We start from the raw sequence: 72,089 nt of genomic DNA, 5'->3' as shown, positions 1-72,089 counted from the left end.
GGAAAGGAAAGGAAAGGGAGGGAAGGAAGGAAGGAAGGGAGAAAGGAAGAGGAAAGAAAGAAAGAGAGAGAGAAAGAGAGAGAAGAAAGAAAGAAAGAAAGAAAGAAAGGGAAAGAAAGAGAGAAAGAGGAATAGTGTTCATGATGTTTAGGAATCACCAATTCTGGGGGTGCTGAATTGTGTCCCCCCAGATTCCTATGTTGAAGAGCTGATCCCCACTGCCTCAGAGGGACTGATTTAGAGAAGGCATTCAAAGAAGTAAGTGAGGTCAAATGAAGCCATATGGGTGGACCCTAAACCAATATGGCAGGTGTCCATGTAAAAAGAGTTTGAGACACAGGCAACACAGACTGAGGACACAGCAGGAAGAGAGGCATCTGCAAGGCAGCAGTTCTCAGAAGAAGGCAAACCTGCTGACATTCCATCCTGGATTTCCAGTCTTCAGAGCTGTGAGAAGATAAACCACTCAATCTGTGGCAGCTTGTGATGGAAGCCCCTAGCACTCTTATATGGTGACCTTAGCACAAGCAGTTTCATAGGCTTGATGAAAGTGAAAGCCAAACTGACCTGAATAAAGAGTGAAAGGAAAATGAGCAAAAGGAGATAGTAAATGTGGAAAATCCTTGAGAAAAATTTGCCAAGAAAGGAGGAGATGGCTTGATAGCTAGAAAGACACACAGAGTCAAATTTAAGGTTCCTCCAAGATAGAAGATTTTTTAAATGAAAAATTTATATTTAAATGCTGACCGAATGCATCAAGAAGGAGAGAGATTGACGATGCAGATGACAAATGGAAAAGCAATGAACAGAATCCCTGAAAAGTCAGGAAAAGAAGGGAGATTATTAGAGGGATGTCCTTTTACAGTAAGAGGAATACTTCCTCCACTGCCCCAGGATTTAAAAAGCTTATAAATCACAGGTAACATTCTACCTAATTATAGAGCTTTATGCTTTTCAATAAATTTTGTTGTACATAATACAGTCACTCTATTAATTCAGTGAGACAGTTATCCACATTTTACGTAAAAAGAAAGAAAAGACAGAAAAGAAGTGATTTGCTTGAAGTGACACAGAAATAGCTGGTAGAACCATGCACTGTGTAGATGGCAGGGCTCCTGACTTCTCATTTCACACCAGAAATGTAGACAGAATTAGATATAATGACAGGTATTATATTTTTAAACCTTTCAAATAGGAATATCCTTAGAATTTCATTCATTAACAAAGCACAAAGCATGTGATTAGCATCTGAAAATGTTTTATTATACAATCACTAGACACCAAAAGAGATTTCCATTTTCCTGTGTATTTGAAAGAGTTCAACAGCCCTAAGTCACACAGTTGGAGGAAACTCAAACAAGGGAAGGTTCGTTTGAATTGATGAAATTAGCATGATGAAGTTTACAATACTAAGATTTTTGTTTCAAGACTCTGAGGTTTTGTAGGGAGGAAGGGGAAAGGCAGATGTCACCAAATAAGACTGGTCGGAGAGGGGATGAGAAGCATCAATTAGAAAGCTCCTCAAATTCAAATGGACCGTTCAAACCATCCTAGGACTAGACTCCAATCGGGAAAGACTCTGAAGGAAATGATCTCCTACTCCCACGAGATGGCTAACGTTATTTAGGTAAAAAGCTTTTAATTTTATGGCTGGGGAGGTAGCAATAAAGAAAATGAACCTCCTGCCAGTGATTCTTTTTCAAGCCCTGCCAATTCCTGTGTCTGGGGAAGCTATAAAGAATGCCCAGCCTCATGTCAAAAGAATTGCCACAGATCTCCAGCTCACCTGCATTCAAACATTGAAACATCCCTAAGCCTGTTCCCAGGCCAGCCTGGAACTGAGAATCCAGGAGAGTCTTTTCTGTTCTGCTGCTGCAGCTACACTATCTACTTGTTAGCATAACCAGGGCCACCAGCAACAGATGCTAGAGAAATACAGAGAGCGAAAATCAGCAGCTGATGAAAAGCAGAATCTTTTCTTTTTGGCAGCAATACCAATAGCATGAAGCACTTCCCTTTTGGAGCTTTCCAAACCACTTCAAAAGCGAGTTTTCTGGTGTGGATCAAGAAAGCTAGCCAAATTGCCCCTGAGTGCATAGTCACTGGCCAAGATATTGATGACTGTAGGCAGCTCAGGACCCATCCTCGGCCACAGTGCTGTCTTTCTCAGAGCTCTGTTTAATTCCATCAGGCACTGGCAGCATTTGCAGAAAGCTGTGTAGATTTTTGTGATCTTCAGCCAGCACAGAGGTGGCCAGTTCCCTAGCCTCCCAGCACCGTCCTTCTCCTGCCCTGCCCCTTCATGGCCTGCCTGGGCTCACTGGACCCAGACTTGCCTTTCGCAGCTGTCAAAACCTCACAGTCCTGTGTGTCTGTTTCCCTTTGAACTACACAAACTAACTAATTTGGTGAACCTATTAAGTGAACTTCTTTATACTCATGGTCTAGAGTGCATTGAACACTAAAGCGTTTGCTGGAGATTGTCAAAATCAATTCTGTCTTCTTCCAACTGGACCAAGGCTTCTTTGAGTTAATAAAACTCTGAGAAATCTGAGTTGATTTTTCATAGTACCTCTTTCTATTCTTTTGGGGTTTTTTTGTTTGTTTTTTACTTTTCATGGAGATTTTCCTTAATTTAACCCAAAAGATATACCCACATGACATTTGAATATGAAAGAGGTAGTAGGACAAAGAATTTGAAGACAGTCTTTCAGAGCCCCACAAAGTACTTGAAATTTATCAATAAACCCCTCCCGGTGCTTCCCACCATATTCCACATTCCATCTCCATTTTAAGCCATGAACCTTCAAGTGGCATCTCCTCCTGTGAAACCTACAGTTTGAAGATAAATTATTGATGACTAATGACTCAGAAGAACCAAAGAAAGGATCCTCTAGTGGAGACACAGCATAGAAATGGTGGTCCAGGGTGAGACGGAACTGCTTCCTGTCCCAGTGCAGCCTGTGTGGTTCCAGCTGTGTACTTCTCTTCCTCTAATCTTGTTTACTCGTCTCTAATACGGGACTAATAAGATATACATCAGACTATTGTGAGGGTTGAATGTAACGATATTCCAAATTGTTGCATGTGTCCAGTACTTAACATAGTGCCAAGAACAAAGCATGTATCAATAAGTATGAACAGCCTTCCCAGCGCACACCTCCAAACAGTGGATTTCTGGCCGGTGACAAGCAATGGTTCCCAGCGGTTCTACCGGTTATGGTTAAACTTACCACTAGCCAATCAGTAAGTTTGCCTCAGATCACATCACAATTCTTTTGCAAGCCTGGAGCTTGGTGAAAAACAAGGGGGAAAATAATCAATGTCCCTAAGGCAGATGCTGAAAGATTAACCTCATAACATAATTCTCTCACCAGACTTGTTTCCTGAATGTCTATTTAAATTTTAATTCTGCAAATAAAATAAAATTGGTAATAATGAAGGTGATTAAGATGGCATTTGTCCAGGGAACGAATCTCCTCACAATATATCTAAGAAAGAGATACATGTACAGAAAACGAAGCACAGTAAAATACCTTTTCATTACTATCGGAGATTTTCCCCAAACACAGAGAAAGCTCTACAGAACTGAGCTTAAGCCAGAATTCTGTTGTTAACTTGGTCTAATGCCAAAACAGGCCAGAGACCCCTTTCACCTACTTCTCTTTAATCCCAAACCCATGTCTCTGTTTGATCTAAGAAAGAGCCAAATGCCCAGGATGCAGCATGGTAGAGAAAAGCAGCCAGCCAGAGAGTGGCCTCCGTGCCAGGGGAGTGTGTCTGAGCTTTGCTTTATTTTTCTTATTTGTCTGTAGTTGTGTGATTGGTAGAAGAGAGTGGATATGAAGTCTACTGACACAGGATTGGTCTTCAGGAATGTCTTACCAAGCATTTGGGGGAACAGAGGGGTTTCACAAATAAGAGAGCAATGAACAGACTTTTTCTAAAAGGAGCAGCCATAAGCTACCTTAACTCTCCAACTTGCCCATTAATCTTCACCTAGAGTTAGGAAGATTTCACCATTAGCTGTGGTCCATAAAAGATCCTTAAGCTTGACCAGCCACAGAGGTCAATCTCCTTGAGGAGGAAGTGAAAGGGGTATTGACAGAAGCTGTGAGCTTTCTGTCCTCTGCAGGCCCCCAGCTGTGTCTTCTACTTCTTGTACAAGATAGTCTCCAAATGATGTTTTCTGGCTGACAATGCCACAGAACTGATCCTTATATCCCAATGGAAATGAAAGATTTCAAAGAATTTTGTTGCCTGAAATATGGTTATGTATTAATAAAGCTGCTATCCAGAAATAATGCAGATTTCAAAAGAAAGGCTGTTAGCATTCTCAGGGACCTAAAAACTACATATTGTAGAACAATGGTAAATAGATCTTGGAATCAGGTAGACTTTAATTCAAACCCGAGCTATGCCACTTATTAACTTATGTGACATTGGGAAAGCCTCTCAAATTTAGATTTGCAAAATCAGAATAATATAAGTAGCCAACAAATAGGGTGTTAATGAGGGTATAATGAAGGTTATTAAGATGATAACATTAAATAGTGGTTATAAAGTGCTTAGCATTCAATAAATTTATTGTATGATTTCAAAGCACATGTTTTTACCTACAGTGCTATAAAGCTGCTTGCAATAGTCAAAGCTAATAGAAGCTCTCGTCAGAGCTAATAGAAGCCTTGAGTATGTAATTATTTAAGAATTCTGTAAATATACACAATAGGGTAGGAATGAGAAAACCTTTAGAGGAAATATTCAAGTATGTTTGATTTCTAGCAAATCCAGATAGATAGTTTTGGCAACAACCAAGTCATAATTTGAAGTCTTGTTATAGGAGCTAGAATTTTATTCAAGGGACAACTGACTTGATTAGATAAGATGCTGTGCACTGCATGTTTGCATCAACAAATGCACATGTTGAAACTCTAACAATAGAATGGCATTAGAAGGAGGACCTTTGGGAAGTAATTTGGTTTTGATGAGGATGGAGTTCCCACAATGGGGTTAGCATCCTAATAAGAAGAGTAGAAGACTAGAGCCTTCTTCACTCAGCCATGTGAAGATACAACAAGAACACCTGCAAACCAGTAAGAGGGCCTTCACAAGACACTGGCTCTGCTGGCCCAGATTTTAATCTTTGAATTTCCCACAACTGTGAGAAACAAGTATGTGCTGTTTAAACCACGCAGTCTACAGTTGTTTGTAGAAGCAGCCTGAGCAGACAAAGACATAGGGTTCCTTTTATTTTCAGAATTCGGTTTAGTTGTAATCACCTACCATCCTGAGATGTTGTTTCCTCCCTCCTCCCTTGAAATATAAGCTCTGGGACTATAGCTTCATGGACAAATTCTGAAGAATTTGTCTCTGCTCTTGTGGGATGCTAACCTAACCAATCAAGGAATGTTTGCTCAATGTAATGAAACATCTTAATGCAGCTCGCCAGCCAATATCTGCAGAGCACACCTCATGGGTTCTGGCTGGCTTGGATTTCTGAGACTACTTCATCCTACTCATCAGACTGTGGACTCAGATTCAGCCAGGAGGCCCAGATTCTAGCGTCAGTTTTGCCCTTGGGATACAAATGCATGTCCTGCTTCACTCAACATGAAACCCTGACTATTTGGCCATTATTCTGGCAATTGTCCTCTCTCCCTGTGCCAATTGCCAATCAACCCAACTCCCAGGCAGCCTTGGCAGTTATGTTTGCTTGGCCTGCTGTAGAAGCCAATGACTTAGTAAAAGTCAGAACATAGATCTGCTAGCTCCCAGTCCAGGATTTCCCCATAACTCGTCCATGTATATATTAAACAATTAGCCTTGCTTTTAAAATTCTTTTTCATTTAGCCTCTTCTTAGAACTTATCATTTTGAGAATCCTGACCTGCCAATATTCCATAATCTTTCTGAAAGTGACACAGCAAGTACGATGCATGCACATTGCTAACTGCAGCTGATTTCATTTTCCATCATCTATAAAGCACATAAGGTAATTTCTAAACCAGCAGTAAAATCTATTTATAAAGATGCTGATTTGTTTTCTGCACTTTCCAAAACAGAGCTTCAATTTATTTCCTTACCATAAAAAACCACTACTTTTTAAAACAATCGTAGTTAGTACATTTTCTAAATGTTTTAATTTTTGTAAAATCCAACTTGCAAATTGGAGTGTAAATAGCTTTCTTAAAATGGAAGGAACTGTGTTAGACCCAGTACGCTGATTGATGACTTCACAGTGCTTCAAAGTAGATGATTTCACAGTCATTGGGTATATAATGCAATGAGTTTTTATAAAGCAATTGATATCACTAAAAATATAATTATAATAAATAAAATTATAGGGAAAAGGAAATCGTCACTCTGACAATGCCAATTTTTTTAACTAACTCATTGCTAAAAGATTATGTTTCTACATGAAAAATTTTACACATTCTTTCTATGAGATAAACCTGATAACATCTTGAAAACTTAATAGTTATGGAAAAGGAACTACTGTGATTTTTTTTAGAGAATGTCGTGTTCTTGATGTTCTTGAGTGAGCTGTCTCATGTTATTAGAAGGGAAACAGCAGCACCTTGTGCACAAACAAATAAAGTGAACAAATTTTTAGGACCCGGTGCAGTGGTTCAGGCCTGTAATCCCAGCACTTTGGGAGACCTGGGCGGAGGGTAACTTGAGCCCAAGAGTTCAAGACCAGCCTGGGCAACACAGTGACACGCCGATCTTTACCAAAAATTGAAAAATTCTCTGGGCTTTGTGGCTCATACCTCAGGTCCCAGCTACTTGGAAGGCTGAGGTGGGAGGATCACTTAAGCCCAGCAGGTCAAGGCTGCAGTGAGTGTGATCATACCACTGCATTCCAGCCTGGGTGACACAGCAAGACCCTATTTCAAAAAAAATTATATTTATGTAGCACTTTCTACAAGGAATACAGTATCATGTTTGTATTTAAATGACATCAGAACCAGCATGGTGGCTTACACCTGTAATCTCAGCTCCTCAGACGGCGGAAGGCAGGAGGATCGCTTGAGGCCAAGAGTTGGAAGACCAGCCTGGGCAGCATAATGAAACCCTCATTTCTACAAAAATAATAATAGTAATCAAAAGCTAGGCGTGCTGGCACACACCTGCAGACCTAGCTACCGTGGAGGCTGAGTGGAAGGATCACTTTGAGCCCAGGAGTTTGATTGTATTGTGTATTGTGAGCTACGCTCGAGCCACTCCACTCCAGACAACACGGCAAGACCCAGTCTCTAAACAAAATAAAGGAACATCAGAGCATTGTTTATAGAGATTTATAAATGATCCCAAAATGTCGTCAGGGAGATAAATCATCTAAATATAGCTATATCGACTCTTCCTAAATTCCAAATTTGGGTGGGAAAAATAAATGAGATAGAAGACTTCTTGAAATGTATCAAGACTCAGGAAGACAAAACAAAAACTTTCATTAGGCAGTATCAAGAATGTTCATTAATGCTATTTCTAATTTATGATACGATCATCTAAAGAGGAAATCCCAGCAACAAGAGGCCAAAGGAAAGGGAAAAGAAATGAAAATAACGACCATACTTTCTACACATTCAACCTCTTCTCTATCACCTCTCAGCAAGACCTCCCACAGCCAATCACTGCTTTCTCTTGCGGACTTACCCTCTACTCCGTGAACACATGAGCCAGAGAACCCTGAGAAGTCCCTGACTCTCTTCCAGGGGCTCTGCAAGGTCAAAAGTCTTTTCATAAAAAGACACAGGTTTTGTTTAACTTTTCCACTTTCATTCTCTCACAAGTATAATTGGAGTTTCCCAGAGGCTACCTGACATGGGATGTCACAAGAAATTAAACATAGAAGCAGAAAGGAGAACCAAGTTTTCTTCTATTAAACCAGACTTTAAAGACATACCTAAAAATATAAAACAATGTCACTGTTCTCACCAACTTTACTGCTTAAAAATGATAATTTTAAATAAAAATGTGATTTATGTAAACATATTATTTTATTTGTTTTAATTTCTCAGTTTTAATGTTTAATATGATAAATATAGATAGATATAATCCAAATAAATAAAAGCTCTTTGGGGTCCTCAATAACTTTTAAAAATGTAGTGTTCCTGGAACCAAAAAGTTTGAGGACTGATGCGCTAAAGCTCCTACCCTTTGATGTAGCTTCCACCCAGGTCATTTCTTAAATACTTGATCAATCATTTCCCATGTCCCTCACCCTATCCTTGTTGAAAAATTCCATTTTCCTACTCCAGCCCTCCCTGTCATGAGAAAGTTCCCAGGTGGTTGACATGATTCACTAAATCTTTCTTAACAGCTTTATGATGATAACATGACATATACAAATTGTATAAATTTAAGGTAACTTAATGTTTTGATATTTCTATACTTTTCGAAATGATCACCACAATCGAGCAAATTAGCATATTATCTCTACATATTTACCATTGTGTGTGTGTTGACAGTAATTAATTTATGTTCTAGTCCTTTAGCAGAACACAAGAATATGATACAGTGTTGTTCCATGTTGTACATTATATCTCCAGAAATTATTATAACTTGAACATTGCACAATTTAATTAACATCACCCCATTTCCCCTCCCTGAGCCCCTGGCAACCACTGTCCTATTCTCTGTTTTTATGAATTTGACTGTTGTAGATTCCTCATGTAAGTGAGATCATGAAGTATTTGTCTCTGTGTCTTGCATTTTTGCTTGGCGCAATATCTTCCAGCTCCATCCATGTTTTCACAAATAGAAGGATTTCCTTCTTTTTCAAGGTTGTATAATATTTCATTTTATGTATACACGTCACATTTTCTTTACCCATTCATCTGTTCCTCTGCCAAAGGACACTTAGGTTATTTTCATATTTTGGTCATTGTGTGTCATGCTGCAATGAACAGGGGATGACAGACACCTCTCTAAGACTCTTCTGTCAATTTCCCTGGACATATATCCAAAAGTGAAATTGTTGGATTATGTGGTAGTTCTTTTTTTTTTATTTTTGAAACCGGGTCTCACTCTGTCATTCAAGGTAAAGTCCAGTGGCAAGATCATAGCTCACTGCAGCCTTGAACTCCTGGGCTCAAGCGATCCTCCTACCTCAGCCTCCTGAGTAGCTGGGACTACAGGTGTACAACACCATGTCTGGTTAATTTTAAATTTTTTTCAGAGATGGGGTCTTGCTATGTTACCCAAGCTGGTCTGGAGCTCCTGGCCTCCTGCCTTGACTTCCCCAAATCCTGGGATTACAGGTGTGAGACACCACACCAGGCCAGTGCTATTTTCAATTTTCTTTGGAGGAACCTCAATACTGTTTTCTGTGTTTTACTAATTTGCATTCCCGTCAATAGTGTATAATGGTTTTCTTTTCTCCACATTCTTACCAACACTTATCTCTTCTCTTTTTGATAATAGCCATTTTAACAGGTGTGACATGATATCTCATTGTGGTTTTGATTTGCATTACTCTGAAGTTTAGACATGTTGAGCACATTTTCATATACCTGTTAGCCATTTGAGTTTCTTCTTTTGAGATGTATTTATTTAGTTTCTTTGCCTTAAAATAAAATTAGGTTATTCATAATTTTGGAATTGATGTGTATATGTCTTTCTTATTTTTTGAACTCCTCATAAGAGATACGGTTTAAAACATTTTCCCCATTTCATAGGTTGCGTTATCATTTCATTATTTGTTTTCTTTACTGTGCAGAAGCTTTTTAGTTCGATGTAATTCATTTATCTATTTTGCCTTTGTTGCCTGTGCTTTTGGCATCATATCTAAACAAATTATTGCCAAGACCAATGTCAAGAATGTTTTCTCTTGTCTTCTTCCAGGAGTTTTATGGTTTCAGTGATTACATTTAAACGTTTAATCCATTTTGAGTTAATTTTTACATACGGCGTGAGCTAGGGATCCTATTTCATTCTTTTACATGTAGACATCCAGCTTTCCTAACACCATTTGGTCAACAACATATCCTCCCCTTAGTGCCTCCTTGTCACCTTCCAGGGTGATCAATTACTGCAAATGTGTGGATTATGCCTACGTTCTCTATTTTGTTTCACTGGTTTATGTGTCTGTTTTTATGCCATTACCACAGTGTTTTTTCTTTCTACAGCTTTGTAATTTAATTTGAAGTCAGGAATTGTGATACCTGTAGCTTTGTTCTTGCTCAAAATTGCTTCTGCCACTCAGGGATTTTTGTGATTCTATATGAATTTTAGGATTTTTTTTCTATTTCTGTGAGAGATACCATTGGAATTTTGATATGGATTACATTAAATGTGAGATTGCTTTGAGTAATATGGACACTTTAATAATACAATACTAACTCTTACAATCCATGGGTTGTCTTTCAATTTACTTTGGTTTAAATTTCTGCCATCAATCTTTTATAATTTGTAGTGTTTAAGTCTTTCACTTCTTTGGTTAGTTAGTTCCAAAGTAGTTTATTTGATACTGTTTTTTAAATTTCCCTTTCAGACAATTCATTGTTAGTGTTTAGAAATAGCAATGATTTTTGTATGTCGATTGTGTATCCTACAACTTTAGTAAATTTATTATATAGTCAGTCCTTCATATCCATGGGTTCTGCAACCATGAACTCAATGAACTATGAACATAACTTGTACGCATTTTCCATCTGTGGTGGTTTGAATCCACAGATGTGAACCCATGGATACATAGGGCCAACTGTACACCATTTTATGTGAGGGAGTTGATCATCACAGATTTTGTTATCTGAGGGGGTCCTGAAACAAATCCCCAGCAGATATGAAAGACTGACTGTATTATTTGTAACCATTTTCTGTGGAGTCTTTAGAGTTTTCAATGTATAATAATCATGTTTTCTGTTAACAGAGGTAACTACATCTTTCCTTTCAATTTTGATGCCTTTTATTTCTCTTGCCTGATTGCTCTGGCTAGGATTTCCACTACTATGTTGAATAGGAGTGATGAGAGTAGACATCCTTGTCTTGTTCCAGATATTAAGAAAAAGCTTTCAGTTTTTCCCCAGTGATTATAATATTAGATATAGGTTTTTCATATACAGCCTTTATAGTGTTGAGGTAAGTTTCTTGTATACTTATTTTGTTGAGAGTTTTATCATGAAAATATATTGAGTTTTGTCAAATGTGTTTTCTGCATCCATTGGAATGTTATTTTTATCTTTCATTCTGTTAATGTGGTATATCACATTATTAATTTTTACACTTTGAAACATCCTTGTATCACATAGATAAATTACAATTGGTCATGGTGTATGACCTTTTCAATGTGCTTTTGAATTCAGTTTGCTAGTTAGTATTTTATTGAGAAATTTTGCATCTATATTCGTTAAGGATACTGGTCTGTAATTATTTTTTCTTGTGTTGTCTTCGTCTAGCTTTTAAGTCATGGTAACATTGGCCTCATGAAATGAGTTTGAGAGTATTCTCTCTTCTATTTTTTCTGAAGGGTTTAAGAAGTTTTGGTGTTAGTTCTTCTTTGAATGTTTGGTAGATGTTGCCCATGAAAGCATCTGCACCTGGGCTTTTCTTTGTTGGGAAATTTTTGATTACTGATTAGATCTCTTTGCTTGCTTTTGGTCTGTTCTATTTCTTTTTTGTTCCATTTTAGTAGATTGCATCTTTCTAAGAATTGATCCATTTCTTCTAGGTTATCCAATTTATTGGCATATAATCACTTAATTGTCCTTTATAATCATTTGTATGCCTGTACATTTCCTATAATGTCTCCATTTTCATTTCTGATTATATTTACTTGAGTTTCTCTTTTTTTCTTAGTGTAGCTAAGGGTTTGTTATTTTTGTTTGTATTTCCAAAAATTCAACTCTAGCTTTGTTGATTTTTCTATTGTTTTCTATTTTATAGTTATTTTATTTATATTCTAATCTTTATTATTTACTTCATTATGCTAACTTCGGGTTTAGTTAGTTTCTCTTTTTCTAATTGTTTATTTTTAAAGTTAGGTTGTTCGAGTTACCTCTTTCTTATTTTTTAATGTAGGTATTTATCACTGTAACATTTCCCTCTTAGCACTTCTTTTGCTGCATCCTAAGTTTTGTTGAGTTGTATGTTCATTTTTGTTTGTCTCAAGATATTTTTAAAATTCCCTTTTGATTTCTTCTTTTACCCAATGGTTGTTCAAGCATGCGTTGTTTAGTTTCTGCATTTTTGTAAATGTTTCTGTTTTCTTTGTTATTGACTTCTAATTTTATGCCATTGTGGAATGAGAAGATACTTGGAGTTATATCAAACTTCTTATATTTGTAGTATGCCTTGTGACCTAAGATTTGATCTATCTCAGAGAAGATTCTGTGTGCACTTGAGAAGAATGTATATTCTGCTGCTGTTGGATGGAAAGTTGTGTATCTGTCAGTGTTTAATCTACTGTGTTGTTCAAGTCAGCTGTTTCCTCATTTTTTCTTCCTGCCTAGATGTTCTATCCATTATTGAATTTGGGGTGTTGAAGTTGGCTACTATTATTTTAGTGTTACTGATTTCTCCCCTTAGCTTTGTTGATATTAACTTTATATATTTAGGTGTTCTAATGTTGGGTGGATATATATTTTCAATCTTCCCATTGAAGTGAACTTTTATCATTATATAATGACCTTCCTAGTCTCTAGTGACAGTTTTTGATTTCAAGTCTATTTTTTCTCATCTAAATATAGATACCCTTGCTCTTTTTTGTTTACCATTTGCGTAGAGTATCTTTTCCCATCCCTTCACTTTGAGCCTCTATGTATCTTTATATCTAAAGTGATTCCCTTATAAATGGGTACTGATGAGTATCTTTTATCCACTGTGCCACTCTATGTCTTTTAATTAGATAGTTTAATCCTTTCACATTTAAAGTCATTGTTGATGGGTAAGGAGTAACTTGCGTTTGGTTAATTGCTTTTCATATGTTTTGCAGTTCTTTTTTTTTCCTCTCTTGCTGTCTCCTTAGTTTGGTTATTTCTTGTAGTGGTTTGGTTTCATTTATTTTTCTTCACATTCTGTGTAGCTCCTATAAGCTTTTAATTTGTGGTTGCAAATTTACATCTTCTATAAACAGATGTCTTAATGTTATCAGCTTTCTTGGAATCATTTTCTTTCTCTTCCCTCTTCAGACATATTTGCAAATACTCTGTTTTTCAAGACACAAGTAAATAGGGCTCTGGTTAGAAATGTATCAATACGAAAAAAAAGATCCTCTGAGTCTTTTGATAAGTTAGAAAATAATGATAGACTGCGGTAGAATGTCATGTATTTCAAGTTCTGTCATCTATGTTACTCTGCAATATATTTTCTGTGTGTATTAGTCAGTTATATATTTATAAGGTAAATCCGTAAAGCATACATTCTAGAATGCCCTAACTTAAGTCCTTAAGAGTTACGCTCCTTATAGCCTTCTTGGCACTCCTGAAGTGTTAAATATTTCCATTGAAGAAGGTTGTATATGGCTTCTGAGGTGAAGTCTACACAGGTTAGGATTATTTCTTGCTCCTTTTGCCCACACAGCACCCACTGTCCCCTCCCTTTGTTATTAGCCATTATCTGATACCCTAGATGAAGCCACCTTCTATCCTTCAGTTTTGGCGTGGTGGCTGATTTCACCCCCAGTTTCAGGAATAAGCACAGGACAGCTACTAACAAGTATGTTGTTCACTCAAGGAAGAAACCCAGCTAAGGGAGAAAGGGGGGTTGAAATCCAGCCTGCATGCTCTTCTCCAAGCCACATGCCCTGATACAGGGTTGCATCTAACTGGAGAAAGGGGAGCCATTTTCTAATACTTGCAAAGGCACTGTGTGGACAGTGGAAACCCTGTAGGTGCTCATGACACAGGCCTGGCCAATGAACATACTTCTAATCCTGGCACAGATGAAACTAGAAATGGACATGAAATCCAAGCCTCACACCCAAAGTCAATCTCTAGTCTCTTATTGAAACTATTAGAAGGGTTTCTGTTTTTGTTTTATCCTGGGACTGTGGAACTAAGGAAATGTAAACTGGAGGAGTGATGATGGCCACATTGCAGCACAAAGGGAAAACTTGTCTGAGAATAAAATCAATGGGGAAGAAAAAGCAAGGAAGCTGAGAGGAGCCAAGTCCTGAGTCCCTACGTTCAGACATTCTGAAGCTACACCCTGGATTTTTCCATTATACGAGTCCACAAATTAATATATATTTTTTGCTTAGACCAGTTTGAGTTTGAATTCTATTATTTATAACCAAAGGAGTCCTACCATATTATCTTAGCCGGATTTTCGAAACACAATATATGTTGATCAACAAACTTCCTCATAAAATGAGTTAGGGAGGATTCCCTCTTTTTCTATTGATTGGAATAGTTTCAGAAGGAATGGTACCAGTTCCTCCTTGTACCTCTGGTAGAATTCGGCTGTGAATCCATCTGGTCCTGGACTCTTTTTGGTTGGTAAACTATTGATTATTGCCACAATTTCAGAGCCTGTTATTGGTCTATTCAGAGATTCAACTTCTTCCTGGTTTAGTCTTGGGAGAGTGTATGTGTCGAGGAATGTATCCATTCTTCTAGATTTTCTAGTTTATTTGCATAGAGGTGTTTGTAGTATTCTCTGATGGTAGTTTGTATTTCTGTGGGATCGGTGGTGATATCCCCTTTATCATTTTTTATTGTGTCTATTTGATTCTTCTCTCTTTTTTTCTTTATTAGTCTTGCTAGCGGTCTATCAATTTTGTTGATCCTTTCAAAAAACCAGCTCCTGGATTCATTGATTTTTTGAAGGGTTTCTTGTGTCTCTATTTCCTTCAGTTCTGCTCTGATTTTAGTTATTTCTTGCCTTCTGCTAGCTTTTGAATGTGTTTGCTCTTGCTTTTCTAGTTCTTTTAATTGTGATGTTAGGGTGTCAATTTTGGATCTTTCCTGCTTTCTCTTGTGGGCATTTAGTGCTATAAATTTCCCTCTACACACTGCTTTGAATGCGTCCCAGAGATTCTGGTATGTGGTGTCTTTGTTCTCGTTGGTTTCAAAGAACATCTTTAAATCATGCTGCTATAAAGACACATGCACACGTATGTTTATTGCGGCACTATTCACAATAGCAAAGACTTGGAACCAACCCAAATGTCCAACAATGATAGACTGGATTAAGAAAATGTGGCACATATACACCATGGAATACTATGCAGCCATAAAAAATGATGAGTTCATATCCTTTGTAGGGACATGGATGAAATTGGAAACCATCATTCTCAGTAAACTATCACAAGAACAAAAAACCAAACACCGCATATTCTCACTCATAGGTGGGAATTGAACAATGAGATCACATGGACACAGGAAGGGGAATATCACACTCTGGGGACTGTGGTGGGGTCGGGGGAGGGGGGAGGGATAGCATTGGGAGATATACCTAATGCTAGATGACACATTAGTGGGTACAGCGCACCAGCATGGCACATGTATACATATGTAACTAACCTGCACAATGTGCACATGTACCCTAAAACTTAGAGTATAATAAAAAAAAAAAAAAAGAAAAAAAAAAAAAAACTTCCTAAATGTTTCCAGTTCACTCCAAAGAGTGTGGGGAAAAAAGAAAGAAGAGGAAGAAAATAGTTACTTATCATCCACAGTAGTCAAGGAAGCTGCAGAAGCATCAAGCAAAAGCAGCAGAAGTTAGCTTTGTACTCCCACAAACCCTGCTCTGAAGTACTCCGCCTAGTGTCCCACAGCAGAAGCTGCATTTCTAAAATTTTTAAAAAGACAGAAAAGGAATCACCACTTACCCTGGGAAACCTAACAGGGGAGCAGGCCACATGGGAATATGTCCCATTGGTTTGAGGTCGATAAGTCCATTTTCAAAGCTTTAGTAATTCCAGAAACAAGAACATATTTATTTTGCTTTAATCACACAATGCCTAGTTATATTAAAAGTAAGGAGACATTCAATAAATACCTTTTATGGAAATAAAAACAGACAATTTAGGAGAAAATTAACTATCGATGCATTATTTTCAAAGGTAAAGAAGAAAGAAATTATTCTGAACACACAAAACTATTTTATCAAGTATCATGGTAAATTATTATTACATACTAGGTCACTTAAGAAATTTCCAGAGATGATTGGAAAGAGTTTCCACAATAGATTTTGTTTCACCCCAGGAAGAAGTTTCACAAAAAGTTAGTTACTTATCTCCATTGTTACTAGTACCAAACTAATCCTATCATTCTGAGTCAAATTACAAATAACGTCCACACTTTTCTCCAGTGAGATCACAGGAGATGCCTCAGTGGAGTGTGTTTTAATGTGAGGGGATAATTGGTTTATATTTTTCACTGAAAATAACAAATTCTAGACAACTTAAGCAAAATAGGAATTCGATGAAAGGACATTGAATAGTTCACAAAATCATTGAAGATGCTGGAGAAGCAAGGTAAGAACTGAGGGAAACTCAGCACAGCCAAGTTCATTCGACGGAAGCAGATCTCGGGATGCCACCACTAGGATGTTGCCATTTGACACTTGTCACCATGTAGCTGGGCTCTGCTGAACCTAGGCACTTGCTACCACATTTCTGGACCTGCATCTCTGCTCAATTTCTCAGAATCACCTCTGATTCTTTCAGGTCTTTTGCATCATTTCATCGGGTTCCAAGTTCTAATAAAGAGACATCAGTTGGCTGGGCCTAGATATGTGCCCACACGTGAGTGGCCAAGAAACTGGAAAAAGGATCATGCACTCCTTTCAGCTTTTGTAATGGAAGGTGGGGCCTGTCCTCATATTTCGCTTGGGGTTCAAAAAACTAGGAAGGGTGTTTTGTTGAAATGAAACCCAAAACTATAGCTATCCATTTATAGCACCTTATTTGTACAGGAAGAAACCATGAGACAAAATGTATAAAAGTGCATGGGAGGTCTAAACATATGAGGGGGTTTCTGAGGAGAGAAAGATCATACTTGATTGGTGCTGTGGTTTCACTGTGCCTCCTCCGAGATTCAGCGTTGACAATGTGATAATGTTGAGGTGGATCCTACAGGAAGTGATTAGGCCATCAGGACTCCTACCTCAGGAATGGGTTTAGGAGCCCTCATGAAAGGGCTCCATGGAGGGAGTTCATCCCTCTTGCCCTCCCACCTTCCACCATGTGAGGACACAGTGTTCCCTTTCTCTGGAAGATGCAGCATCAAAACACCATCTTGGACGGAGAGAACAGCCCTTACCAGACATCAGACCTGCCAATGCCTTGATCTTGGACTTCCTAGTCTCCAGAACTATGACAGATAAATGTCTGGTTTTCATAAATTGCCTAGTCTGTGTTATTTTGTTGTAAGAGCATAAATTGACTAAGACAATTGGGGATTAGAAAATGTTTTTTGAAGTGGCATTTGAGAAGGGCTTGATAGATAAGATCTCTACAAATAGAAATAGAGAGATGGTTTGAAATCACCCAGGTGAAAGGAGTAACACAGCCATGTTCAGTCTGAATGCAAAATGGAGATGGTAAAAAGTACATAGGATTCCACCACCAGTGGGAGGACAGAATTGCAATGTGGCAGCAATCTGTAAATATAATATTTATCACTCATTCACATTTATTTAGAGTCTAATGTGTTCTAGGCTCAGAAATTAAGCAAAGAAAATCTAGATATGCATAAGTCCAAGACTTTGCCTTTGTGACAGTCAAAATAATGACCCCATAAAGATGTTCTAGTCCCTGGAATCTGTGACCATATTACTTTACATGGGGCAAAAGGGACTTTGGAGATGTGATTAACTCTTGAGTTAGGGGGATTATCCTTGATTATCTTGGGGGTCAATCTAATTGCATGTGTCTATAAAATCAGAGAATCTTTCCTAGCTACAGTCAGAAGGTGATATGGCTACAGAACAATGGCCACAGACATCCCACATTACTGGCTTTTAAGATGGAAGGATGGTCCCATGATCCAAGGAATAGGGACAACATCTAAAAGTTGGAAAAGGAAATGGATTCTCTCTAGAGCCTCCAGAAAGCAATACAGCCCTGACAACACCTTGACTTAAGCCCAGTAAGACCACAGTCAGAGGTTTGCCCTAAAGAACTATAGGGTCGTAAGTCTTTGATTTAAGCCACAAAGTTGCAGTAATTTGTTATGGCAGCAATACAAAATTAATATTAAGAACTTTATTATTTGGAAGATAGGCAGACCAGAAAATCCAAATTATAATATAATTCGATTAAAACCTATGGAGATTTGGGCTAGGTGTTTTAAAAAAGAATTGAGTATTAACAAGACTAACAGAAGAAATGTTCTAAAATTTACACACTAAGTACATCACATTTTTCTAATGATCACGTTGATAGAGCAACTTAGAATCCATGGTTTTAACAAACCAACAGGCTTATATACATATATATAAAATATTATATATATATAATGTATGGAATAGCCCCATGGGCACAGGCAGCCCTGGGTCAAAGGGCAGCACTGTACTAGCAGCCCACACCCCACCTCACCCGCCTACCCTGAGCTGACTTGTCTGCTAAATGATAAATAAACCTGTCGACCTGTCTGGTTTAACTTAGAAGGGCTTGAATGCAACAAGCCTGAGGGCTGTGACTGGCGGAAGAGAGAGCACAGACGGAGCTCCTCCTCCTTCTGCCACTGCCCACCAACTGAAAACCACCAACTGAAGTTTGCTTAGATTCTCAGCCTACACCTTGTTCCCAACAAAACACATGCAATACTTTGGCCCCCACTACAATCTCTGGAATAAAATATTCTACGGATCTGCTTTTTGAGCTGGAACTTATCTTACTAAATTCCAAGAAGCTTATGTAAGAGAAAACAACCAGATAATACAAAATTTTCAATGTGATCATCATTGCTACTTTTAACTAGAAATTATCCAGTAAATGTATTGTGAACTGCTTTGTGACTATGGTGATTTGTTTAGTCTTTCTGATCCTTGGTTTGATTATCTCAAATATATGAGTATCACCAATTTTATAAAGTTGCTCTAAAAATTAAATGAAAGAAAAATAATCCTCCTACTCCATATATTGAACACTTACAAAATTATAGGCATTGTGTCCAGGTTTTTATATACTTACCTGATAGAAGTCTCCTAACAACCCTCTCTTTTAAATTACAGCATTTTGCCACGGTTTTTACACATGTACGTTATGGAAGCCTCGTAACAATCACATATTTTATAGATCAGCAAACTGAGGCTCAGACGAGTTAAAAACACATTCACCATCAAATCATAATGAGGGATGGAACTGGGATTCAAATCCGATTCTCTCTGATGCCAAAAATGGTGCAATTTAACGAGGACCAAGTTACACCCAGAACATGGAGGGATCAAAATATGTGGATTCCCTTTTTGGCCCCCTAATGTGGGAATTTCAGTAGCTTTCACTGCCTCAGAGCAATCCTAAACTCCCTCCCAGGTTGCCTTGCAATGGCCCCCTTATTCGTGGGGATGATTAGGAATCTGCATTTTTGGACCACAAGCATCTATAAAGAGTTGTGTTGATCAAGAAGTAAAATTTTCTAGGCCATAGGTTACTGTGAATTATCTAGCTTCTCGCAAAAAATAAATGGGCTATTCCATGTAAAAAAACACAGGACCCACTGAATCTGTGCAGAAAGACTTAGAACTATACTGCAGGAGCATCTTACTGACAGCTGCGCCTGAAGACCAGCCCAAACACACAAAGCAAGAGCACCTCCAATGACCAGGTGTGGTGGCTCTTGCCTGTCATCCCAGCAGTGTGGGAGGCCAAGGTGGGTGAATCACTTGAGGCCAGGGGTTTGAGACCAGCTTGGACAACACAGTGAGCCTTGTCCCTACAAAAAAAAATCATTTTTTATTATTCGAATCAAGAAGAGTACCTCTAACCCCTTACCGTTGCTTTAGGGTAGATAGCTCTGGTCTAGAACTTAAGATATGAAACTGTGAGTCCCAGTGTAGCTACTTAAGTTTAAATACAAGAGCTGTCAGACATTTCCTCTAAAGCAACGAAATCTGTAGCATCCACTTTGGACTTTGAAAACTTAGTTTTTGACCAGCCTCTAGGAAGAAGAAGAGGGCCCATAACTGGGCATATGGGTAGGGAGGAGAAAAGAAACCAGCTGGATGCAACAGAGAAAGACCAAGGGATGGAGACGCCAGGCAGAGCCAGTCCTCATGCTTGGGGCCTGGGCCTAGGAAAGGAACTAGGTGAAGAAGGGAGGAGCCCCAGGCTGTGGATGTCTCTGGGGGAACCTTGGTTCAGCAACGGCCAGAGGAGCTCCTGAGTCCAAGCGGTATCTGTCGCCTCCCTACCTTTGGGGGTCTTCTGGTCGCCAATGTGCTGCAAGTCATGGCTCCAGAATCAAATTGGGCTCAAATTGTGCGAGCTCCAACGCAGTGGAGCCTGGAGCTACTCCCACCTCCTCCTCATGGATCTCAGAGCTGCAAGATGGCTCTGCCCACCGCACCCTAAGCTGGCCCTGCTTGGGGCTGGCATTGGGGGACAGGATGTTCTGGGCGTTTCTGCTCCTTTCTGCTGGTGCCTGTGCCTTTGCTGGCCAACGACTCATAGATATCAGAGCCACAGGACGGCCCCGCAGAACCCCTGTGCTGGCCCTGCCGGGGGCTGGCTTTGGTGCACATGCAACTGGTCATCGTGGTCCCCATGGGGCACCTCTGCTCTTCTCGAGGCAGCTTGGGCCTCCGCTTGCCCCTACGTCTGCAGAGCTGAGCACCTGCTGCCTCTCCCCAGGAAAGGCAACCAAATGCCACCAACTTAAGGCACCCACTGAAGGCCACCAACTGAAGGCCGGTTGCCCTGCCAACCTGATCGTGTCCTGCTTAGGAAAAACCAATCAGGCCTTGAGTTCCCTCCACGCGCTGCCCTTCCATTTGTGACGTGTGAGTCCAGGCACTGGCTCACAAAGCCGCGCCCCCCAGCGACCCCGCCCCACCTTTCATTTATTGGTAGCTGGAAGCAAATTTCAGGTTTCCTCACTGTGAATTATGAATATGAATTATGATGCAATTACTATATCCTAATGTACCTCATGCACTATCTGACAGCCAAAGTCCCCTCTTCCCCTATGGCCTCTGAGTTTTTTAGAAACTAGAAAGAAGATACATTTCTGCAGGTGCTTTCAGAAAAAAACATTGCCATGATCTAAGGTTACTCTGTGATGTCAAGTCATATTTCATATGCCATACATATTCATATTTATAATCATAATTCAAAATGCACATATTCAATCAAATTAACAGGACTAAAAAGGAAATTTTCTAAAATTTATACACTAAGTATATTATATTTTTCTAATGATCACTTTGATAGAGCAAACTTAGAATCTATGGTTTCAACAAATGAAGAGGCTTATGCAAGAGAAAACCACCACCTAACACAAGATTTTCAATGTGATCATCATTGCTACTTTTCACTAGCAATTGTCCGGTCAATATATTGTGAACTGCTTTGTGACTATGGTGATTTATTTAAACTTAGTGATCCTTTGATTATCTCAAAAATATGAATAATGCCAATTTTATAAACTTGTTCTAAAAATTAAATGAGAGAAAAATAATCCTCCTTCTCTATATATTGAAAACCATCAAAATTAGTAACATTGTGTCCAGATTTTACACACTTACCTTATTGAAGCCTTATCACAACCCTGTCTTTTAAATTACAGGGATTATTCCCAGATTTTTAAACACTTACCTTATGCAAGTCTCATAACAATCCCATCTTTTATAGATGAGCAAACTGAGTCTCAGATGAGTTAAAAACACATTCACCATCAAATCATAATGAGTGATGGAACTGGGATTCAAATCCAGTTCTCTCTGACACCAAAGGTGGTGCAATATAATGAAGACCAAGTTATATCCAGCACATGGAGGGATCAAAACATGTGGATTCCCTTTCTCTACCCTCTTACATGTGAATCTCAATGGCTTTCACTGCCTCAGAACAATCCTAAACTCCCTCCCAGGTTGCCTTGTAGAGGATCCCTTTATTTTGGGGACGATTAGGAATCCACATTTTTGGACCACAGGCATCTATAAAGGGTTGTGTTGATCAAGAAACAAAATTGTCTAGGCCATAAGTTACTGTGAATTGTCTAGCTTCTCTGCAAAAAATAAATGGGCTATTCTCTTTATTTTTTACTATTCCACTATTGACAATAGCCTAGAATCAACCTAAGTGTCCAAGAAGACTTGGTTAACCCTGAGGATTACTAATGTTTTCACTGTGGTCATTGTGGTAGATTATATTATCATTCTCCCATTATCTGGTCTTCCTACTGCAGTGACCCTATCTCCTAGAAGATTATACATTTCTGTCCTATTGAAGAAAGGGTCAGATTTAGATATGTGACCTGTTTGGCCACTGAAATGCAGGTAGAAGTGGCATGTGTAACTTGTAAGCAGAAAATTTCCTTTTTCAAGGATCTGGGAGCCATCCCTTTCAAATGTAATCCTCCAGAAAGATAATACCTTATTTCCCAGTCTCCATGAGAGAGTAAGAGCCTAATCTTGCTCCAAGTTGTAAAAATTACCTTATATCATAAAGATAAAAGAAAGTTTAATTTTCCTTTGAGAAAAGACAGTTAGCAAAGACAGGTGGCCTATGATCGCCCCCTTACCCTCACTTTCAAAAACTCCACGGCCCTTTGTATCAGAGGAGCTGAGTTCAGACTAGGTCTGGCCTCTCTCCCGTATTGCAATAGCTTGAATAATATCTTCCTTACTTATTTAACTTTTTCCAGTGCAATTTTTCCTTTGACTCTTTCCTCCCTCTCTAAAACTTACATTGAAATTTTAGTAGGATTCAAGGCAGCCAACCTCGACCCTTGAATATGTAAAAGAACCCTTTAAGATTAAAAAATCCATGTTATCTTCCATAAATTATTTCTCCAGACTATTGCCTTATTAAAAGTTTCTAGTTCTTATTTTTGCATTGAAAAGGAGAATGATGATTTTTAAATAAGTTCCTACTCACTTTTAATTTCTACTATCACAGTTTTATTGCTTTTCATGGCAATAGATTCCTCTGGTTCAACAAGAAGGCCAGAACAAGGAAGTACAGAAACATCTCAATATATCTCAAGAAGTTATTTAACATGGACAGTGTCATTTAATATCTTTAACATCCCTATCAAATGGATGCTATTATTATCCCCATTTTACAAGCTATTAAAACTTACATACTGTAAATAACCAGCTGAAAGTCACATAGCATGGAAAATACAATAAGCATACAAAGAAGCAATGGCATTAGAAGTGGAAGAGGGTGAAGGATTAAAAGGCTAAACTTAGTTTGGTTAAGAAAAAAGAAAACTAGGAGGTGGCAAACTCTTGTTGGAAAGGGGAAGGGTTTGGGCAGAGCAAGGTAGTGGAGTAGATCTCTCTAGTAATCATACCACTACAGACACATCTATATGAACAACTATCCACATATGAAATTAACTTTACAAGAGCTAAGGAATCCTGAATACGTGAGTGAGTCTATGAAGCCCCTTTGGACTGCAAAGAGGAGTAAAACCATGCTTGGACAGTAAGAGAAACAGTACTCTTTGACTGCGATACTCCTCCCCCAGGCCATAATGGTATTATATGCAGAAAGTCCTCCTGAACTCACAGTTCTTACACTGAATAAAGTGAGCAGAAGTTGAATATTTTTCCACCATACTGAGTGCCTTCACAGTAGACTCACTCCTGCATCAGCCCACAAGCAGCACCATGAGTGTCAACAGAGCTGAACCACCAGAGGCATGCTAGGGACATAAAGAAGGGATTGGGTTAGCAATACTTACTATATGAAACTTAGCAGTGGCTAGCCATTCCTACCAGAGGAAACATTATACCAGGCAGGTTGTTTATGGGCACCACGCTGTGGGAAACATGATACACAGACTGTCCAGATTTGATGGCCTGACTTGTTCTCCCCCTACAGACAGCAGTCTTTCTGTGGATCACCCACAGGCCCATCCAGTTACATTGCATCAATGGTGAAGCCCCATTGCAAGACTTATGTCTAACCTTTGCTTTGGGCACCTCCTAATGCTAAAATGGAATATAATGGAAACCCACACAGAATTTCTAAACAAGCCCACTGAGAAACAGTCAAAAACAAACCCAGACTGAGAAGATTGAAATAAATATTTAATTCATCAATGTGTAGACAGAGATGTACATCTACAAAAATTAAGAATAGCCTTGGAAAAACTGCCTCACCAAATGGAGAAAACAAGGTGTCAGCAACTGAACCTAAAGACATGCAAATGAATGATGTGGCAGACAAAAAATTCAAATAGCTGTTTTTTTTAAAAAAAAAATCTGTGCACTTCAACAAAGCCCAAAGAAACAATATGGAAATTTATGAGAAATTCAACAAAGAACTTAAAATAATGGGAAGAAATCAAATGGAAATCCTGGAGGTGGAAAGTTCAGTAAATAAGCTGAAAAATGCACTAGAGGGCATCAAGAGTAGAACTGATCAAGTAGAAGAAAAACAGCAGTGAGCTCAAAGACAGGCTCTTTGAAAATACACTGTCAGAGTAGAAAAGAGAAAAAAAATGAGAAGAAACAAAGAAAACTTACGAGATCCATGGGACACCATCAAGAAAAAAAATCTACAGTGTTAAAGTGTGACTAAGAATGAAAAAGAGTTAGAAGCTTATTCAGAGAAATAACAGACAACTTTTTAAACTTGGAGAAGGATTAAGATGTTTAGGATGGCCAAAGCTCACTAATTTGATTTAATCTGAATAAGACAACCAAAAGACATATTATAATTAAACTTTCAAACGTCAAAAACAAAGAGTAGGTCCTGAAAGCACTAAGAAAAAGGAAGCATATAACACATAAGAGAATTCCAATGTGCCTGGCAGCAGACTTCTCAGCAGAAACAATATGGACCAGGAGAGAGTAGGATAATAGAATCAAGTGCTGAAGAAAAAAACTGTCAACAATGAATACAGTATCCAGCACAGCTCTCATTTAGAAATGAAGGAGAGGTTAAAACATTCTAAGACAAACAAAAGATGAAGAAATTCATTGTAACCATACCTGCCTTAAAAGAAATGTTAAAGAAGAATCTTCAAACTGAAAGAAAAGGGCACGAATATGTAATACAAAAAATTGGAAGGTACAAATCCACAGGTAAAAATAAATATTCAGACAAATTCAGGATGCTCTAGTATAGTAATAATTGAATATAAACCACTTACATGTTTTTAGTAAGAAGGTTAAAATACAAAACAAAAATAATAACAACTACAATAATTTGTTAAGGGATAAGTGATATAAAAGATGTAAATTAAGACATCAAAAATGCAAAATATGGGGGAGTGATTGAGTTAAAGAGCAGATTGATTGCCCTTCTCCATTTCTTATTATCAAAATTAAGTTGTTATCCATTCAAAATTACCTATTGAAACTATAAAATATTCTTTGCATGCTTCATAGTAAACAAAAAGCAAACATTTTTATTAGATACACTAAAAATAAAAGAACAAGAAACAAAAACACACAGAGAAAATCACTTAACTACAAAGGAAGACAACAGAGGGACAAAAAGGTACAAAAATTCTAAAAGACTACAAGAAAAGAGTATATGGCAGTACAAGTCCTTATCTATGAATAATTACCTTGAATGTAAATAGATTAAATTATCCAGTAAGAAGACAGAGAATGGGTAAATGGATTAAAAGCACTACCTAACTATATTCTTTCTACAAGAGACTCCCATCTCCTGTAAAAACACACATAAATTGAAAGTGATCAGATGGAAAAATATATTTTATGACAATGGAAATCAGAAGAATGCAGAAGTAGTTATATTTATATCAAATAAAATAGACTTCAAGTAGAAAAAATGTAAACACAGACAAACAAGGCCATTATATAATAATAAAGGGGTCAGTACAACAAGAGAATACAATAATTGTAAATATATAATGCACTCAACATTGGAGAACCTAAATATGTAAAGCAAATATTAATAGATCTAAAAGGAGAGACAAAAAACTGTATAATAATAGTATGAAACCTCGACATCCCATTTTCAGCAATGAACAGATCATTGAGAGAGAATCTCAACAAAGAAACATTTAAATTGCACTCTAGATCAAAAGAATTTAACAGTTATTTACATAACATTTCATCCAACAATTGCATAATTCAGTGTCTTTTCACCTGCATATGGAATATTGTCCATGATAGATATGTTAGACCACAAAACAAGTCTTAGCTAATCAAAAAATCAAATCACATCACGTGTTTTTTGACCATATGGAATAAAGCTAGAAATAAACAACAGGAGGAACTTCAGAAATTGTGCAAATACATACAAATAAAACAACATATCCTTAAACAACCAATGGGTCAATGAAAAAAAATTAATTTTAAAAATGTCTTAAAACGAGTAAAAATGAAATCAGAACATATGAAAACTTATGAAATACAGCAAAATGGTCCTTAGAGGGACGTTTACAGCAATACATTTCTACATCAATAAAGAAGAAAGATAATGAATAAACCATCTAACAATGTATTTCAAGGAACGATAAAATCAAGAACAAACTAAGACCCAAATTAGCAAAAGAATATAAAGATCAGAGCACAAATATACAAAATGAAGACAAAAATTACAAACGACTAATTAAATGAAGGAATCTTTTTTGAAAAGGTAAAATTGACAAATGTTTTGTCAGACTAAGAAAAAAAGAGAAAATTCACATAAAATCAGAGATGAAAAAGGATATACTATGATAGACTCTAGAGAAATATAAGGAATCATGAGTAAGTACTACAAACAATTATATGCCAATAAATTGAAAAACTTAGAAGAAAAACGTATGCTCTGGACACATATAACCTATCAAAATTGAAGAAAGAAGAAATAGAAAATGTGAACACACCAATGACAAATAATGAGACTGAAGGAGAGATTTAGGCTCTCAGTCAAGGAAAATTCACTTCACACAGTAGCTCACAACTGTAATCTCACAGTTTAGGAGCCCAAGGCAGGAAAATCACTAGAGGCCAGGAGTTCAAGATTAGCCTGGGCAACACAATGACACTCCATCTCTAAAAATAAAAATAAAAATTCCCCAGGTATAGTGGTGTGTACTTGTACTCAGGAGACTGAGGCAGGAGGATCACTTAAGACCAGGCGTTTGAGGCTGCAGTCAGCTATGACTGCACCACTGTATGCCAGCCTCAGTGATAGAGTGAGACTCTGTCTCTAAAAAAATAGAGGAAGAAAGAAAAGTTCACGACTTGGTGGTTTTCGCTGACAAATTCTACAAAACATTTAAAAAACTTATACAAATGTTTTACAAACTATTTCAAAAAAATGAAAAGGAGGGAACTCTTCCAAACTCATTCTATGAAGACAGCATTTCCTGATTCCAAAATGAGACAAGAACAGCAAATAAAAGAAAACTCCAGGCCTATATCATTGATAAACATAGATGCAAACATTCAAAACCAGCAGTTCTAGCAATGATAATTCAAAAGCACATTTAAAAGATTTTTCACCATAATCAAGTGGTATTTACATGGAGAGGTAAGGATAGTCTAATACATGTAAATCAATAAAATCTGATACATCACATTAAACAATGAAGGATAAAAAACATATAATCATTTCAATAGATGCAGAAAAGCATTTGACAAAATTAGACATCATTTTATGATCAAACCTTTTAACAAATTAGTTATAAAAGAACATAATAAAATAAAGATCATATGTGATAACCCACAGGCAACATTACACTGAATGGTGAAAACTTGAAAGTTTTGTCTCTAGGATCTGGAACAAGACAAGGATGTTCACTTTAATCACTTTTTTCAACATAGTACTAGAAGTCCTAGTCAGAACAATTAGGTAAGAGAAAGAAATAAAAGGCATCCAAATTGGAAAAAAAAAGTCAGATTGTCCCTCTTTGCAGATGACATGATCATATATGTAAAAAACCCTAAATACACCACTGAGAATCAGAAATAATAAATGAATATAATAAGGTTTCAGGATACAAAAGCAACATAAAAAATCAGTAACATCTCTATACACCAATAGCACACTATCTGAAAAAGGGATCAAGAAAGTAATCCCATTTAAAATAGCTATTAAAGAAACAAAATACCTACAAGTAAGTTAAGCCATGGAAAGATGAAAATTATTAAATATTGATAAAAACAATTAAAAAAATTAAAATAAATAGAAAGATATCCCATGTTCATGGACTAGAAGAATTAATATTGTTGAAATGACTATACTACTCGAATCAATCTACAAATACAATATAATCTCTATCAAATTTCCAATTTCATTCTTCACAGATATTAAAAAAAATCTTAAAACCCATGTGAAACTACAAAACACCCCAAATAGCCAAATAAATCTTAAGCAAAAAGAGCAATGCTAGAGGTATTACACTATCTAATTTCAAAATATATTACAAAGCTATCCTAACTAAAACAGCATGGTATTGGCATAAAAACAGGCATGTAGACCAGTGGAACAAAAATAGAGAGCCCAGGCATAAATCCACACATTTACATGCAACTTATTTTTGACAAAGGTGCAAACATTCAATGGGGGAAAGACAGTCTTTTCAACAAATGATGCTTGGAAAAGTTCATATCCCCATACAAAAGAATGAAAGTAGACCCTTATCTCTCATAATATACAAAAATCAACTCAAAATAAATTAAATGTTTAAATGTAAGACCCCAAACTATGAAACTAGTAGAAGAATACTTAAATGAAATGTTATATGTCATTGGTCTGGGCAAGGACTTTTTAGAAACACATCAAAAGACATGCACAACAAAACCAAAAATAAACAAATGGGATTACTCTAAATAAAAACTTCTGCACTGCATAGGAAACAATCACAAGAGTGAAGAGACAACCTACAAAATGGGAGAAAATATCTGCAAACTATTCACTTGATAAGGGGTTAATATCCCAAATTTATAGAAAACTCAAACAACTCAATAGCAAAAACACAAATAATTGGATTAGAAAATAGTCAAGAGAGTTGAATAGACATTTTTCCAAATAAGACAAAAAAATCACCAACAGGTATATGAAAAAATACTCACCATCACTAATAATCAGAGAAACGCAAGTCAAATCCACAGTGAGATATCATCTCACCCTGCTTAGAATGCTTTTTATGAAAAAGTCAAAAAATAACAAACGCTGGCAAGGATGTGAAGAAAGGAGAATGTTCATACACTGTTGGTGGAAATGTAAATTAGAGCAATTTCTACGGAAAACAATATAACTTCCAAAAACATTAAAAATAGACATCACATAATCCAGCAATCCCACTACTGGGTATATATTCAAAGAATATTAAATCAGTATGTCAAAGAGATTTCTGGACTCTCATGTTTATTACAGCACTATTCACAATAGCCAAGAATCAACCTAAGTGTCCAACAATGAATGAATCGATAAAGAAAATGTGGCATATATGCTGTATTTGGCCATTCTTGCATTGCTGTAAAGAAATACCTGAGATTGGATAATTTAAAAGAAAAGAGACATAATTGGTTCCTGGTTCCATGGGCTGCACAGGGAGCATAGTGTCAACATATGCTTGACTAGTCAGGAAGCTTGAGAACTCATTCACTATCATGAGGATAGCACCAAGTCATGAGGGATCCACCTCCATGACCTAAACACCCCCTACCAGGCCCCATCTCTAACAGTGGGGATTACAATATAACATGAGATATGGGTCAGGACAAATATCCAAACTATATCATATGCACATTTGGCCATAAAAAAGGATAAAATCGTGTCACTTGTGACAACATGAATGATCATAGAGGACATTGTGGTAAATGAAATAAGCTAACCACGGTAAGACAAATATCACATGATCTCATTCATATGTGAAATCTAAAAACACTGATCTAATAGAGAGTGGAAGAGTGGTTACCAGACTGGGAAAGATAGGGAGGAGAGGTTTTAACAATGTGTCAGATATCAAAATACCACATTGTACCCCATCAACATGTGAAATTATCATGTAACCACTTAATAAAAGAAAAGAAAAAAGAAAATGGAAGAGTCAAGATACTGGGGCACTGGAAGAGATAGAAGAGAAGGTGAATTGGCAGTAAGGAAGAGAGAGTCTGAAAGAGCATGTCACAGAGTGGAACATAAAAGTTTATAACATTAGAAATCAATTTTTAAGTTATTGAAAAGTTAAGTTTATAGCCATGAAAGTGAGTAGCTCAATTGAAGTGAAAGTAAAAGTCAATGAAAGATTAAATTAGAAAATATATTGCTTGGCATTCAGTAGTTACTTCAGAAATATTAATAAATCTTAAGAAAATTAAGAACACCAAAGCATTCATAGTGGACCATTATCATAATATGAATCTATGAGGTAATATTTTATTCTTTCCAGTGAAGGGAGTAATTCAACAGTCTTGATTATAGGTTAGAAAATGATTTCTCCAGGTGCGACCCACTGACCACATTCATTGTATTTGAATTGCTTGAGCAATTTGTTTCAGGAGAAAATGGAGAGATTTTAAGATGGACCAACGAAATTACCACTGAGTGTCTTTAATGGAAACCTCAGCCTTGTCTAGAATAACCTGGGTTATCTGTTTCTATAGGGTCTCTGTGTCTTTTGTTTTCCTTGTTATTTGCAATTCTGTTAGTTGTAGATTACTGATAGTAATGCAAATATTCTTGACTATAGACAGGCAAATGATTGATTTTGGTGGAAGTATAATTAATTTTCCTTTTTCCACCTTCCATCAAGAAGTCAGTTTTGAACCTATCAAGCAGATTTATTTCAGTGTTCCTTAGTGCCTAGATATGTGTGGCTCTTTTAATTTTCCATAAAGCTCAGTATAACATCTTACTGGCTCCCTAATTAAATAAATGAGTTAAACAAAAATCTTAGACAAGTGTTCATTTTATATTTGTAAGTTATAATTTACCCTATTTTAAGCAATTTTCCTTTATCATTCCTAAAAATACAGATTCCTATGCCCCATGCTTGACCTATTGAATCAAAATCTCAGGCCTAAGGCAGAAGAATTTGCATTGTTAGTAGGCTTTACAAATGATTTTTAGGCATACTAAATTGTATTAACCATTACCATTCTAATTCTTTAAACTTGAATTATTGTATTTATGATTCCATCTTCATCAAAGTAAACTTTTGGTTAGCAAAAAGGGTAGAAAGCCCCTTATTCAATCAGATTGGGACCAGTAATAAACAGATTAATCACAAATTTAAGTTAGATGGAGGAATCATAAGAAGTATTAGATGTAAGTCCTTAAAACTTAACTTTAATTTAAAAGACATGTGTAAATAAATTTGCCAGAATTTTGATGACAAGGTCAAAGCTTTGCACGGATTCAGAGTGGAGTTTCTTGTGGAAACTACGCCAATGATATGTTGTCATTGATTTCTTGTTCACTTTCTGTGAAGACAACTGGGGTAAAGCAATCTGAAATCCTAGATTACACAATTTTTCCCATTTGTTTCTAGTTGTCTTGCCAAGAACAGTTAAGCTGAGAGCAGCTGTTTGAGTTTCTCATTTTTCCAACACATTTAGTTTATTTCTCAAAGAAACAACAATACTACTGTTGTTATACTCATTTTCTCAGTTTACATAATATTTATTTATTTATTTATTTATTTATTTATTTATTTATTTATTTTGAGATGGAGTCTCGCTCTGTCACCCAGGCTGGAGTGCAGTGGTGCGATCTCTGCTCACTGCAAGCTCCACCTCCCGGGTTCATGCCATTCTCCCGCCTCAGCCTCCCCAGTAGCTGGGAGTACAGACACCTGCCACAACACACAGCTAATTTTTTTGTATTTTCAGTAGAGACAGGGTTTCACCGAGTTAGCCAGGATGGTCTCGATCTCCTGACCTAGTGATCCACCCGTCTCAGCCTCTCAACATAATATCTAATTAAATCACATAACTACAAGAACAAGAACAAATGGTGTAAACATATTTAGGAATGAACACAACTTCCTCTTAGAAACTATACAATTTCTGTGATGGAAGGAGAAATGTACAGGCATTAAAAGTAGCTCAAAGGTTTTCAGTTTGCAGTGGACATCAGTCAATAAGTTGTACAGGGGTAGCAGAAAGTGCTGATTGCAAATCAGTTAAGTGGAAGTCAGTTAAGGCAGCATCCACTGTATCTTAATTTGTGAAGTGAATGTTCTAAAACTGGGTTCACTTTTGCTATAAAGGACCAGATGATAAATATTTTAGGCTTTGCAAACCATACGGTCTCTATAGCAACCATTCAACTATACCATTGTAGCAGGAAAGCACCACAGATCCATGGATGTGCTCCAACAAAACTTTATTAAAACAGGCAGCTGGTCTGAGGGCCATGTATATATCTTCCTGTTTTCATACAATTTTCTAAGTTAGTAGTTCCCTGTCTTTTTAACAATCAAGGATTAATTTTAATCCTCTCCTCTGATTTTATGTTTCAAAAGCCTTAAGAAAAACCCACAAAATATATTTATTTTGTAATTTTGGGGGGGTTCTTATTTTACTAATAAGTAATCAATGATATATAAAGGATACCCACTAGGTCAGTATGAAATAATCAACATTATTAACTCTAATGAGTTAGTTCTGGATAGAAATAAAAAGTATTTAACTATATATATATAACTTAAAACCTGTATAGCTTTTTCTGGTGTAAATATATAACTTTTTTGAGATTTTTCAAGTATTAAGTACAACTTTTGGGAATCCTCACACCTGGCTCCCTATGATGACATTCAAGAATTCCTTAGGATTCTGGGAATCTTAGAATGAAAGTCACTGCTCTGTAGGAATGAATGAATGAATAAGAAAGGGAAGGAAGAAGAAAGAGCATGTTTACTAAATGTAAATTAATCATCAAGGAACGCTTATTTTATTAATAAATTTGTCAACTTTGGGTTGCCAAATCTAACAAGATACCAACATGGCATTCATGGTGATCACACCTCTAGTCAAATTTTATTTTAGTTCATTGACTATAGATTAATATCCTGAAATACTCAAAAATTCTGTCCTAATTCTGTGAATAATTCACTTATTAATCACCCTATACACTACTTAATGAATGGAATGGTGCTTGGAATAAAGATAATTACAGGGCTAAAAGGGTTTTCTCTAGAGGCAGGTTATAGGATTTTGATGTCTGACTGGAATAAAACAAAATTAATCAATATTTTCTGCAACCGGTGGCTTTTGAATTAGTCGTCTATTAATATCTATCAATCACTATAACCTCATTCCTATTTCCTCCATTCTTCTTTTTGCTATCATAAAAACTTGTCCACTTTTTTCCTGTTAGATCTATATGTTTCTCCTCTTTTCTTTTCATCCAAACAACTGGACATCAACTTAGTACAGATAGTGCAATTGATCTGAACCCTACAGAACTCACTGTTCCCATTTACATAACTTACATAACTGTCAAGCTGAAATCACTCTCAAAATTTTTTTAATTCAAAATTTTAATTTCATTTAATCATATTTATTTATTCATTAGTTAATTTATTTTGAAGATAATTTTAACTTGTATTTTACATTCAGGGGTATATGTGCCAGTTTGTTACATGGGTGTATCTCATAATGCTGACTTTTGGGGTATGAATGACTCCATCATCCAGATGCTGGTTTGGTATGTTTTGACTCTGTGTCCCCACCCAAATCTCATGTTGAATTGTAATTCCCAATGCAGGGGGAATGACCTGGTGGGAGGTGATTAGCTCATGAGGGCAGATTTTCCCCTTGCTGTTCTTAGATGGTAAGTGAGTTCTCATGAGATCTGATGGTTTAAACATATGGAACATCCCCCCTGGCTCACTTGGTCTCCTGCCGCCATGGTAGAATGTGCCTTGCTTCCCCCTTCACCTTCTGCCATGATTATAAGTTTCCTGAAGCCTCCCAGCCATGCTTCCTGTACAGCCTGTGGAACTGTGAGTCAGTTAAACCTCTTTTCTTTATAAATTACCCAGTCTCGGGTAGTTCTATACAACAGTGTGAGAACAGATTAATACATGAGCATAGTACCCAATAGTTAGTTCATCAAACCATGCCTTCCTCCTTCTCCCCTCTAGTAGTCCCGATGTTTATTCTTTCCATTTTTATGTCCGTAAGTACCCAGTGTTTAGCTCCCACTTATAAGTGAGATCATGTGGTATTTCGATTTGTATTCCTGCATTAATTTACTTAGGATAATGGCCTTCAGCTACATCCATGTTGCTTCAAAGGACATGATTTTGTTATTTTTATGGCTGCGTAGTATTCCATGGTGTGTGAAATGGTTTGGAAGGTGGCCCCTATAAATCTGATGGTGAAATGTAATCCTCAGTGTTGGAGGTGGGGCCTGGTAGGAGGTGTTTGGGTCATGGGGTTGGATCTCTCATGGCCTGATACCATCCTTGTGATAGCGAATTCTTTCAAGATCTGGTTTTGTAAGGGTGTGTGGTACTTAACCCCACTCCCATTCTCTCTTGCTCCTGCTCTGGCCATGTGATGTGCCTACTCCCTCTTTGCCTTCCATCATGAGTAAAAGCTCCCTGGAGACTCCATAAGCTCCATGCAGATGCCGTCACCATGCTTCCTGTACAGCCTGCAGAGCTATGAGCCAATTAAATCTCTTTTCTTATAAATTACCCAGTCTCAGGTCTTTCTTCATAGCAATGCAAGAATGGCCTAATAATACTGTGTGGATGTACCACATTTTATTGATCCAATCCACTGTTGATGGACACCTAGGCTGACTCCATGTCTTTGCTATTGTGAATAGTGCTGTGATGAACATGCAAGTGCATATGTCTTTTTGGTAGAATAACTGACTTTCTTTGGGTCATATACCAGTAATGCAATTGTTGGCTTGAAAGGTAATTCTATTTTAAATTCTTTGAGAAATTTCCAAACTGCTTTCAACAGTGGCTGAACTAATTTACATTCACACCAATTATGTATTAATGTTCCCTTTTCTCCACAGCGTCCCAAGATCTGTTGTTTTTTGATTTTTTAATAGTAGCTATTCTGACTGGTGTAGGATAGTATCTCGTTTTGGTTTTGATTTGCATTTCTCTCATGATTAGTGATGTTAAGCCTAATCATTGCCACCAGAAAACTGGGAGAATACAGTGTTGCTTGTCAAAATAAATTGTTTTACTTTGCTTTAAAAATAATCAATTGAGTAGTATATTTCTTCCAGCAAAATTAAGAAGTAAACATTTAGAAATGTATAGTACCTTGCTGTTAAGTCTTCACACAAGTATACCAATCGAACATAAAGGCCATCTTAAACTTTCATTTGAAATGAAAGACAATTTTTAAGAGGTTAAGGGCTAGTAATTTATTAAAGTCCTGAAGTTAAATTAGCTCAAGTAAATACAAAGACTTTCCTTTAATTAAAGCCTTTTAAATGAACACTTTAAAGCATAGTTGGTTTCTCCCTCAAATCTTGTCCAAAGCCACTGTTAACAACTCAGTATATCAAAGAAGGTTTCAGACATGATTATGAAGCTCCCTCAACTTATAATGTGCTATTTGCAACCTTAGATGGCTATCATTCTGGCTTTTCTACCTTTTAGCAACAATAAGCACACCCTTCCCATTTCTCCCCCACCCTGACTTACCCCTCTTTGCATTTAATATATAATTTTTTGCAGAGTGTTCTTACACATCTTTAACTGTAAATATGACAAAAGCACACCATATAGTACATGTGCCACACGTATAAATGTTGTATCTAGTCATACAATTTTCCTTTTAAAGAAGGAATATTTTATTTTCAAAAAGCAAAGACTCTAGGAATCTTTTCTAGCTGCCAGTCATAAAAACATAAATTCCTGGTTAGATTCCAAAATTTGCCTGACCATAAGAACCACTTGTGGTACTTGTCAAACACATGTATTCTGAGTCCCATCCGTGATCTTCTGAATCAGAATCAGCAGGTGAGAGGCCTGGGAATACACATTTTAAACAAACGTCCACAGTGATTACGATTAGTCAAGCTTGAAAAAAATGTCACTAGGATCTTTATGACTGAATAACCTCACAAACATAGGAAAGTTACTGGAGAAAAATATGAGCAGAATTTCAGAATTCTGCCCTTGCTGAAAGTGTTTGTTCCCTCCTCCTCTACTCATCAAGACCTGACTGTTTATGTAACTCCCCCAAACCATCAACACCTGGGAGGAGTTGAAAATGATTTTAATGAGGAAGAAAAGCTGATGTTTAATTTCAAAACTGACTGTGACAATAGAAGGGAGAGACATGAATTTATCTTGATTCTAACACAAAGCATTGTATTTGAGTCTACAAATGAAATTGGTTTCATTTTTATTTTTTGTAAGTTTTTGCCAAACTCTATGCATATATAGAGGCTGCGCAAGAAAGAAAGAAATCCAGAAATATGGCATAAGCCATCCCTTATTTATTTCCCCATGCGACCAGCCAACAGCTTCTTCACCTAGTCCCTGCTTCAAGCTGACTTTCTGTCTACTTCTCTATCGGAAATGGAGCTTCCCTAAAGACTGCCTCAATGTCAGTTACCCACCGGCCTTTTTTCCATCTTGTGCTCCTAAACTTCTATGATATTAAATGATATTACCCTTTCTAGAAATTCTCCTTAGCTTTGATTTTATACTTTTACTCTAACTCTGTTTCACTCCTTCTTTTATAGCCTTTCTTTTCTCTATCCCTTTACTGCAGACATGTTGTACGGCTTTGTTCTTGACCTTCTGATCTCTCCATATTCATTCCCTCAGAGCAAGTATCCATTTTCTTGGTGTCGGCCTTCCTGACTATCTGATTATTACCATCATATAACGATGTTGGTGATGAGCATAGCTAACATATCCTAGGCATTTTCCATGTAGGTTATAATAAGCACCCTATATAATTCTTACCATTTAATTCTTCCACCCTAAATGGTACTATTACTAACCACATTGTATGAGGTGAGGAAACTGAGATTTTCATCAAAACCGCGGAAAGCAAACGTGAGGAGCCCCTGTGTGTCTCCTTTGTTAATGCCTCTGGACATCATGGCATGTGGATTGCCCTGGAATGGGGATTAGGAAGTGCAGCACTGTGATAACACCAGTAAATATGTTATGATAGCGGGTAAGGCCGCTCATCTCTGCACATTGAGATGGTTTTGTTTCTGAGTCAGGTTTGAGATGAGCCAATCCTGACTCCATGGTACCACCAGGGATCACGAATTTAATAAGATCTTCGTGGATGCTTGGAACCCAACTGGTCTCTGTTTTCTACTTTAGGGAAAGAGCCACAGCTTGAGTGGAGTGGGGTGGTTTTGGTGTCACATACGCGATCAATAATACCCACCGTTTTGGTGTCACATACGCGATGAATAATACCCACCGCTGCAGAGGAATCACCGTGGACTACTCCTCGTTTCATCCCATGCTCTTGCGATGGATCCCTCTCACCTGTTTACTGATTTCATTCAAATTCTTCAGCGAAAACAGGACCCCGACTTGCCTTCTCTATCCTGGTTCCCATCACTCTGCTTTACAGGCCTGGCCTGCTTGCGGCTCCCTCCACGCCTCCGCCCTGTTTCCTCCATCAGACAGGACTAGCTTCCTCTATCTCTATCGGGCAAAAGCCTGCCCAGCGTTCAAGACCCTCCACAGATGCCGCCTCCACGATTAGCCTTCTTCCTGACCCCTGAGCTTGTAACACGCGCCACCATAACTCTCCACCTCAGCCCACATTCCCACAGCACTCGCGACGTCCGCGGCCCTCAACATGGTGCTTCATTCTATTTTAGGGTATTTCCTGCTTGTTGCCTACACACACAGTCGCACGAGGCACAGCCCCGAGTGACCCGCGCACGAGTGGCCCGCGCTTCCAGCCGCGCCGCCGCAGGCCAACGAAGGCAGCCTAAGCCGCTTCCCGCCCCCGCGGGGACCGTCGCCAGCCCGCAGCTCTAGCGGTAGGCCGTTTCACAGCGCGCCCGGCAGCCCCGCCACCGCCAGTACCGGCGCCTCGGGCGGACTTTACTCCCCTCGGGGAGGCACGAATCCTCAGGGGCTCCTCGAGAGGGAGCCAGGGAGCAGCTGCCTGCGGCACCTTTCGGCCCTCTGAGGCCGCCGTAGCTCCCCAGCAGAAACTCGGAAGTGGAAATCTCAGCCATTCAGCGTTTGGGTCAAGATGAAGGCGGGTTCTGGACAGACGTACCCAGTCAGGGAATGTTTACTTTGCCTCCACTTCTGTTCCTCCCCGCCCTGGTGCTGCTCCGGGTCACATACTCGTCCTGAGCCGGCTTCAGCCTCTCCGCGCAGAAGTCTCCCGGAGCCGACTTCTGAGAGTCGAGTACTCCTATGTGAAGACTACCAAGCTCGTGTTCAAGGGAACCAAGGCGAAGAGGTGGGTCCTGCAGCTCTGGCGGGAGCCTTCTCAGTTCTTTTCGGACGCACTCCACCCCCGCGAATCCGGTGGAAGTCGTGCCGCGGAGAGCTGGCTTTGTGGCATCCCAGGCTTCGCCCTGGCGCCTGTCCGGGCTGGATGGAGGCCAGATAGCGGTTCCTGGCGCCTGTGCAGAGAGGGGCAGCCTCCCGCGCGGACGACCCTGGAAACAGGATAGACGGGCGGGTGACCCGTGGCCCCGTACCCACGAGTTTGGGTCCCCTGAGGCATCTCTCCAGGCCTCTGCCTGGTGAGTCTGCGTTAGTCTGATCTTGTAGCTCATGATGATAACTTCCTTTATTAGGGATTATTCTTTTCTCCATTGTCTCTTCCTGGAAAAGTTATTGATTAATTTTTTCTAAGCTAATATGTAGAGTGAAATCAGGATGAATCACACAGTGGTTGAGGTGTATATGGGCTTTGATAGGGATATGGGTTGGAACCTGCACTCTGTCATTTACTAATTTTGTAATTTGTGGCAAATTGATTAATATGTCTGAACTTCCATTTACTCATTAAGAGATCAAATATCTTTGAACCTCCGTTTACACATTTATACTTTCAGACCATTTTTTATACCTTTAGAATACTGTGAGGATTAAATGAGAGAACATATATGCAGTAAATAAATTGAGCCAAATGTCAGGAGGAGGTCGTAGTGGTAATTTATTAGCTCTTTAGGAGAAAAATACCTGTGCACTCATATCCCCGCTTCTTTTTTAACTGGCAGATTTGCCCGAGGTTGACTGTACATACAAATATTGAGCATTTCCTCCTGGTCTCCGTGATAAACAGAGGTTTTGATATTTTTAGGCGAGATGGAAAGAAAGTATCAAGGAGTGAGCTGAAGCCACTGCCCTTGAGAACCCTCTCGAGGAGTCTGGGCTCATGAGGATGCCAGAATAAGTGGCAGGTATATCCTGAATGAATGTGAGATTTTTACTCTGTGAATTTCCTGTGAGGAGTGGTGAGTTATCTTCTGAAAACTTTATGATGATAATGCAGACAAGAGTGTCTTAAGATTATCGTAATAATCATAATTAATGCTTGTATAGCACTTTCAGTGTGCCAAGAAATATTTGTAGGCACTTTGCACATTAACTTTTTTCAAGTCGCTCTTGGTTTTTTATTTTTTTATTACGATGTCATTCATAATTATAAAATTCACCCTTTTGTACAGTGGTTTTTAGTATATATTCAAGAGGTTCACCACTGTCTAGTTTCTCAGTGTTTTCGTCATCTCAGAAGGAAATCTCTTCCTACCCATTAGAGCAGTCACATCCCATCCTCCCCCTCTCCTAGTCCTTGGCAACCACTAGTCTGCTATCTATGTGAAATTGCCTATTCTGAATATTTCCTAAGAAATCATGCAACATGTGGCCTTTTGTATCTGGCTTCTTTCACTTATAACATTCTTGAGGTCCATCATTGTTGTAGCACTTGTTCCTTTTTATGGCTGCGTAGTATTCCATTGTATGGATGTAACATTTTGTTCATCCATTCATCAGTTGATGAACATTTAGGTTGTTTCCCCTTTTTGACTATTGTGACTAATGCTAGTGTGAATATTCTTATGTAAGTATTTTTGTGGGAGTAAGTTTTCATTTCCCTTGGGTATACATACTTAGGAGTAAAATTGCTGGGTCATATGGTAACTCTTTAACTTTTTGAGGAACGCCAAACTGTTTCCTGTAGATGCTGCACCATTTTACATTTCCACCAGCAATGTGTGAAGATACATATTACCTCTTAATCCTCACAATAGCCTTAAGAGTTAAGTTATTATCCTAACTTTTTAAGTGGGGAAACTGACTCACAGAGAGATTCAGTACTTTTTCCAAAAATTGCAGAGCTAAGAAGTGACAGAATCAGGATTTAAAATCTGGAAGTGTGGCTCTACAATCTGCTTTGAACTTTAACATAATATGTACAAAGCCTGAAGCAAATTCTCAGCGCTGTATTTAAGAGAGCATAGCAATGTAAGTCTTCCTAAATCAATAATTTATAAATGAAACAGCTTAAAAGACTTCCAAGTTTCAATCTTATGATATTTATTTATCACACAAATCAATATACCTAAACTCATCTATATAAATTATGTCCTGTAGTAAGAAGAAAAAGAACAAAGATAAGAAAAGAAAAAGAGAAGAAGATGAAGAAACCCAGCTTGATATGTTGGTGAGTCAGTTTTCAATGCTTTATTCTGAAAAAAGTTAACATTTCTTGAGATCTCATTGAAAATATTTTCCTAGTTAGAAATTTATGATGTATTCATATTTGTCTTAAAGTGCTTAAATATTACCTACAGTTGCAAATTCCATTTATTCTTTAGCACAGTAGATGCTACTGATGCCTTTACTTCATTATCAGAACAGAGCACAGGAGAGAAGAATTACAACTCTCTGACTTAGTAGGCACCATTAGACTGCTTAATAGCCGGAGATTCTGATACATAATTTTAAAGGCTTAATGTAAATGTTATTCAACCAAATATATTTTACAAGTTATTTTCTTTGAACATGTATACATTTTAGTTGTAGAAGTCAGTTGTCTCTTAAACGAAGTATCTTCACAGGAAAAATCATTATTTTGTGAACTCTGAAATGAATGAAAATTTTAAATACAATATCAGGGTAGCCTGTAAATGATACTGGAAATAAATTGACCCAAACACACTTAACCAGCCTGTTTTCCATTTAGCTGTTTCCATACTTTTTTTTCTCTTTTAAAACTTGGTAAGTTGCATTTTGAATCTTCATAAATTATGGTAGCTTAAAAAATATATAAAATATGGAATGGTATAAAGCTAATATTCTGGAAGAATCATTGTTTTTGAAATGGCAAATCAACAATTCTAAAATTAGGGTAAATATCTAGGGTAGATATGTAGATGTGGAATTGCTGTGTCAAAGGATAGGTGAATGTTTAACTATATAAGAAACTGCCAAAAATTTTCTAAAGTGGTTGCGATATTTTACTCTCCCACCAAGAATGAATTAGTTCTCCAGTTACATCCTTGCCAAGAGTTGATGGTGTTATCAGTCTTTTCTCTCAGTCTGAGTTTTTCCCAGTCTGAGTTTCTTAATGGTGGTTTTCGGATGGACACCTTTTTTTTTTTTTTTTTTTTTTTTTTTTTTGAGATGGAGTCTCGCTCTGTTGCCCAGGCTGGAGGGCAGTGGCGCGATCTCGGTTCACTGCAAGCTCCACCTCCCAGGTTCACGCCATTCTCCTGCCTCAGCCTCCCAAGTGGCTGGGACTACAGGCACCTGCCACAACGCCCAGCTAATTTTTTGTGTTTTTAGTAGTGACAGGGTTTCACCATGTTAGCCAGGATGGTCAGAAGCTTTTAATTTTTATAAATCTTAGTTTATTTTTTTTCTTTTATGGTTACTGCCTTATCTCTTTGACCTAAGAGATCTTTGCTTACCCCAAAATCAGGAAAATATTCTACATTGTCTTTTAGAGGCATCATAGTTTTAATTTTTACATTAAATCTGTCACTAATCTCAAATTAATTTTTGGCATGGTGTGAGTTTGGTTTCAAGATTTACTTTTTTTTTTTAAATTTAACATCTTGATAGCCATTTGTGCCAGCACCACTGGTGTTTCCTTTTTCCATTAATCCAGTTTCGTATCTTCATAAAAAATCAATTAACTTTCTATGTATTGGTCTATTTCTGGACTCTATTCTATCAATTGTCTGTTTTTCTTTTGGTATATTTCTCTTGATTGCTATAATTTCATGAAGTCTTGAGATAAGGTAGTGTGTGTCCACCAACTTTGTACTTACTAACTATTAGTTTATTAATTTCTACAGTGAAGCCTGTTGGATTTTCTCAGAGAATAGTATCGAGTCCAGATAATTTAGGGGAGAATCAACATCTTAATATTGGGCCTCAATATTTCATAATTTTCAATGTAGCAGTCTTGCATGCCTGTTTAAAAATTTATTCTTAAGTATTTTATAATTTTACACTACTGTCAGTAGAACTTTTGAATTTGATTTTCCAGTTGTTTGCTGTCAGTATGTAGATATACAATTGATTTTTGTATAGTGACTTTGTAGTCTGATAAGTCTGTTTCACTTCTTACTTCTAATGATTTGTTTATATAGAAAACTAAGAAATTTGCAATTATGTTTCCTGTGACTATCATTTTACCTCTTTCTTCCTAATCCTTATGTCTTGTCTTGCTTTTTATTGGTTTATTATACTGTTCAGGACTTCCATAGTGTTGAACAGAAGTCACGAGAATGGGCGTAATTGCATTGTTTCCAAGCTTAGGCAGAAAACTTTTAGTAGTCCACCATATGGTATGATGTCTGTAGGATCTGCAGAGAAAAACTTTATCAAAATGAGGACTTTGTTTCTTGGGAGTTTTTATCATAACGATGTTTAATGCTGTCCAGTGCCTCTTTCTGTAATCTCTTGAGATGATTATACAACTTTCTTCATTCTGCCATTGAATAACATTGGTTTCATTTTCAACTTTTAAACTAACTTTACATCCCTGAGATAAACCCCACTTGGTTGTGGTGCGTTGTCTTTTGGAATATTGCTAGATTTGATTTCTAGGTGTTCGTTTTTCTTCTTTATAAGATTTCTATATTGGTGTTGATGGGAGATATTGGACTTTTGTATCCTTTTCTTGTAATGGCTTTATTTGATTTTGGTGTCAAGGTGATATTGGGTGTCATAAAATTAGATGGGAAGTGCTGTCTCCTTCCCTGTTTTTGGAAATAGCTGTGTAAGATCGGTATGATTTCTTCTTTAGATGTTTGATAGGATTTACCAGTGAAGTCATCTGAACCTAGAGGGTTTTGTTTGGTTTGGTTTTAGATTTTGAGGGAAAATTAAGATTTTTTAAGAGATATTTTCAGATTTTTCTGTTGTCAGCTTTGGTAATTTGTGTCTTTTAGGAAAATTTCATTTCATCCAAGTTGCTGGATTTATTGGCATAAAATTGTTCAGAATATTCCTTTAATATCCTTTTAATGTCTGTAGAATCTAATCTGTATTGCAGTCTCTTCATATTGGTAATTTTTGTTTTTCCATTTTTTCCTGGATCAGTCAGTCTAGCTGGAGGTTTATCAATTCTTTATAAGATCATTTATTTTAGATCATTAATGATCTTTTAGTACAGGGGTATTCAATCTTTTAGCTTCCCTGGGCCACAATGGAAGGAGAATTGTCTTGGGCCACACATAGAATACACTAACGATAAGCTGATGAGCCAAAAAATAAAAAAAGCAAAAAAGTCTCATAATGTGTCAAGAAAGTTTATGAATTTGTGTTGGGCTGCATTCAAAGCTGGCTTGGGCCACATGCAGCCCTCAGGTTGGACAAGCTTGTTTCAACATTACTTATTTTTTCTTTTTTTCATGTTTTATTTCATTTATTTTCAGTCTTTTTTTTTTCCTCCCTTTAACTTATTTTCAGTTTACTTTGCTCTTGTTTTATTGCTTCTTAAGAAGGGAGTTAGATCTCCTCATTCCATGTTAGTTTTAGTTATAGTCAACACATTTTGTTTTCATTTTCATTCCATTCAAAATATCTTCTAGTTTTCCTTGTGATTTTTCTTTTCATGGACACTTGAGTTATTTAAAAGTGTACTGTTTTTAATTTCTACTACATAGAGATTTATAGGTATGATATTGTTGCTGATTTCTAATTCACTTATAGTATAGTTGGAGAACATACTTTCTTAGCGAATTTCCATGTACACTAGAAAAGGATGTGTATTCTGCAGATGTTGGTTCAGGGTTTTTTTGTTGTTTGTTTTTTTTTTTTTTTTTTTTTTTTTGAGATGAAGTCTTGCTCTGTTGCCCAGCAGGCTGGAGTGCAGTGGCGTGATCTTGGCTCACTGCAGCCTCCGCCTCCCAGGTTCAAGTGATTCTCCTGGCTCAGCCTCCAGAGGAGCTGGAATTACAGGCACCTGCCACCATGCCTGGCTAATTTTTTTTTTTATTTTTAATAGAGGCAGGATTTCACCACGTTGGCCAAGCTGGTCTCAAACTCCTGACCTCAGGGGATTCGCCCACCTCGGCCTCCCAAAGTGCTGGGATTACGGGCATGAGCTGTGGCGCCTGGTAGTTCAGTGTTTTTTAGATGTCAGTTATATCAACTGGTGGAGCTTGTGACTATGGACATCTTCTGTGTCCTTACTGATTTTTCACTCATCCTACAATGTATTGAGAGTTATGTTAAAATCTCCAGCTGTAATTCTAGATCTGTCTACTTGAGCAGTTTTTGCTTAAAGTATTTTGAGGCTGTCATGTGTACACATTTAGGATTGTTAAGTCTTCCTTATAAATTCAGTCTTTCATTTTCATAACATTTTAACCTTTATTTCTGTTAAATGTCTTGATGCCTAGTTAAATTATTTGACCACCCTTTTGCTCCTGTCAAGCCTGGGCCTTTGTTAGTTTGTGCTTATTTATTAGGTTTTTGCCTGTAGACTTAGACAGTGACTCTTACTCTAGGAAAGTTTCATCCTCATGGGCCTCAGCCACATGTTCTAGGTATATTTGGTGAGTTCTCTCCACTCTGCTATGTCCCAAATTTGTGTGATCTCTGGCATCTCCAGTCAGCCCTCAGAAGTGCCAGCCACTCTGCATGGGCCTTGTGGAGCCTGCCTACTGTATGCACTCCCCCCAGCCCTTGGCCCCAGACCTGCAGAGAACTTTTGCATACTCTTTTGAGGCCTCACCCTCTTCTCCAGTACCTTATTCTATAAACTCCAAACATGTTAGCACTGCAAGACTCTCAGCTTAGTGACAGTGACATTGCCTCATTTTTGGAGTTCTCTACCTCTCTCTGCGTCATCAAGAAACTGCCATTGGGCAGAAAACAGAAGTGTGTGTTAGATTTGCCTCCTGTGTTTTCCTGTTCTCAAATATCACAGTCCTGTTCTGCCTGTGTTCCAATCCCCAAAAACAGTTCTCTCAAATATTCTGTCCAGTTTCAGTTTTCTCATTGGTCATGGTGGGAGGGCAAGTCCATCTTGGCTGGAAGAGGAAGTCCTTCTGCGTCTTTTTCTCTTTGTCCTTCCACCTTCTTTTGCATTGTGGATTTTCTAAACTCGCCGTAAAAATAAGCATGTGCCTATTTGTGAAGGGAAAGAAAAAAACCTTTTAATTTTTTAAAGCTGTTCTGTTGGTTCCTCACAAGGATCTGAAGGGATTGGTAAACAGGATGAAAGAAATTCTGTTTTTCACATGGAGAATACCATGTGTGACATTAATAAAAATGAGCATGTCTGTAAGCAAATAGTTTCACTGAGCTCTGCTAGATTCAGAAGCAATTGACTTACAACATCGTAGTTTGCAAAACACAGATTTGATTTACCCAGGAACTAAAGCTAAGTAAGCTATGGGTTAATAGAAGGTCTGTGAAGGGTACTTAGACTACAGTAAGATTTGGGAATAAAATTCCATTTCCGAATCTAAGATATATCATTCCTTTGTGCCAAGCACATAATGAAGGTAGAGATTTAAGGGGGCCCTTAGCACAGAAGCACTGGGTTAGTCAGAAGGTGAGGTGAGCTGTCTCACAGCCTTGATGCTAGAATGAGGGTGCCCTGGGAGTATCTTATCAGCCATGACACTGGTGCATCAGGCCATTTTTTTTTTTTTTTGAGACAGGCTCTTGCTTTGTTGCTCAGGCTGGAGTGCAGTGACGTGATCATGGCCCAGTGCACCCTCGACCTTGTAGGCTCAAGCCATCCTCTCACCTCGGACTCCCGAGTAACTGGGACCACAGACTTGTACCACCATACCCAGCTAATTTCTTAATTTTTTTATAGAGATAGGGGTCTCCTTTTGTTGCCTAGGCTGATTTTGAACTCCTGGGCTTGAGTGATTCTTCTGCTTCCACCTCTCAAAGTGCTGGATTACAGGCATGCCAGACGTATGGAAACATTCTCAACTATGTGAAAATATGTGAAAAGCTTTGTTATGCATTGTGAGACAACAACACAGCGGGAATGTTTCACCATCTGCCTAAGGTTTAAAAGGAAATAACTTTAAGCATGTGTCTAAATAGCAAGTAATGTTTTAGAGCGGATTCTCTTAAATTCAGCTTGGGCGTCTGCAGCATATACACAGCTTGAGCTGTAACCTGACATAGAGACAGGCAACTTCAGTGCCCACTGTTCTTAGGATCCACTGCTTTTTCACAGCTAAAACCCCCGAGTGGCACCGTTAAGTATTATGTTATGTTACTTTAGTCATTAAACATATGAGCATACCTCCAAAGGTTGAATGTAGGCCACTTGCACAAAGTAGGCAGAATGCTCACATTTAATTCTTGATGATACTGTGTTTAGCTTTCTTATTCTTTGAAATCTCATTGAGAAGAAATACTGGCATCTGCTCAAAGTAATTTCTTTTTCAGTTGACAATATTATAAGTAATATTATTGTATCATTTTCCTACTTGGACAGAGGGTGAAAATTTTGAGGAGCTTCTCTGCCAGAAATTTCTTCTTCATTTGCAAAACATTAATGAGATATTATATTTAAATGATTTTATTTAATATTAAGTGTACTTGGTGAACGTGGCATAGAACATACAAAATAAAACTAATTTAAAATTATTAACTATTACATTTATAAGAAAGACTTGTTAATCATAACACTGTTCATAATGATTCTGAATAAAGCATTATTTCCTTTACTGAAAACAATTGTAGCTATAACTCAACCACCTAAATTGTCATTAGTTTTATTGCTTTCCAATCGTCTGTAGCTGAAATTTTAATTTTGACTAATTTTCTTTTTCTCCATTGGTTTTGTGTGTGTGTGGAGGTAAAATATACAGAGTATAGAATTTGCCAATTTTTCTATTTTTACGTGTACACTTCAGTGGCATTTAAATACATGCACCATTTTACCTTCCCACCAGCATTGCAGAGGGTTTCAGTTTCTCCACATCCTGCCCAACATTTGTTTTTCTGGTTTTCTTGGTTTCTGTTTTCTGTTTGTTTTGATAATAGCATTCTAATGGGTGTGAAGTGGCATTGCATTATGGTTTTGATTTATATTTCCCTAGTGACTAGTGATGTTGAGCGTCTTTTCGAGTGCTTATTGACCATTTGTATATCATCTTTGGAGGAATGTCCGTGTATATCCTTTGCCCAGTTTTGAATTGTGGTATTTGTCTTTTTGGAGTTCTCTATATAGTCTGGATATTAATTCCTTATAATGTATGTAGTTTACAAATATTGTCTCCATTCTCTGGGTTACCTTTTACTCTGTTGACAGTGGTTCTTGATGCACAAAAGTTTTTAATTCTGATGAAGTCCAGTTTGTCTGTGTTTTCTTTTGTTGCCTGTGCCTTTGATGTTCTATATAAGAAATCATTGCCAAATTCATTGTCATGAAGCTTTTCCCATTTTCTTCTAAAAGTTTTCTAACTTTAGCTCTTACATTTAGTTCTTTGGTCTATGTTAAGTTACTTTTTGTATTTGGTGTTAGATAAGGGTCCAACTTCATTTTAGCTAAAATTTTATGTATTTTAAAATTGATTATGAAAAGCATGAAATGTTTAGTTGAATAGAAAATTTTGTGCAGTGGAATTAACTGAATCTTTAAAACCTTTTTATTATGGAAATATCCAAACTAATCCATACATAGAAGAATATAATGAGTCCCCCATGTGCCCAGGCCCCAGCATTAATTATCAATATTTTGCTAATCTCGTTTCATTTCATACACACTCCCACACACAATTTTTCCTAGAAAATTTTAAGTAAAATCACAGATATTGCATCATTTTACCCATAAGCACATAAATGTACATTTCTTAACATGGTATGTCTTTCTCTCATCACCTGTTTTGTTCTTTACTTTTATACGTTATACTATGTCATTATCAGACCTTGTAAAATTAACAAGAATTCCTTAATATGTCATATCCAGTTAATGATTGACTCATTTCTACTCTAGTTAAAGTACAATTTAGGAGGAGGTTTGAGGATATTTTTTAACATTAAGATATAAATTTTTATGACAACTGCTAAAATAATTGTTGCTAGAGTCTAACATTTCTATTGGCAAATTGGAAATTAGTATACATAGACATAGATTCTGCTCATTTTACTTTCAATCTAAAATTGTAGTTAAGATTACTGGCCAGGTGCGGTGGCTCACACCTGTAATCCTAGCACTTTGGGAGGCAGAGGCGGGTGGATCACAAGGTCAGGAGTTCAAGACCAGCCTGGCCAATGTGGTGAAACCCTGTCTCTACTAAAAATACAAAAAAAATTATTCGGGCATGGTGGCAGGCTCTTGTAACCCCAGCTACTCGGGAAGCTGAGGCAGAGAATTGTTTGAACCCAGGAGGCGGAGGTCGCAGTGAGCCAAGATCGCGTCACTGCACTCCAGCCTGGGCGACAGAGCGAGACTCCGTCTCAAAAAAAAAAAAAGATTACTATGCTAGAAAGTCTTCCTGTAGAGGCATTTTTAAGAAGCATTATGATAGGCATTGCCTCTGGAAAGCAGGCATGAATAGATGGCTGGGGTCTATCATGAGAGAGACCGTTCTCCATATATCACTTTGTACCTTCACATGTTGCCTTTTGTTTTGTTTTGGTCTTTTTTTGAGACAGGACCTTGTTCTGTCACTCAGGCTAGAGTGCAGTGGCATGATCATAGCTCACTATAACCTTGAACTCCTGGGCTCAAGTGATCCTCTTTCCCAGCTCCCCGAGTAGCTGGGTTTGCTGTATGTTGCTATTTTGTATTTTAAAAACCTAATCCTGACTGTGCTGGTAGTTGCATGAATATGTGCACATACATGCAAACAAGTACATGTAAAACTGGTGAAATCTGAATAAGCTTCATGGATTATATCAGTGTCAGTTTCCTGATTCTAACAACGTATGATACTTATGCAAGATGTCATCGAGACAAAGAGAGTAAAGGATATGTGAGATCTTCGTATTATTTCTTACGACTGCAAAATAAAAAGTTTTTAAAACTAAGTTATAATAAAAAAGAACTCTGTGTCAAAACTAAAATATAAAGTAGAAATATCAATTTTATTTTTTAGGAATCTGGTGGACAGTAACAAACTTTGGTGAAATTTCAGGAACCATAGCCATTGAAATGGATGAGGGAACCTATATACATGCACTCGATAATGGTCTTTTTACCCTGGGAGCTCCACACAAAGAAGGTTTGTGTCTGGAAGGGAAGATCCTGCCACAAGTGTAGATTTTAGGACATTCATTCACTTAGGCCAGGCTCTAACTAGTCTCAAACATTTTCCAAAGGAATGGAACCATTGCATTTTACTCTTCCATTTTTTTTAATTCCTTAATATTTACCAGCCATTGGCAAGTCCCTCTTTCTAATATAAGCATTTGAAAACATTCCGTGTAGTTCCAGAAGAGTATCTTTGGAAATAATAAGAATATGAATAATTAAAATAGTAAGTGGAAGGAAAAAAGAAAACCTATTTGAGTCAAACATGTTTGAATTACTTTTTTATTCAGAGCTATTACCAAAACTAACCTGGGTGCATTTAACAATTTGAAGTTTCCTCATTTTCCTTGCCCATTAGAGGAAGCACTAATGAGATACGAAGTAATTAGAAGATAAAAAGCAGTATCATTTGGTCAGCAAGGCCATCCATTGAATAAATGAAAGCATTTAGCTTTTTTAAATAAGTGCTTATTTACGACTGTATTTTAAAACATAAAGAGAAGCTATCTCGAAAGTTATTAAATAAACATTATATCACCCTGTCTTACTCAGTGTATAAAATTAGCACTGTAGTTAAAAGAAGGTAAAATAGATCTTGATTCCAAAGATACAGTATTACAGTGACATCAGTATATCTGAATATTCTTACATTTAATTGCAGAAGAAAATAGCCACATTTTTAAAGCAAAATAATGTCTTTATATTTATAGCAAATGTCAAATTTATTTTCAAATGTTTTTTCTCCAATAGTTGATGAGGGCCCTAGTCCTCCAGAGCAGTTTTCGGCTGTCAAATTATCTGATTCCAGGTGAGCTTAAGTTGTAATATAATTAGTAACCAGTGATTTTAAAAATTTAATTGTATTCATTAAAAATTTTACTATCTGTCTTAAGCCCACGGTAATTTAGATATAAAAAATGAAATAGCTTTTTTGAGAAGTAGATTTTGTGATCTACTTTTAGTGGATTTCCTATCAATATATAATGCTAGGCTGGAAAAATGATATGTAAGTTAAAAAATGAAGATTAATAATTTCACACACCAAATAAGATAGATTATAAAATATATCAAATAGTACAAAACCTGGTTCACTGTTGGTATGATATTTAAACTCACTGTTTCGAAGTCTAAAGACAAACAGGAAGACTAAAAAAAAGGAATATTTGTTGAAACCAGCAGAGAATGTTACAGTATCATAATGACCAAAATAATATTTTTACTCACTATTGTTACAGTCATTTTATAAAGTAACCTTTTTTATTCTCACCTTGTGCAGAAGTATAGAATGATTCTTTGGGTAAAAGATACTGAAAGTGAATTTACATATTTTAGTAATTGGTTACATCAACATGATAATGATTTCTGTTATACAATCATTAACGTATAAAGGAGTAAAAGTCAATTCTGGCATCCGAGGAGATTCTTGGTAAGGTAAAAGAAATCATAATTTTAAAAAATCACATTAAGATGATTATTTCTACTCTTTCTTTGAAAGTCTGATAAGTAGGGTGAAAGACAAAGAATAAAAGCAGAGGAAGAAAAAATTCAATAGTTTTAAACTGCTTTACAATTATAAACAGAAAAGGATTATAAAGAAAATCAACTGACAAATGAGGAAAATATTTGCAACAATCTTAATAGGCAGTGAGTTCTTACTGTTCATATGTATCTTGTATAGAATTCATAGCACTGAAGACCCCAGTAGAAAAATTGCGAACAATCAGATCTGAATAGAAAAATGGACAAGGGACATTACCAGATAATCTAAAAAGTAAAAAGGAAAGGAAAAGAAAAACAATTGTTATTCTAGTTAACTACTAAAATGCAAATTAATAGGATACTGTTTTTTTCATATCAGGTTTTCGAGTATTTTTTTAGAGTCATAATGTTTAAAAAAAAATCCATGATACAAAACATACTCTGTTAATTTGAGGTAAGAATGTAAATGGAAGCAGCATTTTCTGGAAAACAGTTTGATGACATAGTTTTAGTAATTTATTATTGAAGTTTATAACTAAAGAGATATAATTGAAGAATGATGAATTTTGAAAATATTTGTTATGTAATATATAAGGTACAATGTTTATATTAAAAAAGCAAAATATAAAACTAAATTTAAATCTGCAGTGTCCAATATGGCAACAACCAGTCACATGTAGCCTTTTTTTTTTTTTTTTTTTGAAGGCACATAGTCTCACTCTGTCACCCAGGCTGGAGGGCAGTGGTGTGATCATAGCTCACTATAACCTCAAATTTCTGGGCTCAAACACTCCTCCTGCATCAGCCTCCCAAGTAGCTGGTATTACATGTGCACACCACCATGCCCAACTAACTTCTTAAATTTTTTGTAGAGATGGGGTCTCACTATGTTGTCCAGGCTGATCTTGAACTTCTTGCCTCAAGCAATTCTCCCATTGCCTTCCCAAAGCACAGAGATTACAGGAGTGAGTCACCACTCAGCCACATGCATCTTTTGAACACTTGAAATATGTCCAGTCTGAAATTTTAGATATGTACACACCCACACACATACACATGTCCTGTTTTGATGCCCTATAATTAATTTTCTCTCAGTTTTTAACTTTTATCTATCTTATTAATGTACAGAATCACCCTGAAATCTGGCTATGGAAAATATCTTGGTATAAATTCAGATGAACTTGTTGTTGGGCGTTCAGATGCAATTGGACCAAGAGAACAATGGGAACCAGTCTTTAAAATTGTAAGTGCTGTTATTGTTTATAAAAACTCCCTGTCAATTTAACAGAAAGTCTGTAACAGTCAATCATAATATATTTAAAAAGAAAAAGTAGGATGCAATAGTATAATACATTAAATAGGAATAAATCAGTGAGAACATAAAGCCTTAAAGAGATCTCAAAATATAGTGCAACAAAAATAGCATTAGTACTTTTGCCCACAATTATTTCTGTATACCCTTAGTGCCTAGATATGGATCTAATTTCCATTGAAGAACCAGTCAATTTTAGGTCACAGAGTAGGAAAACAGAATTGTTCCTAAGTATCTTCTTTGTAGCAGAAATCATGGATGCTTTCAGAAACATTACAGACTGTAAGTGAACAGTGGAGCTAGCTAAGACCAAGTTGTGACAATTTGCATATAAAATATAAATAATAATAGTTCATTGAAGTAAATTATCTCTAAAAGACTTTCAGTTCATAAGCTTAAAATAGTGTATGAAAAGATTTAATATAAGAAAAAAGATAGTATACTAATTCTTAATTTTAGTAAGTAGTTGTAGTATATGGATGTTTTGTTGATACAGAATACATAATTTCCTTTTTCTGTGTGAGAAGTAAAGATTGAACAAAAATATGTGAGTGCTAAACTGTCTTTAAAAAGTAGATAGCTATATCAAAAACAGTAAGGACCAGTGGGCACCACACAGAACAAGCAAATAGAAGATAAGCTCAGCCTTTGAGTAGCAGCTTTGGTAGTATACAATAATGAACTGAAAATAGGAACTCAGCAGTGTTTTCTAAGATGACAGATTAAACAAACATCCCACCAGAAAGAGGTAATCACTTAGACTAATTTCCTCATCCCCTAGGATAAAATCTTAAGTCAGTGACTTGAAAACTATTTTGACCCAATCCATTGAGAAATGCATTTTTACATTGCAGCCCAGCACACACATATGTATAACTGAAGCAAGAGTTGCACTTAACAATATTTACTTATCCATGTGTTATGCACTTTGATATTTATTATTCTCTTTTACCCTTCCGCTGTGTATCTGTGTGTTTTCCTTCCCCCCCCCCCCCCACCCAATACCATTCAGGAAACACTACATTGATTTCATTACCTGCTAATGTGTTGCAACCCCTTTGAGATGATCCTACTAGTTACGATGAGATGCTTCTAATAAAAGTTACACCAGTAGAAAATGCCAATATTTCATAAGGCCAGGATGATGACTTAGATAGTACTAATAATACAACACTTTAGGAAAGTTCATTTCATTTTATTTTTAGGAAGGACACTAAGTTTCACAAATTTAAATTTAAATGAAAGAGGGTCTTAAAACTCTCTTGCAAAAAGGACTCAGCTGAATAACCTGTGACACAGGTTTAAATCGCCTTGGACCCCAGCACCATGTTCCAGGGCTCACCCAGAGCCATCCAGATGAGAGACCACCCAGCCCTTGTGACTTGACTAAGAAATTAAATCGATGTTATCAGCACATTTTTAACTGGATGTGATATAAGGTTAACATATTTTGTAATCATTGTATTTATAACTATTTTGTCTAAATGTTATGGTATTCCAAGTTTTCCAAAAGAATCAACCAAATACAAGTTATAAATAAATGTTATATTTGTTACAGGAGTTAAGCTAACCAAATTTATAACCCAGATTTAGATACACAAGAAAATCAGTTTTTAAAGTTTTGTTTAATAGAAAGCAGTGTAATACATCAAACATTAAACAACTAAAAATGTATATGAATATTTATTTTCACACACAAAAGTCCCTCAGACATTGATTCTTAAATTAAAAACACCAAAGGCATTGTATATACCTTTTCATGTTTTCTAATTGTGAAGAAAATAAATTTTACTTAAAATGCTAATATTTGAATAAAGTATGCATTCATAATTATGTTCTCATCTTTAAAGTTAATTTTTCAAACAGAACTAAATCAGTTTTATCTTCAGTAGGTCTTTTAGAAAGGAAGCAATCCTACCTCATCTAATTAGAATAGTACTACTAGGAAGATATGCTACAAATGTTTATTGTGGTAATCTTTGAATAGTAAAATGAAAGGTGATTTTGGTTTCCTTTTCTATATGTTCTTTTATTATATTTTTCAGGTTTTTCTCTAAGTTCTTTTCTGTGATTTTTAAATCAGGGAGGAAAAATTAATTCAGTGTAAACACTTAATGTTTCTTCTACAAGAAGTATCCTCATGGCTATTTTGTTATTTTGTTTCACTTAGGGGAAAATGGCTTTGTCGACCTCAAATAGCTGCTTTATTAGATACAGTGAAGCAGAGGACATAGAAGCAAAAAGTAAAACAGCAGGAGAAGAAGAAATGATCAAGGTAATGATGACATTTTATACAGATGACTGCATTCACACATGCGATGTGACTGTATCTCTTTAAAATGTTAAGTCATCATTTACAGTCACTTTAAAGATTTAGTTAATGGCTTTTTATAATGTGGTGTTTCAAATAGAGTCATTTTAAATTATAAATCCCATAGTTGATGGCTTGTTTATACAATGTGGTAGAGAAATCAGTGCATCTAGGAGCTACCTTGCCATTATCTCCATGGATTAGTATCTTTTTCTGGTAGTTCCACGTGCTCTTTTTAAGCTTTCGTTTTCTTGTTTTCTTGCTTGTACTTTAAAATCTAATTTTTAAAATAGATAACGTGTACACGTGGTCCAACATTTTTAAATAAAAGCATATGAAGATGAAGACATATGCCTGCCATGCATCTTACTCACCTGTTTCCCACCTCCTTTTCCTCTTTCCCTTTGTTTTTTTATAGCCTCCTAAAATTTCTTTATAAACATATGAATATATTTATAATTTTCAACTATTTTACACTAAAGACAGCCTCCTCTATAGTCTTCTCGACTTTGATTTTTTTTCCTTAAAATTGTGTCTTGGAGAGTTTTCTACTATTAGTTTGAATGTAGAAAGTTTTCTCTTTTTCTTGCTTTTCCTCTCTTTCTCTCTCTCTCTTTTTTAACAGCCACATAATATTCCATTTTAGGGATGTACCTTAATTTATTTAGTCTTTTGTAGATGGAAATTTAGGCTGTTTCCAGTCTTTTGTTCTTATAAACAGTGCTGCAGTACATAATATTGAATATGCATCAATTTGTAGATGTGCGGGTGGACTTGAAGATAAATTTCCAGAAGCAGAATTGCCAGGTTGGGGTATACACGTTTGTATTTATGTAATGCTTGAGCTTCTGTGATGATAATCACTCTATGAAACATAAAAAATCATAGCAGAACTTCTGGGGCCTTAGCCCTTACATTTTAAAGATATTTTTATTAATAGTACCCATCTTCTTTGCATTAGGAGAAACATGAATCACATAAAACATGATTTTATTTTATTTTTAAAATTTGTGTGCATCACTAAGCTGGAAATAAAAGCTCCTTATTCCAGGCTAAATTCCCTCATCCGTAGTCAGACGCGTTAGCTATTGCACCAGTAGCCTGTGGCCTCCCTAATCCTACTCTTTGTTTTACATCATTGTAAAAGTTATACAGACATCTTCATTTCAAGGTGAAATTCTAAATAATACTGTTAATATAACCTAGACTAATCAGGTAGTTAACTGGAATGTGATGAAAACATTTAAGGCTTAATTTTTTAGACTTACAAAAGCCACTGATCTTTAATGATAAACATATACCAGGATGTGTCTAAAGAATAACTCCCCCCTTCTTGACACATGGCTTTTCTGTGTCTTGGCATTCCATCGCAGTACTGAGCATCCTGAACGTTGCTTTGTTTGTCTCTGTTGGGAGTCACAGGTTGCATCCAGTCTGACCCAGGTTTGCTCTGTAAGGCATTGTGGGGGCCAGAGTGGAAGGCTCTAAGAGAGGGGGCAAATGTCTTTTCTAAAATGCCCTTCGTTCTTATAATTAGAGCATAAAAATTAATGTTACATTTTTCTCTACTACCAGTGTAATTTAAAAGCATCTATCAATTCTCTGTACGTGCTTCATGTTAGATTTCTGGTCATATGTTTGATTTTCTTTTTAGAATAGTCTTGATTTCAGATAATTTCAAATCTAAAGCTCAAACAATTTCAATCTAAAATGTAGGTTTTTCTTACAGTTAGAGAAGTGAAATGTTATATTTTTTCGTTGCATGCATCGGGCACATGTGTTGTAGTCTTGAATTTCCATAATGCTCCTGTGAGGTGGATGTGAGCTCAGCCTTACAGACAGGAAGACAGCCTCTGACCCTCCTTACATCCTCGTGGTTTTTGTCAGTCAGTTCATGGAAATCACAGTGATTTCAAGGTGTGGTAAGACAGGATGTGTACCCAGGCCCAGCTGACTCCAGAGGCCACTCTCCGTATTTCATAGCACATTGCTTCTCAGGAAACAGGTCATTGAGGAAATGAAGATGGGTTTGTGATTACATTTAATTTTATTTATTTATATTTTATTGTATCATGTGTAAATTATTTTACATCTGGATATCATCACAAAAGTGTTATTGAAGGCAACAATTGCAAGTATATGTGCAGTGCTTTGCACTTATACAAAGATACAAAGATACACAAAGATTGAGTTTTTCACTATTTAAAGCAATTTTCAGATGAAATACAAAGTTTTCTGGGTCTCTTTGTTTAGTCAAGTACTTGGAAGCTCTGAACAGTGATTATTTAGGACTCTTTTCATACCATTTAATTGCAGGCTCTCCTAATCTCTGTCAGACCTTCACCTTTATGACCTTGCCTTATCTACCAGAACACAGATCCCTCTTACTAAAGGTAACATTGTGTTACAGGCCCTAGCAGGGAATGTTTTCAGGTCTGGGACCCCTCTAATCAAAACTGTCACAAAGATGTCATTGGCACAAACATGTTATTTGTCATCACTTTCTAAGCAGCCCTGGAACTGGACTCTGGCCACAGAGATCATTTAGGAGACATGAGTCCTTACCATTGCCAATTGCCTGTTCTGTAGACAATCCTAATTGTTGAATGCAGATCAATTAACTAATGATATGTGATAGTAAACATCTGTCCAAACTTAGGAGAATATAAGAAGCCAGTAAAAGAGGTGGGTTCCAATTAATTAAAAACAAGTTGTGTAATGTTAAAAGTTTTAATACTTTGATAATAGTCTGTGCAATGTAAAATAGCTATTAAGCTTTCAGTCTGATCAAATGAACACTTGTCTACTAGGGATAATTTGATCCTAGTGTATTCACTTGGAGGACAAAATTAAATGAATGATTTCTTTATTGCCTAGCAGGATCTGATGTGTAAAATGTTTCTGAAATAATTTTTTCTGTAGTGTTTCTGACACAAGGGCTGCGGAGGAAGCATATGATAGCACTTACTCATATAGATTATATATATGAATTAAAAACACATAGCCAGAACCTGTCTTTTTCTGAATATAGTTGCTCAGTTAATTTTTTCTTCTGCATAAGAAATCATCTCAAATATTCTTATGTGATACGTAAAGTGGGGAAGGTGGAAGATAAACATATAACCCATTGGATTCTCTTTTCCAATATCTAGATTAGATCCTGTGCTGAAAGAGAAACCAAGAAAAAAGATGACATTCCAGAAGAAGACAAAGGAAATATAAAACAATGTGAAATCAATTACGTGTGTGTATGCTTTTCCTTTTAGACCTACAGATTTGACAGTGAAGTGCTTCTCAAAGTGCTTTCAAAATAAATTACCTAATTAGCTGGGGATGGTGGTGCATGCCTGTAGGCCCAGCTACTTGGGAGGCTGAGACAGGAGGATTGTTTGAGCCCAGGAGTTCAAGGCTGCAGTGAGCTCTGATCACCACTGCATTCCAGCCTGGGTGACAGAGCAAGATCCCGTCTGAAAAAATAAAAACTGATGGACAAGAAGAAGCAACACGATGTAGCCTCTAGGACAGAGCACTGAGCTAAATTCTTTTCTTTTCTTGAGGGTTCAGTTTTCCTAATCATCCTACCAGCTCCCAAAGGTACTCAGTCGGGTTAGTCAACCTCTCTATTCATTCATAGAATGGGCGTGATGCCAGTCAAAGGCTGTTCTCTGGCTAGGACACAGGGGACTCCAGCCAGCATGCCCTAATAGAAGTGGGGCTTTGTGCTACCCAGTCAATGAGTGGCCCTCCTCTTGAGAGGTCACAAAGTTCATCTTGTTGTTCAAAAGCTCCAGCTTATTAAAAAAAATGTACAATTAGACTTTTTTTTTTTCTCCCCCAAGACGGAGTCTCGCTCTGTCCCCCAGATTGTAGTGCTGTGCCATGATCTCAGCTCATCGCAACCTCCGCCTCCCAGGTTCATGTGATTCTCCTGCCTCAGCCTCCCGAGTAGCTGGGACTACAGGCACAAGCCACTGCCCTCGGCCAATTTTTGTATTTTTAGTAGAGACGGGGTTTCACCATGTTGGCCAGGCTGTTCTCGAACTCCTGACCTCAAGTGATCTGCCTGCCTTGGCCTCCCAAAGTGCTGGGATTGCAGGCGTGAGCCACTGCGCCTGCCCTACAATTAGACTTTTTTAATAAGTGAAAAAGAAATTAACAGTATTTATAAATTTAATAGTAAATATGTATAATCAGAGTTTGAGGTATTTTTCAATGAAGACATTTTCTTTGCAGAAAGAAATTTCAGAGCTTCCAAGACCACAAACTTAAAATAAGTAAAGAAGAGAGTAAAATTCTTAAAAAGGCTCAGAAAGATGGATTTTTGCATGAAACGCTTCTGGACAGGTAGCTATTTACTTATTTTCACTATTTTTCAGTAGCCAATAGAAATGGCATGTAGAAAAGCTATATTCTCTTAAATTACTGTAGTTTTCACATTTTTGTCTTTATTTATAATTTATGAGTGTGGCAATATTACCTAGAGAGGACATCATGAGTTTGGGAAAAGACTGTCAAGAAAGAATATCTAAAAATTATAACCGATTCTAAGTATATACTTTAAGAAATTCAGGTTTGACTGTATCTACTTCATAAATTTATCATTATCTTTTTATAACTATTAGAACCAGAGTTAGAAAGAAGCAGTTTGACTAATACAAAAATTATGTGGATTCTGTTAGAGTAGTTCAGGTTCCTTAAAATAAGCATATATCAACTAAAAAACTAAGTATAAAAGCTAAATAAGTGAAATTGAAGCAGTTTTATTGTAAGATTTGGAAGAGTGCAGGATGTTTATCATAGCACATTATTAATATTTATTATTCTTCCTATGTAGATAAGTGATGGCCTAGATTTACAACATAGAAAAACAGGTAGAGACGTTTAGCTGTGAGTGTACAAGCATAAATCAGTTAAGTGCCAGATGTTGATAATCACCAGCTGCTCATTCAAGTCCTATGTTGCAAAGTTACTCTTACCCTTTTTTTACATTACTTGATAAAGGCAATGTTTAATTATGTATTTCCTGTTAACTAGCTGGTAGAGTTCATACCTAAAGTCAGTAAATAATGTTAAGAATTTTTTCCAGCTGAGCAAATGAATATGTGTCTAGTTGTAAGAAATCAAGAAGAGGATATAAAATATAATCAGGATATGGACTCTAAAACGGAATAAGCTCTGTGTCCTGTAACTTTTTTCACTTGTAATAATACAGCATTCTCACCCTGTTAAATGGAAATTTAGAGCACCCTTAAATTCCAGAATAATTAAAATTGCTATTTGGATTGAAAAGCCCTTAGGCAACATTTATTGAATATTAGGAAATAACTTTTATAAGATTAGAATCCATTTTTTATGGAAACCCAATTTAAAAGTATACATGTTTTAATATAAGTGTTGTGGTAATACAATAACCAAAATTGAACACACAGTTTTAAAGCTTTTTATATTTAGTAGCAGTTGAATATATATGGCATGTTTTACATAGATTAATTTTACTATTTTTCTTTATTTAAAAAAGAGAACCAAATTGAAAGCCGACAGATACTGCAGATGACTGGGATTTTTGTTTCTGTCTTACCTTTTTGTGTTTTTTTTCTGAATAAAATATTCAGAGGAAATGCTTTTACAGAGTTCTTGAGTTGTTGTGAAATTATTGTTTAGCTAGTAGCTAGTATAACCAGGATTAAACAAGTTTAATCAGGATTCTTCATGGATGTACTTTTTAGCTAACTACAGTTTTTCACATGGAAATGAAACTTACAGTACACATTTAACGTACCACAGAATTTTTTTCTGTATTTCCTGTCCTGAAGCATGAAGTGTACTAGAAACCAACTCTTCCTGCGCTACTTGTGGAATCTTTCTTAATGGATCATAATCTTACTTTACTTTAAACAATAGATGCTTAATCAGTGCCTTTCATAGGAAGTTAGAAACTCCCAATCCAATCAACAAGGCTTTGATTCTACCTCCTAAGTACTGCCCAGATCACAGACAATCCAAATATCAGAACTAGGGGGCTGGACAGAGAGGACAAATCATCTATTAGGGAGTGGGACAGAAAGTGGAAACACTATAAAGGAGCAAGTAGGCTCAGAACAGAGGGGAGAGTAGTACTGGGGAAACTCCCTACTGAGGACAGGTTTGCCACAGTGGGTATGTATGTGATGCTTTTGTCCTCGTGGGCTGGAATGGAAGCTGATAAAGAAGTTCAGACGCTACGTGTTGCTTAGGTCTGCTTTGTTGAAGCCTGTCTCTTTCAGAGTACCTAAACACAATATTCCCGTGGCATCTAATCCCAGTGAGTGCTCCAAATCCAGGCTGTGTATCAGATGCCACGGGAAATTCTGCCTCAGGACTGAGGTTGGTTCAAGCATCTGGATGATGTCAAAAGTCCACGTTGTGTGCTGGCCTAACCTGAAAGAACCTATCTAGTTCTAGCCTTAAATTCCTTCTGTCACCAAATCTAGAGTTACATGGCATCTGTACAAGCTAGGTAGCTGAGGCATGGGATCAGCCCTATAAAGGAGCTTTTGGAGCTTTTTTTGTAGGCCTAGCTTCAACTTGGCACTCCAGTTCCAATAGCTGGACTTTCTCTCGTCGTGTGTTCTGATCCTTGGATTGGGAACAAAGTAACCACTCTGATCCCACAAAGCAGTGGTTCCGGTTCCCAACTGGTGACTATTTTGCCTCCGAGGGGACATTTTTGGTTTTCACAACTGGAATACGGTGTTAGAGAGTAGAGGCTAGGGATGCTGCAAAGCATGCGGCAGAATCCTGTTCTGCCCAGAATGCTAACAGTGTCAAGGTTATGGAGCCTTCCCACCCAAGGGCTTGGTCTATTCCTTGCTTTTGCCAGCTCCCTAACCCTTAAACACAACAGTTCAAATCTATATGCATAAGCATCTCCTAGGAACCTGCACGTTTCCAATATCGACTACTGAGACCCATCCGTAGAGATGCAGGCTTAGGAGGTCTAGGATTGGGCTCAAAATTTGCATTTTAACAAGTACTCCAGGTCATTCTGAGCAAGTGATACAAACCACAGAATGAGGAACACCACCTTCAAGAGACTGAATCTTGCTTCACAACACTAGCTTGGTACCTGAGACCATCTGCCTGCTGACTGGCTTTCCTGGCACAAACATTCTGCATGTAGGCACAGTGTGTTCTTGGACTCCATGTCAACCCGTTCACCCTCATGTTCCCTTGGTTCCTGTCCCCAGTCCAGCGAGCAGAACTGATTACAGATCTTGACAACAGAAGATACAGATTTAAAATAACTTGCCTGTTCCCGTGGACTTTATCCACTAGTGAAGCAGGACAAGTGGACAAGGGGAGAGGGCAGGTGTGGGCTCCTTCCCTATTCCTCCCATTCCACTTTATACAAATCCCAGCTAGACAACTGGGAGAGCAACGGAGGTTAAGAATGACTGCATCTAAATATTGTCATCTGGTCCACTCTTCTTCCATCTTGTACACAAGGATATCATGAGTTTTGTTTAAAGCACTACTGAAACCAAGATAAACTCTGGCTTAGCATGCCCCTGATGGATCAGTCTAGTAATCTTATCAAAACCAAGATTACCTAAAAGCATTAACCAAAGGAAAATCTCCCTCACCCCAACCTATGACTGCTCACATTTTTCAGATTGAATCATTTCAATTGTATTTTAAGGTTCATTGACTCTTTTCCACCTCCAAGCTGCTCCTGAACACAACTGATTATTATTTTTTAATTTTGAAAACGTTCTCACTTCTAGAATTTCCACTTGAGCCTTTGTTATTATTGTAGTTTCTTCTTCTCTGCTGTGATTTCCATCCATTTATTTTACGGGTTTTTGGGGTTTTGATTTTAGTAAGAATTACAATAACTAACTACTTTAAAAATCCACACTAATTCCAACATCTGGGTCATCTCGAGGTTAGTCTCTATTGATTGCCTTTTTCTTTGAATATATTTCTTTATATGTTTGATATAATGGGATTGAATTCTGAAGATTGTAAAACTAGATTTTGTTTTGTTCCTCTGAATATTTTGATAATTTTTTGTTGTATTTTGTTTGATTTTTTTTCTATTGTATACTTTACAATATATTTTCCTCCAATGGTTTTAACATTTCTATTTCTCAAAATATTTATGTTTATGTTAAAAATTATACAAAGTAGCTTGGTGCAGTGGCTTCCATCTGTAATCCCAGAAGTTTTAGAGGCCAAGGCAGGAGGGTCACTCGAGCCCAGGAGCTGGAAACCAGCCTAGACAACAGGACAAGACCCTGTCTCCACAAAGAATTATTAGGGTGGTGCAAAAAGTAATTGCAGGTTTTGCCATTACTTTCAAGGGCAAAACCCGCAATTACTCTTGCACCAACCTGCTAAAAAATAAGCTGGGTATGGTGGTGGCATGTGCCTGTGGTCTCAGCTATTTGGGAAGTAAAGGCAGAGGTGGGAGGATTGCTTGAGACCAGGAGTTCCAGACCAGCCGGAGACCCTGTCTCTATGAGAAAAAAAAAAAAAAAATTAGCTGGGCCCATGTACCTGTGATACTAGCTACTTGGGAGGGAAAGGCAGAGGTGCCAGAATCACTTGAGCCCAGAAGTTCAAGGCTGCAGGGCACTGTGATTGTGCCACTGCACCCCAGCCTGGGTGATGGAGCACGACCCTGACTCCAAATAATAATAATAATTACAAAAAGGAAAGACCTAGAACACCAGGTTATGGTTAAGTATTCTAAAATTGAGCTGACTTACTCTGTTCTCTATAAAACAGGTTGCCACAGAAAATATAGCATGCCCAGTTAATTTGAAATTTCAGATAAACAAATACTTTTTTCAGTGTAAGTATATCCCATACAATATTTGGGACATGCTTATACTAAAATATTATGCCTTATTTATCTGAAATTGAAATTTAACTGGGTATTACATAATTAGAGCAGCCTGACCATAAAAGATATGTAGGCTGAGCAAAATTCTACTTTAAACTTGAAGCTTTATAATAAATGCATTATTCATCAAGAACTATTATTTACTGAGACCTGTGTAGATCCCCATATTTATCTTTTTAAATGTGGAACTAGGAAAGCTACATAAAGAACATTTATAGAAATAAATTACTGTTCTATAGCTGAAAGGAAAACTCTAGCTTTTATTTTTCTCCCCATACTTAAGCTTTATTCTACATTTGTATAAACAATAAAATTACAGCTCAACTTTGAAAGCACAGATCATAATATAAAAATAAAGCAAAGATCCCAGAAACATTTAACAGGAAACAAATCTTTCACATAATCTTACTATAGCAACTAAACATATAATAACTTAGAATGATCCATTAATTATAAGTAAAGAATAAATTCTTTTACAAAGCATAACTATTAATATTGACCATCATAAGAGCACATATTTTAAGTAAAACACCATGAATACTTTACAGAAAGGAGCGAGTTGCAGATACAGTCATTCTTGGATTTCTTTCAACACCAGGCTTTCTTCCCTTTTGACCTGAACTGGGAGTTGAATATTTCCTCTCTGCCCTCTGACCCTCTAGTCTCTGAAGCATCTTTTGTACTAGAGGTATGTGCAGAGACTTCCTGGAAATTTGGATTTGTAAATTGTGCTGTTGTATCTTCTAGGCACTGCAGTGATCCAGATATAGAGCTGTTGCTCTTGCTTGTATAAGTGTAACATTTTGATTCAAAAAAGGAAGTAAAAGGAAGACAGTTGATTACATTTGGCTACTGACATTAATAATAATAAATAATAATTGTACTTGTAATATAAACATCTGAAAGTTTTAGTTCTAAGAATGGCTGTCCACATAAGAAAATTATGTAAAAATAATTAATGTCTATTATAATTTATTTAACCAAAGAAAAAGTATAATTTAAAGATGACTCTTTAAGGATCAAATTGCAACAATTGGTAAAAGTAGATATTAGTCATATTTATTAAGTGACACACAGTAATACTGAAGGCACTTATTTCTCAAGAAACATCATTTTTTCCAAAAAAGAACATACTACATCCTAAACATGAAATGAAAATAAGCTTTAATTTTCACCACAGGAGGGCGACAGTCAGAGAACTGAGGTAGTACAGATCCATTAGAGGACCATATCCATGAGTCTATCAGTCTCTACTGTAGGACAGAGCAAGAATTTTTAAAGAATCTCGGTGAAGGCTCCTTTTCAAAAAAATACAAAGATTAAAGCCTTTGAAACGTAAATTATTTTTTCCAGTTATTACATTGAGGACAAAGTTATATTGCAAAGTTAAGATTTTTATAACTATCCCTAAAATTGATTCTCAGTGACTCCCTTGATCTACATATGTTAAGGAAAAAGTCAAGATGAAGATGTGTTAAATATTTTCCAGTTTTTAATAATCAGTTTTAATATAAGGTGTACCCAAATAATGGTTAATTAAATGACAATGAAAGTATGTTATAGCAGATGCTCACTCATCAACATGCCTTGAAATTAAAAGTTTATAAAGTGCATAAGGGCAAAGTTTTTGATGTTGCCATTACATTCACAAAAGTATCTGAGGCACGTACAGCATGAAGTTCACTAAGTGCTTGCAACATAACCAGCACTAAATTTTGTTGAATAAATACATGAATACTTTTGTATAGCATCTGTTCAAAATCTCTGAGGTAAAAATGAAAATAATCAGAAAATATGCAAAACTGAAATTTCCCACATACGGCTGCCAATTCGTACAAACAATAAGATGAATTTCAAAATGAGAACATGACAATAAAATCAAGTTTCAAAATGCCTGGCCTTTTTTTTAGCAAAACCCATGTTCAAAAAAAGGAATAAGACATCAAATGTTTTGAGAACCAAAATTTTACTGCTGCTTTTCTAACACCCTGTTGTTAACTTGAGCCCCCATCCTCTTACTGTCAATAACAGATTTTCATCATCAAATACAAGAAACAGGCAGGGCACGGTGGCTCACACCTGTAATCCCAGCACTTTGGGAGGCTGAGGCGGGTGGATCACATGAGGTCAGGAGTTTGAGACAAGCCTGGCCAACATGGTGAAACCTCATCTCTACTAAAAATACAAAAATTATCTGGGTGTGGTGGCAGGCGCCTGTAATCCCAGCTAATCAGGAGGCTGAGGCAGGAGAATCGCTTGAACCTGGGAGGTGGAGGGTGCAGTGAACTGAGATCGAGCAACTGTACTCCAGCCTGGGCGACAGAGCAAGACTCTGCCTTAAAAAAATAAATACACAACATAACAATCTCTCGGACACATTCAAATCAGTGTGTAGAGGGAAATTTATAGCACTAAATGCCCACAAGAGAAAGCAAGAAAGATCCAAAATTGACAACCTAACATCACAATTAAAAGAACTAGAAAAGCAAGAGCAAACACATTCAAAAGCTAGCAGAAGGCAAGAAATAACTAATATCAGAGAAGAACTGAAGGAAATAGAGACACAAAAAACCCTTCAAAAAATTAGTGAATCCAGGAGCTGGTTTTTTGAAAAGATCAACAAAATCGATAGACCGCTAGCAAGACTAATAAAGAAGAAAAGAGAGAAGAATCAGATAGGTGCAATAAAAAATGATAAAGGGGATATCACCACCGATCCCACAGAAATACAAACTACCATCAGAGAATACTACAAACACCTCTAGGCAAATAAACTAGAAAATCTAGAAGAAAGGGATAAATTCCTCGACACATACACCCTCTCAAGACTAAACCAGAAACAAGTTGAATCTCTGAATAGACCAATAACAGGCTCTGAAATTGTGGCAATAATCAATAGCTTACCATCCAAAAAAAGTCCAGGACCAGATGGATTCACAGCCGAATTCTACCAGAGGTACAAGGAGGAACTGGTACCATTCCTTCTGAAACTATTCCATTCAATAGAAAAAGAGGGAATCCTCCCTAACTCATTTTATGAGGCCAGCATCATCCTGATAACAAAGCCTGGCAGAGACACAACCAAAAAAGAGAATTTTAGACCAATATCCTTGATGAACATTGATGCCAAAATCCTCAATAAAATACTGGCAAACCAAATCCAACAGCACATCAAAAAGCTTATCAACCATGATCAAGTGGGCTTCATCCCTGAGATGCAAGGCTGGTTCAACAGATGCAAATCAATAAATGTAATCCAGCATATAAACAGAACCAAAGACAAAAACCACATGATTATCTCAATAGATGCAGAAAAGGCCTTTGACAAAATTCAACAACATTCATGCTAAAAACTCTCAATAAATTAGGTATTGATAGGACATATCACATAATAATAAGAGCTATCTATGACAAACCCACAGCCAGTATCATACTGAATAGACAAAAACTGGAAGCATTCCCTTCGAAAACTGGCACAAGACAGGGATTCCCTCTCTCACCACTCCTATTCAACATAGTGTTGGAAGTTCTGGCCAGGGCAATCAGGAAGGAGAAGGGAATAAAAGGTATTCAATTAGGAAAAGAGGAAGTCAAATTGTACCTGTTTGCAGATGACATGATTGTATATCTAGAAAGCCCCATTATCTCAGCCCAAAATATCCTTAAGCTGATAAGCAACTTCAGCAAAGTCTCAGGATACAAAATCAATGTACAAAAATCACAAGCATTCTTATACACCAATAACAGACAGAGAGCCAAATCATGAGGGAACTCCCATTCACAATTGCTTCAAAGAGAATAAAATACCTAGGAATCCAACTCACAAGGGATGTGAAGGACCTCTTCAAGGAGAACTACAAACCATTGCTTAATGAAATAAAAGAGGATACAAACAAATGGAAGAACATTCCTTGTTCATGGGTAGGAAGAATCAGTATCATGAAAATGGCCATACTGCCCAAGGTAATTTATAGATTCAATGCCATCCCCATAAAGATACCAATGACTTTCTTCACAGAATTGGAAAAAACTAGTTTAAAGTTCATGTGGAACCAAAAAAGATCCCGCATCGCCAAGTCAATCCTAAGCCAAAAGAACAAAGCCGGAGGCATCACACTGCCTGACTTCAAACTATACTACAAGGCTACAGTAACCAAAACAGCATGGTACTGGTACCAAAACAGAGACGTAGATCAGTGGAACAGAACAGAGCCCTCAGAAATAATGCCACTTATCTACAACCATCTGAACTTTGACAAACATGACAAAAACAAGCAATGGGGAAAGGATTCCCTATTTAATAAATGGTCCTGGGAAAACTGGCTAGCCATATGTAGAAAGCTGAACCTGGATCCCTTCCTTCCACCTTATACAAAAATTAATTCAAGATGGATTAAAGACTTACATGTTAGACCTAAAACCATAAAAACCCTAGAAGAAAACCTAGGCAATACAATTCAAGACATAGCCATGGGCAAGGACTTCATGTCTAAAACACCAAAGGCAATGGTAACAAAAGCCAAAATTGACAAATGGGATCTAATTAAACTAAAGAGCTTCTGCACAGCAAAAGAAACTACCATCAGAGTGAACAGGCAACCTGCAGAATGGGAGAAAATTTTTGCAACCTACTCATCTGACAAAGGGTTAATATCCAGAATCTACAATGAACTCAAACAAATTGACCAAAAAACAAAACAAAACAAAACAAAATCAAAAAGTGGGCAAAGGATATGAACAGGCACTTCTCAAAAGAAGACATTTATGCAGCCAAAAAACACATGAAAAAATGCTCACCATCACTGGCCATCAGAGAAATGCAAATCAAAACCACAATGAGATATCATCTCACACCGGTTAAAATGGTGGTCATTAAAAAGTCAGGAAACAACAGGTGCTGGAGAGGATGTGGAGAAATAGGAACACTTTTACACTGTTGGTAGGACTGTAAACTAGTTCACCCATTGTGGAAGTCAGTGTGGTGATTCTTCAGGGATCTAGAACTAGAAATACCATTTGACCCAGCCATCCCATTACTGGGTATATACCCAAAGGACTATAAATCATGCTGCTATAAAGACACATGCACACGTATGTTTATTGTGGCACTATTCACAATAGCAAAGACTTGGAACCAACACAAATGTCCAACAATGATAGACTGGATTAAGAAAATGTGGTACATATACACCATGGAATACTATGCAGCCATAAAAAATGATGAGTTCCTGTCCTTTGTAGGGACATGGATGAAGCTGGAAACCATCATTCTCAGCAAACCATCACAAGGACAAAAAACCAAACACCGCATTTTGTCATTCATAGGTGGGAATTGAACAATGAGAACACATGGACAAAGGAAGGGGAACATCACTCTGGGGACTGTTGTGGGGTGGGGGGAGGGGGGAGGGATAGCATTAGGAGATACACCTAATGCTAAATGACGAGTTAATGGGTGCAGGACACCAGCATGGCACATGTATACATATGTAACAAACCTGCACGTTTTGCACATGTACCCTAAAACTTAAACTATAATAAAAAAATAAAAAGTCAAGAAACAATAGATGCTGGCAAGGCTGTGGAGAAATAAACACTTTTACACTGTTGGTAGAAATGTTAATTAGTTCAATCATTGTGGAAGACAGTTTGGCAATTCTGCAAGGATCTAGAACCAGAAATACCATTTGACCCAGAAATCCCATTACTGGGTATATATCCAAAGGACTATAAATCATTCTATTATAAAGATGCATGCACGGGTATGTTTATATCGGCACTATTCCCATTAGGAAAAACATGGAATCAATCCAAATGCCCATCAGTGATAGACTGGATAAAGAAAATGTGGTACATACACGCCATGCAATACTGTGCAACCATAAAAAGGAATGAGATCATGCCTTTTGCAGGGTCATGAATGAATCTGGAAACCATCATCTTCAGCAAACTAATACAGGAACAGAAGACCAAACACCACATGTTCTCATTCATAAGTGGGAGCTGAATAATGAGAACACCTGGACACAGGGAGGGGAAGAACACACACTGGGGCCTGTCAGTGGGGACGGGGAGGGAGAGCATCAGGATAAATAGCTAACGCATGTGGGGCTTAATACCTACGCACCTAGGCAGTGGGTTGATAGGTATAGCAAATCATCATAGTGCACGTTTACCTACGTAACAAACCTGCATCTCCTGCACATGTATCCTGGAACTTAAAATAAAATTTAAAAAAAAATAAAAAGAAAACAGAAGAGTACTGAAAATTGGCTCACAGTTCCACAGCCTGTACAGCAAGCATGATGCTGACATCTGCTCGGCTTCTGGGGAGGACTCAGGAAACTTAACAATCATGGTGGAAGGGAAAGCAAGAGCAGGAGGAAGAGAGAGAGGGGGAAGATCCTACACACTTTAAACAACAAGATCTCTTGAGAACTCTATCACAAGAGCAGTGCTAGAGGGATTATGCTTATCCATTAGAAACTGCTCCCATGGACCAGCCACCTCCCAGCAGGCCCCATCTCCGACAGTGGGAACCACTGGAGGCTGCTCCCATGGACCAGCCACCTTCCAGCAGGCCCCTTCTCCGACACTGGGAACCACTGGAAACTGCTCCCATGGACCAGCCACCTCCCAGCAGGCCCCATCTCCGACACTGGGGATTACATTTCTATAGAAGTTTTCAATAATTTTGGAACACATACTAATAATATATTTATAAAAATACAGTCCAAAGTAGACCAAACACCATTCACTCTCCTATTTGAAAGTTTTCCCTCTTCTAATATCACAATCTCCAGCGTCATTAATCAGAATCCTGCATTTAAGGGCATCTGTTAAATTTTATAGCTGATTATAAAACCATCATTTAAAGAGGACCAAAATGAGACAACAATTGTCTGTGGATGATAAAAACATTAAGGGTAGCCACAGTTAAACACACGAACAACAGCCTTTAAAGTAGAATTTGCTTTAGAGCCTATTATGAGGGAGATATTTTTAGTTATTACCTCTTATATTCTAAACCATGGAAAAAGGGACTATCAAATTAAGTCCTTCTAGAAGAGTGAAGGGCTCCTGGCAATGTTTTCTTTAATCCATGATGTGGGATAAATGGAGTTTTGACTGATTATGAGGCAATGTATATACCACTAAAGTTTCAACACCCTAAAAGGGAAAAAAGGGGGTGAGAGAAGTCCTGGAAGAACCAGATGGAGCCGTAGCAGAAGATGATTTCAATCCACTGACCCCTGAATTGTGGGCTGGTTGTGCTGCATCGCTCTGTGACTTATGGTTCTGCCGCAACAAAGATCTAATTCCCAGGGTTATAGGAAAAGACACCTGTGGTACCCCTGAGGCAGAGAGAAGGGAGAAATCCAAACCTGACTTAAGTCTAGGGTTCTAAAATGACACAATCTGCTCACAAGGAGGACCTTAACTCTGAAGACACTGATTTGGGTCTGTTTCAAAGAAAGAAATTATAAATATGAGTGGGAAAGAGAACAACCTTCCCCATATCCAGCGGCAAAAAAATGAGGGAAAGGGAAGGAAGGAAGTAAGGAGGGAAGGAAGGAGAGAGGGAAGGAAGGAAGGAAGTAGGGAGGGAGGGAGGGATGGAAGGAAGGAAGGAAGGAGAGAGGGAAGGAAGGAATGAAGGAAGGAAGGAGAGAGGAAAGGAGGGCAGGAAGGAAGGAAAGAAGGAAGAGAGGGAAGGAAGGAAGGAGGGAGGGAAGGAAGGAAGGAGAGAGGGAAGGAAGGAAGGAAGGAAGAAAGGAAGGAAAGAGGGAAGGAGAAGGAAGGCAGGAAGGAAGGAAGGAAAGAGGGAAGGAAGGAAGGAAATATGGAAAGAAGGAAGGAAGGAAGGGAAGGAACTTGGATATGCACAAAAACAAAATTTAAATTAAAACGGAAGTCTATCATCTGACCTAATTGGACATGTACTATTTTCTAAAACAATTTATACAGTCCAAAGATAAAAGTGTGCTGATTGGTATTTGTAACTCTCCAGCATATATTCTGAATCAATTTTAACATCTGCTGAAATCTACCAATTGGCATACCTTCACAAACTTAATCAATACTGGAGCTCAAACTTTGTTATACCTGAGATTTCACTAAATTTAAACATTGCATCCCCTAATCCTAGCAGAGTAACTGCATATAGAATAGAGGACACATAGTTATGCCTCACATTTTTTACCTTGACTAAATTTCCAGTAGTCGTAGAAGCCTTTGTCCATAGGGGACCTGGATGCTCTGAACTAATGAGTAACAAATTGATATTAAATCATTTGCACTTACACATTGACTTCACCAAATGTAACCTTACAGAACTCCCTCTCCTGTTTTTTTTTTAAATTTGATTTATTTTTAATTTTTCATTTTTTTAGAGATGAGGTTTTGCTCCACTACCCCGGCTGAATGAAGTGTGGTGGC

The 72,089-nt window shown here is 37.2% G+C and overlaps 1 pseudogene across 1 annotated transcript, besides 4 other annotated features; it reads left to right on the top strand.

Moving 5' to 3' along the window:
* Positions 1-72,089: part of a centromere (Linear centromere model derived predominantly from reads generated in PMID: 17803354. This region does not represent an actual centromere sequence, as long-range ordering of repeats and unmapped WGS contigs is not provided by the model. For details of model production, see http://arxiv.org/abs/1307.0035.) that runs on past both edges of the window.
* Positions 37,848-37,907: a silencer, noted in NCBI's record as "silent region_12755". NCBI's record gives its function as "represses an Ori minimal core promoter by ATAC-STARR-seq in GM12878 lymphoblastoid cells {active_cell/tissue: GM12878}" and the evidence as "EXISTENCE:reporter gene assay evidence [ECO:0000049][PMID:35858748]".
* Positions 38,118-38,257: an enhancer, noted in NCBI's record as "active region_17682". NCBI's record gives its function as "activates an Ori minimal core promoter by ATAC-STARR-seq in GM12878 lymphoblastoid cells {active_cell/tissue: GM12878}" and the evidence as "EXISTENCE:reporter gene assay evidence [ECO:0000049][PMID:35858748]".
* FRG1CP (FSHD region gene 1 family member C, pseudogene) lies at positions 38,361-60,393 on the top strand (annotated as a pseudogene). Its single transcript, NR_132315.1, has 9 exons — positions 38,361-38,417; positions 40,565-40,634; positions 49,507-49,632; positions 50,412-50,469; positions 52,269-52,383; positions 54,623-54,727; positions 57,916-58,007; positions 58,997-59,107; positions 60,282-60,393. The product of NR_132315.1 is annotated as an FSHD region gene 1 family member C, pseudogene (transcript).
* Positions 38,458-38,517: an enhancer, noted in NCBI's record as "active region_17681". NCBI's record gives its function as "activates an Ori minimal core promoter by ATAC-STARR-seq in GM12878 lymphoblastoid cells {active_cell/tissue: GM12878}" and the evidence as "EXISTENCE:reporter gene assay evidence [ECO:0000049][PMID:35858748]".

The sequence above is a fragment of the Homo sapiens genome, chromosome 20 (genome assembly GCF_000001405.40).
Source record: "Homo sapiens chromosome 20, GRCh38.p14 Primary Assembly".
NCBI classification, from domain to species: Eukaryota; Metazoa; Chordata; class Mammalia; order Primates; family Hominidae; genus Homo; species Homo sapiens.
Note: the sequence above shows the minus strand (reverse complement) of the source record. Positions and strands in the feature narration are given on the sequence as shown.